Source organism: Rhea pennata, chromosome 1, assembly GCF_028389875.1.
Source record: "Rhea pennata isolate bPtePen1 chromosome 1, bPtePen1.pri, whole genome shotgun sequence".
NCBI classification, from domain to species: Eukaryota; Metazoa; Chordata; class Aves; order Rheiformes; family Rheidae; genus Rhea; species Rhea pennata.
Genome location: NC_084663.1, coordinates 114625778 through 114697866, shown reverse-complemented (window position 1 = coordinate 114697866; position 72089 = coordinate 114625778). Strand labels below are relative to the sequence as shown.

Here is a 72089-nt window from a genome sequence, read left to right as displayed (position 1 = left end):
TACAGATATGAGTAGGGCAGGATAGAATACTTTCACTATCATCTACTAAAAACTACTGATGTTTACAAGAAATCTTTTTTACGGAAAATGTTAACTTTTCATTACGAAATCAACTTTCAAATTCCCCAGAAAGAATAAAAATAAGATGCTGGTAAGCATGAAGAAAAAATGAATAGTTTAAATGTGTCAAAACCAAGAAAAAAGAAATCTCAGTCGAACGTCTCTGCTTTTTCAAAGAATTTTTTGTTATTCCTTTAAAAGGAAAGTATGTGTTTACAGGGCCTGTTTCTGTTCTGTAAAAATTCAACTTTCTAGAGGGGAGGAGGCTTGGGGAACCAAAAAATTGATGTATTAGTAAATTTGGGGAAATTTCTCAGTGAGCTATATAAATGTTATCTTGTACTGCTTGTGACTACAGTAGATGCTTTTGCTGGATTCCCCCCACATACACACACACAGAGAGTTTAAGGAGGTCATTTTCAAATTAGAATAAATATCAAGGTTTATTCTTTGGTCTTGAACAGGCTCTTGCAAGAGCAACCAATTTGTCTGCAACTCACTGCACCAACTGGAAGTTTGGAGGGTAGCTCTGAGCAACATGTATGTTTATGTCTGTTTCCATTTAAATTTAAAGCTGTATTTCTAAGCTTGTTCTTACCCAGTACTGCAATGCTAAGCAGTTTCTCTGTCTACAGATGTCAGGAATTAGGTGATATATTGGGATATTTGTGATGTTTGTCTTTAAAAAGTTGAATCCCTCTGCTCTCCAAAAATGTTGAGCAGTGACATGGCTTTGCAGGTACTGCTGCTTCAGCAGATGTCAGCAAGCCATGGGCTTGTCATGGAGCATATGGAGATTCCCAGAAGAGACTGAGCACGCTCTACTTTTATTACCTTACCAGCATTTTAGGTCACTGAGTACCATGTAAAATTGGATCCTTTGGCTGATTTAATAATGACTGTGGCTTTTTTTTTTTTTTTTTTTTTTTTTTTTTTTTAATTGTAGAGCCAAAAGAAGTAGCAGCACATGTGCTGGCTCCAATATTTCAGTTTCAATCCAGCCTGGCTTCTGACAATGTTAAGTACGTGGCCTCTTTTGGACTTCAGAATTTTACAAAGAGTATCTGAATAAAGCTTTCTTTTATTTGAGATAGAAGCATTCTTTTGAAACTGTCTCAAGTATCATACTTAGCTGCCAGCACATTTTGAGAAAGACAGGTGAGAAGTGAAGGACATTCTTTCCATTATGCCTTTTGCCACACCATCCAGCTTTATCATCTGGGCAATTACAAGTCTTTGAAAAAACGTTCAAATGCCATTAAAGTTTTGACTTAAACCAAGAGAGCACACAGAAACTATCTTTTAGAGTTATTACCTCGAAGTTTTATCTCTGCTTCACTTTGGTAGGACTAGAGTGGTATTTAAGGAAAGGAGCAGACATTTGACATTACTGCATGGGGCCTGATATTTTTCACTCCACTAGCTAGCTCTTACCACAATTTAGTACAATGGAGTGAGGAATGGAGGCAATTTGTGAAGTGAGAAAGAAGACTTTTTCAAATACAAAAAAAATCTTTCAGGGCTGTGAACTACTTTCAACATTTTGTCCTTTAAAGAACCCATTTCCTCTTATTATTAAAAGTATATGGCAGATACTGGCAAAAAGCCTCTGCATTAGAATGTGCTTTGGAACAATCCAAGCATATATGACTCTGCTTTAAACTGTTTACACCATTATCCTATTTAAGTATTCAGATACTGTAGTGGTAAATGACTTCTGAAATGGTGATAAACAATCACATTCAAGAAATATTGGCTGCTATTTTAACTGTTGCGTATATCTGATCTGATTTTTTCATACATTTAAATGATATTTTTATTCAAGAAATATATAATTTTTAATAACTAAATGAACACCATCTCTTCATGAAGTCTTGTGTACAAAATAGATGAAAGAGAGCCAAGGTGTGGTACTGCCATCTGAGTCTCACAGTCATCATTTCATCATCAAGCTGCAGGTAGAGAAGACTTTTACTAGCAGATACCTACTATTCTACTCCACATGTGGTGGGGTTTGGGAAGAGGCATTTTTTTGAGTTTTCAAGTGTGCCAGGTTTCACTGCCACATGTAAGTATTTTCACAGTTCTGTGCATGCTTCAGATAGCCTGGATCTCATAGTGCTTATGGTGTTCGGTGTCAAAGAGGGGATTAAGGGGCTATTCAGGAAGATGTTCGTGTAAAGGGAGCAGACATAGGATTGTTATGTGCTGGTTGAACAACACTTACATTGCATGCCAGCTGTTCCGACAGGCTTTGCAAGGAGCTACCCCTCTTAAACCTCCCTTAAGCCCTACTTTGAAATTTTTGGCTCTATCTCCAACTAGTGAAAATTGACAGTGACATCTCTTTACTACAGCTAGGGAGCTGGTCACTTGATCTGAGAAATGCTAATAACTGTATAAGAAACTGGCTTTTTAAGAGTTTGGCATGAAATGTAGCAACTCTGGGGCACTGAAATTAAGACTTATTGTTACTGCAGAGTTTTTAAGCCTTACTGAGAAAAATGCAGATCGTGCCCTTTCATAACAGATGCTCCCCTCCCCTCTAGCAATTGCTGTTTACCAATTCATGTTAGAGACTCCTCACAGTGATAGTAAGTTCTTGACCAGATTCTTCTTAATTACCACCTCATTTTTTTTTCTAGGAAAGCTTCTTATCAAATAATAATGAGCCCATGGGGGGCAGTATCTGCTACTTTTATTCCTTTGAGAGCTTTTCTTGCTTTACTAGCAGAACCAAGACCTTGAGCTGGAAAAACTCCTGTGCTGTACTTGGGCTTTGAGGTCTGTGTCACACAGGTAGGACCAGGGGTTATAGTTTTCATACTGAAACACAGTTATTCAATGATAATAGTCTATATTTTTCATTTGATTGTCAAGAGAAATATTGACACTTTTTAAAGTTGTAGCTCCGTTAAGCACATGCTATCCTCTGCCAAGCTATCCTCTGCCATCCAAACCATGGAAACCAATTGCACTGGGAACCAAAGAGATGACAGGCTCACAGGAGGTTTGATCTGTTTGCTTGGTTTTGTTTGTTTGGTCTTCTATTAAATAGACACTTATTCAACAAAGCAACTAGACATGTACTTAGGGTCTGCCTTTTCTTCAATCAGGGTTTTAAAAACTTTATGTTCTTTTAGTCTATGATCAGCTGTGTCTTTTTGAAAAAACTTTACCAAAGTGCTTTGAGTCATTCCAAAGGATCAAACTCTGTGTCTGTAGGATTTCTCCAGATTCTTGACAGATATTCTTGGTATAGTGTAATAATATCTCCAGGAATTTTCAAACCTCTACCTCCTTATGTCTGTCAGCAAGCAGCCTGTGCACAAAAACCCTTTGGCACATGCAAACTACTAATGAAATAGGGAGATTGAATGCCTGACTTTCAGTCACGCCTGTGTATGCAGCTGTGTCCATTCTGTCCATAGACAATGCAAGAAAAATCTGGAAAAAAATGCTATAAAAGGAAAAAAAAATCCTTGACAGATTCAATTGAAAGGTAAGAGTGAATAAGAATTAACGGCAGGTCTGCATTGGTTATGCCAAGCTGGATACAGAGAGAGAGAGAGAGTTTTGTTTCACCAAAACACAGTGCAGCCATGTGGCTGGTTAGAAGACAGATAACAGAGAAGCAGACAGAATAGAGAACAGAGAAGTTCAGGTTTTACTGATTTTTATCAGTACATAGAAGAGCAGCCTATTTCTTGTGCAATTAACTGAAAGAAAAATATTCTCTTGAGCACACCTAGACTCTCATTTTAATACAGGCAGCCTTGAAAGAGAATCATTTTAGAGAGAATTTGCTGAGAGGAGTTTATATTAGCTCCCAATTGAATTGAAAGCTATTCCACCTGCTAAATGGTAGAAAGGCTATGTGTATAATTAAAAGCAGACATTTCAAAGACAGTTAATACCCAGCATGGTTTTAAATATTAAGAGTAGTGAAGGGTTCTACCTCATCTACACAAGTGCTTTCACCTTTTAAGGAATCTGGAGAAAAATAACTAGCAATGCTTGGTTATTATTAGTCCTTTTTTTACAATGGAAAGAGTATCTCAAATAATTTTTGATGCCAAGAGTCTGTTGTTTCAACCAATTCACTAAGCAGGCTCAAACACTGTGAATATCTCTAGTTAAAGCTTCGAGGGTTTAATTTATTCCAGAGACTGGATCAGAAATGATGGGAAGGTGACAATTCTGTGTTTTGGTATTCAGTGTAGTGGGAGTGCGAAATTGTTTCTCTTTCCAAGCTCACATGAGAAACTCATTGCCATAGAATAAGATCTTCCTAGGGAAAAGGTTTTATTGACATAAAACTTATGTTTAAGATTTCTAATTCCAAAATACTTTTTTTCAACAAAACTATGCTATTAGAAACTACAGATTTACAGTTATTTCATCCCAAGTATAATTCGTGCTTGCTTGTAAACTGTTTGCCCTGGATAACTGGTAACATTGCTGGATGAGGGAGTCTAACACATTCTGAATTATCTTTTTGAATAGAATAAGGAGTAGCAATTAAACACAAATGAAAATATAATGGTCTGCCCACTATGTCTTCCATACTGAGACTAGTTACCCAAAATTATCTTTAATTCTAAAATGGGAACTCATTGCATACGTTGAATGGAGTCAAACAATTTCAAGAAGAAATCATTTGCTGATGGCATACCTTAGTGGCACTATAGAAATAATCTTTTCTAAGAATGCAAGAACTAATGACCAACTAATAAAAGCCCATTTTATGTTAACAAATTTAATTAACAACAGACAAAGTTGACCTTTCATTACTTCCATTTCAGGCCAGACTCCAGCAGAGAAATGGACTAGATGACCACCTCATATCTCTTCTAGGCTTGTTTTTCTGACTTTAAATTCAGGTGAACAATTTTTGTTAAATATTCTCCTCTCATCTTAGAAATATTACATTTGCATTGTTTTCCACATATGAAAGAAATTTATACATATTGTCTCATTTTGTCATTTGACCACAAGTAATACTTTGTAGTCTTCAGTATTTCATCACCAAACAATACTTTCTTTTCTTAGAAGGTCTGATTCTGAAATGTATGAACCCTGTAATAAAATGCCATGGGTTTTAAATAGTTATTCATATGAATGTATGTATTTCCAAATGAACAGAGCTGTAAAATCAGGCCAGAGAGTAAAGTAAGTCACTATGTAAGGATCGATTACTGGATTGGAGATGGATAACTGCATGAATCTGTAAACTCTATCGTATCCTTGACTTTACTTTGAATCTCCTTTTGTGTTAAAGGTTTGCAAGTTATAAAGACACCCTATGAGAATTGCCAGGCAGCTCTTTAATACACATACATCCTGCCTTAGCAACCTTTCTACACATGCATAAATCCAGTTCATTTCCTCTAGTATCTGATTTCAACTGAAGTTGAGACTTGTCAGTACAAGAAACTAGCTAACCCTCTGTACAACCAGGCTGAGAACAATGAAACAGACCTGAGCTACCCTGTAAATAAATAAAGCTAACTATACAGACAATAGTAGGGTTCAAATGAGTGAATATAGGAATGGGACCTCCCTATTTCATCCTCTTTCTCTCCATCATCCTAGGCCAGTTTGTACGACCAGCTTGTTTTTCTCCATACTGCCACTTATAGAGCTTTCTCTGAACATCTCACATGCCTGAATACTCTCCATGAAGCGGCACAACTTTAAAGCCTGCAATGGTTCATTCCCTGATCAGATATGATGGAGCTGCATGAGAGTGGTTGGGGATGGTGGAGAGAAGAGCGTTTCCCCCGGCAACTCACGGTGGCAGTGAGCACTGTGACTTCTTGCCAAGGTCCAATCTCCGATGCTGCTGCCTCTGCTCCTCAGTGTGCCAGTGTCAGGCACTCATCAGCCAGAGTAACCTTTGGCAGCCCAAATGGCCTTTAATATATCCAAATGAGTGACCAGGTTTATGTAGCTGAACAAGTGGGGGAAATGCTGCTCTTTCTTTTATGGTTCTTTAAATTCTGTGACTTATTATGACAATGCGCTATGTCTCTAGATATGTAAATAGTAGATTAGTTGTCTGTATATGGCAGTCAAAATAGGTGGCTGGCTAACAGAAGAGTTCCTGAGTTTTATGAGATCAATAAAACTTGTTGTCGTACAGAGCGCTTGGCTTTCGCTAGTAGTCTCGTACATCAGCTTTAATCAGGTTTCTGACTGCATCATTGCGTGGGAGGCAGAACGATGAGTTTGTTCAGGACAGCTGTTACAAAAAAAAACCACTTAAGCCCAGGCTTAATGGCCCACTGCAATAATCTGGACTTATGGATGTGCTTGAGTGGTTTGCTGAACAGAGGCCAGCATGGGTGACACTACCTCACCAAAGAGCCAGGCACCTGGGTCTCACTTGCTTTGGAGACGTTTCTATGTTTCTTCCTTTTTTTTTTTTTTTTTTTTTCTTTTAATCAGGAGTAAGCTCTCCAGAATGAAAATGTGTCATATGCTCATGTATATGGAAAACTTAATAAATAAGAACAGATGCTTCTAATGCAAAGGCATTAGAAAAGCATTTCTTTTGAAGAACAGCAGTTAGAGACTCTTCATAACTCTCCTCCCTTCCCTGGGTGTTGAAATTTTTCAACACTGAGACCTGAGGGGAAAAGTGCCCCAACCAGTTCCTTCCTCAGTAAAGTAGACACTAAGGGAGATTTTGATCTATATCCTTGCTCTTCTGCACATTCCACCCTTCAGCCTTGAGTCTGAGCTCAGAAACACTGAACTCAGTTGTATGACTCCTGTGGAGTTCAGGGAATATTGTATCTAGCACAGACTTGGACAGTGTCATGGAGGCATTCCCAACTTTGCTAAGGATGTGGGCTGCTGCCATTAACTGTGGCCTTACAAATAGAAAATTTTAAACTAAAAATTCAGAGAAAAATAGAAACGAAGGAGAAACAAATAATCAATGGGCCTATTTGCATTCAGATTCCATTTACCACATCACTAAAATATAAAGCCGGGAAGAGGAAGAAAGATTTAGTACTTGCTTCCTTGCTGTGTTATTATACCCCTTTATTTTACTTTTAAAACCAAAGCTAAAATGATAGAACAGGTGAAAAAGATCCTTACAAATAGAGCTTGCATTAGACACACTGCCTCTCAGCCACCTTGCACAACAGATGCCTCCCTTAACTCACCCTCCTGTAGGACAGGTCCCTTCCAGTTTGCCAGGTTGCTTGTAGTTAAAACACAGACTGTGTGTGTTTTCAATGAAGAGACTGGGGGCAGGTCTGCATTATGTAGGAACTAGGATACAATTCACCTCCAGAAAAAAGAGAAACAATGCTGACCTTGCAGTGCTAGCCCAGATAAAACACCCTTTAGAGGTCTATCTGAACAAAGCCATCAGAATGAGGTTCTGAACAGGCATACCATACACCACTGCCATTTCGGTTGGGTTTGAGTTGAAATGCATTTATTTACTGCATTAAGAAAAACACATGCTTCAAGGTCAAATGTAATAAATTACCCTCCCTCTCACCAAGAATAAAACATATTTTGAAGTATGTGAAACTTCTTCTTTTTTAATGGTATATGACCATTTAAACTACTTTATTTAGCTGGATAAAAACTGTTTTAGTTGAAATGCTGGCTTAGGTGAGTCAGTAAATATTTGTACAGCTAACATCAGTAAAGGAAAAATTATGCAGGGCTAGTTTGCTTTTGTTTAGGCAAACAGAATGATAAAAATAAAGTTGTGTCATGCAAAATTAATGCTTAGTGAAATCTTACTTTCTCAATAACTGTTATTAGGCAAATCCTTATATCTGTCTGCATAATTCTAATATCAAATGTATGAAATGGAACCTTGTTTTAATGTCATAGCAACAATATTAAAAGCTTCAAGAGGTACATGCTTTTAGACATTTAATTTCATTTACAAGAAAGTAGTGCTTTAAAATGGTTGTATACTAAAGAGTTCCATTATTCCAAGATTTGAAAGCAAAGTGAAGGAGAGATGCAGTAGAAGATAAAATATGTTACCTGAGGTCTTCCAGGAGAGCTAAAAGGACTAGCCTTTCTACAAGTTTTCCAGAATCACCTCTGATTTGGAATGATAAATCCACATTGCATGGCATTATCCACTTCCAGTGAACATCGAATGCATTAGTAAATTACCTGGATATTTTAGAAAAACTCCGTAGCCATTGCTCAGTGACTTTCAATGACATTTAGGCTTTTCAGAAAGCTTGTCCAGAACATGAGTGCAAGGAGCTGTGGAGAAATTTCAGTTGTGATTTCCCCAAAGCTTTCATACACATAGCTTGTGGGCACTCCAGCTCTAGCTCACTGTAATCTTGGATGCTTGTGGAGTTTGGAGAAGGTTGTGTCATATCCAAGACATCTTAAACAAAAGAAAAGAAAAATTTATTTGTAAAAGATTCCTCCTAAAGATTCCTTATTTTCCCCAGTTTAGAGGCCCCTCAGAGCATCACGAGTTTACTAGAAGTCCAGCTGAAGTCACATCTGCTTTGTCTGCCCTCTGACCACCCATGAATCCACAAGCCAAAAGCCTGAAAACCTGACTCCAAATGCCATGAAAAAAAGTGATAGATAAGGTCAAAGGGATGGAGACAAGAATTTGTTTTATAACTCTGCTCCAGACTTCTAGTGTTACATTAGCCATGTCACTTCATTTTGTAATTTCAGCTTTTCTTAGTTGCCATGCTTTAAAAGAATAACATGAATTCCCCCATATTGCAATGCTGCTGTGAGAACATAACAAATAACTGAGAAGCACCTCTGATTCTGTGATAACAGGGACTTTGATAAATACTTGCTAGTCCAAGTCCCTTTATGAAGAATTTTACCTATTATTAGCCTGATTTTGTGTTTATCTTCTGATTTTGTATAGCATCTTTCTATGAATATTTGGTGCCTGAAGGAGGAGTGGGGAAATTGTCAATAAAAAAGCCTAGCAGTAACTGCATATAAAAGCTAGCTTCTGAAAATATTTGTTTGCCAAGCACAGGGCTAAAACCAGAATGTCTACGAATCTTTTTGTATAGTCAGGAGGCAGTGAGTATTTCAATACTGTTGTATCGTGTGCCTTCAGCTTGGAGATTTTTCCAGCTTTCCAGAATACTGCAGCTGCAATGTCTAATATGTCATTTTATTTTAAAATTCCAGAAATAGAAATTAGCCTTTCCAGGTTTCAAATCTCAATTTATTTTCAATCAAGGAACTTTTATTGTTGTCATATTAAATAACAACAAAAGATCCCAGCCCTAAAAAAATAAATAAATAAATAAAATAAAAAGCCTGTGACCAATAAGCCAAGGATACCTTCTTTATTATGCAAAGCTATGTCTTTCATTGCAACCAGTGATGAGCTTCTCCAGTCTCAATTCCAGTTCTTACTTTTCTAACAAAGAGTGCGTCCCATCTCATCTCTGCTCCCTCCGCAGCTCTGGGGCCACGCTGGGCTTTGTGGCCGAGTGCCTGCCTGAACCAGTGCTCACGCTTGCAGTGACCGACCTCCATGGCCAGGGCTGTGGTCAGCTACGTGACCTGCACTGCTTGGGTGCAGGACACTACGCTCCTGAGATGGACCACGGGAAACACCAGTCCAGAGGCAACACTTGTTTCTGACATTTTAATAAAACAACCACCAGCCAAATGTAGGATATTGGCAAAAGGCAGACTGTAATAAATATGCCAAAAGGTCACCAAGATGTCCCAGCCTTTCGGTGGGTTTCCTTTCCTTCTTGAGCAGAGACAGTCAGAGGCAAAAGCGAAGGGAGCGCAAATATAGGTTGAACATTTACAGTCACTAGGTACTGTTAATAGTCATTAATCACTAGATAACTTGAGTTAGTAAAATACCAGTCATCTCAGACTCAGATAGGAATACCAAACATCCTTTTGGAATAAACCCTTCTTTACAGCAGAAGGCAGATTTCATTACTTTTGTATTCATCTTTGGGTGAGTTTTGCAAAGGCATAGACAGTATCAACATAATGTGAACAGCTTAGCCATCCATAGGTCTGACCGTTCAGAAAAAAAGCAGCAGTTATTTTCTTCTGTTCTTCAAGTGAAACAAAATTTTTCATAATCATTCACCAAGCCTTACATAGGAAAACTTCCCACTACCACTTCCCTCCTACTTCTGTAATAATATTCTGAAATAAACTGGGAAATGATAAGCTGAAATTCCTTTTCAGTAATGTAAGTAGGCTGCTAACAACAAGGAATTTTAAAATACCTGTAGTATCTTTCTAAGTCTCAAACAAAACAAAGAATATCTTATCTCCACATCAGTTTACATGCTGCAATCCAGAATGCTTCCATGCTTGATTTTGTTTGAAGAAGTAAAAACGGTTTTACAGGAATTTCCCTAATTTTAAAATGACTTAATTAATCCCAATGTTTGTGTAGATTTCAAACAAAAAATCAAGCGCGGTGAGACATAGCCATTCTGTGCTTTGTTTACCCATCTGTTTCTAAGCATTGAGAGTGAGGAGAGAATGTGGTAGAACTATTTAATGCAAATGGTACTGAGAATATGGAACAAGTTACTAGTGTTGGGAGTTAGTGAAGAGCATACATGTGTTCAAATTACCAGAGATTTGTTTCTCCGGTAGGGAGGATTGAGGGATGAAAACGCAAAACCGTGGGATTCAGCTAAACTAAACAAAGGAATTGATACTATACTTTAGACCAGATGCCTTTTTCCTAAAAAGATTGCGCTCCCAAATGATTCAGGTGCAAACTCGTTGTCTGTGGAGACTGAGAGCCCGGAGTCCTTGGAACTGCTTCTGAGTGTGACATGTTGTTCCAGACAAGTTTTTTGTTTGTTTGTTGTTGTGTTTTTCCAGTGCAGAGCTTGCTTTTCTTCTCTGTAAAGTGTGTATACTAGGAAAGGAGTCCTGAAAGCGTCAGCTGAGGACTGGCTTTTGACCAGGCCACAGACAAAGAGAAAGACCTGTAGTGGGAAGCATTAGTGACCTGCTTTGTGTTCAGTGGGGAGGCTAGCCCATGTGAAGAGACTCTCTCTACTACCTGTAGACCGGGCACCTGTTCTGTAGAAAACTCTGCTGGACAAGAGGAAGGACTATGCTATATGCATAATAGAAAGAAGAAGAACATGTCTTCCCCCACATGTTTTTCTTCTGAGGCAAAATTCCTCTGACATCCATGGAGGCAGCATAACTGCATCACCTGAGGACTGAGGTTTACCTACCAGGCATCCTCTCAACCCAGATGATTGCGAAGGCTTTGATATTAGCTCAAACACAGAAATGAGCTAACATGTCTGCAGGACTTCTAAATTAGAGCTGGCTCATGTCCAGACAGTTGGAAGCATAAGCAAAGGAGCCTCAGGTCTGTCTGCAATGTCCGTATAGATGGGTTCTCAGATAGGATGCTCTGAAGTGTTGCCTCTTGTGGTTAGTGTGTGGGTGGCTGAGTTCTCTGAATCACACATTGTAAAAGCAGTAGTTTGACAGTTCCATTAATATAGATGGCTTTAGTATTAAAAAAAAAAGTTTTTTGGAATTCCCCAGATCTGAGGAATGGGTTGAAGCAGAAAAGGATTCTGATTCAGAACTTGAAAGGAATTCATGTCTTTCCCAGAACATTTACTACCTTTGAATATTGCTAACTTTTACTATAAGAGCTATTGACCAATAGCTGTTCTAGTGTTTCCCTGGTAGCTCAACAAAGTACTGAAGCTGGAGAATGAAAGAATTTCTTTTCAGAGATTAAAAAATAAAATAAAACAGAAATTCTACCATGTGCAACCAAACATACATGCACACATAGTGTCTTTATACTCAGAAAGAGTCTGAAATTTAAAATAGTGATAGAGCTTGCAAGAATTATCAGGCCATGTGAATGGAGGGTGCTCACGCAATAACCTAACAAAAGTCATGGGAGCTTTAACTTCATGTAACTTCAGACCTGTAGTGCCTGATTATTTTGTTTTGAAATTTTGTCTCTGCCCCATGCAAGTCACTGCTTCAAGAGAAATACATAAAGGCATGACTAGGTTTATAGGGCAGGAACAGCAGGAACATCTGAACTGAGTTGTTCTAGACTCTTGTTACAACAGATTTAGCCAAACTAGAGAGAAGAAAGCTCCACATAGGCTGTACTGCAGAAAACAGGTAGCCTGATATGCCACTGTCTTACATTTTATGCAGTCATTTAGTTCCCTATGTGCAAACTGGCAGGAAAACTCTGCTGTATTTAATTTTCTGGCTATTTATACCAGAAACTACTCCATATTAGTGTAAATAATGTAGGATAAGAAAAATTGAGCATAAGCCTTCACCCTTGACTTCCAAAAGAAAAATAGAAATGCAGATTGCAGTTCACCCACAATGATATCCGCTAAGTTTTTTTTCTCAAGGATATGGAGATTTTTCTTCCCCTATCAAACGCTTTTTCTTCTTAATTCTTAAAACGCAATGATAAGTGAGACTGCTGCCTTGCTCTTCAATAAAAAACAATATGAAGGAAAGGTTAGGGTGATGACATCATGATAACACTGAAGTGTATGTAGATAGATGTTCGAAGTAGAAGAAAAAAATACAATGAGAATGAGGAGTTCTTTAGAAGAAGCAAGCATGAAAAGATATATGGTTTCTGTATCTCAGAGGGAGGTGCTATTTGAGCCTTGTAAGTAGAAATGTGTATGAGTAGACAAAATAGTGCTGGCTTGAGGTTGCATCTTTGTCAGGGTCACTTAAGAAGCCTGTCTTTATTCTGTGGGACACCAACAATGATGTTCTAGGTGGTAGCCCCATCTTGAGCACAAATGCTCTAGTAGACAGAGGACAAGAAGAACGAAGTGACCATAAGACAGGCAGCTATTACTCAGTCTTATTACAGTATAGTTGCTCAGTATGGTCTATGCGGATTTGCCTAAGCATAGAAAATGTGAAGCCCATGTTGACTGTACTGAAAACTGGTAGATCTCAACATCTGATTGTACATGTGTGATTGTAAAGAAGAGCTCTTTCTTGAGCAAGTTTTTTCAGCTGCATACCAAAAAATTCTTCTTGGCACAACACAATTCAGTATTTTTGTCAGTAAATTAGATTTAGAAATAAAATCATAGAATAATTTTGGCAGGTTGTCTAAGTTTTAAGATGGGCTGGCCACTGGCATGAAGAATTTAGGATCCAGAAGAATAAGTACTGAGTATAGCAATATATCTGGAGGCAACAAATGTAAGTCATGACCTTAAAATGGAATATTCTCTCCAGAGAAGCAATGACTTTAAAAGATTGTAAGGAGAAGGAGAGGTTGTAGTGGGTAATCAGCTCATGTGAGTTCCTGGTGTGATACTCTGCCCAACAGAGTTGAGGAAAGTTATATGTGTATTTTATGCTGGCATAAGCAGTATTGAATGTTGTGACCAGCTGCAATAACCACAGCTTAGAATCCTAGAAATGATTTTGATGAGTTGGAATAAGCTAAGAGAAGGACCATGAGAATAAGTATTGAAAAATATATCTTTGCATAGGCTCAATGTCCTTATTGTGTTTTAGCTCCCAAAGAAAAGATTAGAGTGACATGACCGCTATCTATAATTTTACTAGCTAAAAAAAGAGAGATTCTTCACACTAACAGATAAAAGATTAACCAAGAGTGCTGGCTGAATGCTGAGGCTAAATGAATTCAAACTAGAAGTTGGATGCAACTTTTTAACAGTTACAGTTCATAAGAATGAACCTTACCAAAGGCTGTCATATCTTCCCTGGAAATATTAAAATCAGACTTGGAAATTTTCTTAGAAATGATATGTTACAGCTAGGAAAAAAAAAGCATAGAAGTCTAATGGCAGTGGATCAAGCTGAGTAACAAGTGCTGTATAACTGTATTTTGGGTGTGAGCACACGGCCCCCTCAAGCCCAGTACATGTATGTCAACTCCATACACTGTCCATACACACACAGGCACATATGACTGGAGGCTCAGCTCAGAGACCTTCCCAGGCACAGCAGGCCAAGACGCTCAAGCACAAGCTGCCCCTTAATATTCAGTACTACTTCTGCCCTCTCTCTTTCCATGAGGCATAAGACACTGACCAAAGAAGGTGGTGACAAAGCTGACAATATGCTGATTTACAGCTGCCAAACACAAACACGATGCTAATACTTAGCCTTCATTACGCAACTGCAGCCGGATCCTTGTGGTAAACCAGGTGACTGCAATGGTTGGTTTTCTAGGGTTACAAGGGTGGGTTTTTGTTTGGAAGGATCATGGGTGAGAGAATAAGGTTTGCTTTATTTCTTATTTTGTTTTGTTGTGTTTTCTTTTAAAACATGTCACCACATGGTTTCTGTGTTTTGAAGTAGTGAACTCCTGCTCTGTGTAAAGGAGAATGGTTTTCTTACAAAGGGGATGGGTGAGTTTTTATGAACCATGGAAAGTCATGCTGTTTTTTGGCGGGGCTCAAGTACACACATTTTTCAGTTCATATTGGAGAATATAAAACCCATTAAACATCAGGGAGGGAAGGAGGTTGCCTTGTGGTTGTGATCTGGACCATGACATACACATTTCAAAATGTCCTCTTGGGAAGAAAAAAATCTGAAAATCTTATAGACTAGGGACCAGAGAAATGGAAGGGATCTGAGAGAGGAGAGATAATTTGGGAAACTGCCTTGAAATTATGATGAAATTTTTGTAACTCAAAATAAATAGGAGAGCAAAAGTTTGGGTTGATTTAGGTTTCTTGCCCTGTTCTCCTAACACATTGGTTTTTTACATGGTATTGAAAGATAGGCTTCCTCCAAAGGTGTGTGTGTTTTATATAATGCTTTGTAAATCTATCCCGGGTCAGAAGAGGTAGAAGTGAAAGCTTTTAATGTGATATGTAGTAAAAGTAGTGCAGTTGTCCAGTAGATCTGCTCTAATTTTTCTCTCACTGAAGTGTCTTATCAAGATTTGTGGATTTTGATAGGACCTGTAGTTACTCAAGACCAAGCTACTCTTTGCTCTGCTGGATGCTAGACCGGCTGGGCACTTCTTGTGCTTAGCTCTTTGCAAATTTCTCTGCAACGTGACCTCCGAAGGTCATTAAGCCTCATACTTGACCGTATCCTGGGTGTCTAACAGAGCAGGAAATAACTTCCTGTGTACAGTATAGTACCAAGTAATACAGCTCCAAGGATATTTATCCATTCCCTTCAATTCCTCTGGAACAATGGTGAAAACGGACTTGTGACTACTTAAGGATTTCCACCATTTCACTTCCTGAAATGGATACCATAATGAAATACCATGATTGCTCTAGTACCGTATGGGCAGGAAAACTAGACAAAGTCTTCCATTGTACCAGTCTGGTTGTTACTGGAGAGGATCTACCCACTTCGGTGTAACAGGATGTACTGCATATTTTGTAGATTTGCCTGGTGTTCCAACCCCTGTGGGCTAAACCTCTTCAACACAGAAGCAATAAAAGAAGAAAAAGACTGAGGCCTTTCTCTTATGCCACTTTTATTTTAGGGGGATATTAAATACAAAGAGTTTCACTCTCAGTGGAAATTGGCCAACTGACTCCAGGATACTGTGTAATCATTAGGAACTGGAAAAACTCAAACTGCCTGTCTGTAGTGGCTTGGATAAGACCTGCTGGGTGCATTCCAGAAATGACTATTACAGCTGTGACGAGACTTATGTTTGGTCTCTTCTTTCAGGGTGAATTGTACCCTTATGCACAAGGCCAGCATAAGTCCTATGCATCATTTGAGACCCATTTTAGATATCAGAATAAGGCTAACGTGGCATTTAAATGTTATGTGGATGCTCCGACCCTTTTGACAGGAGTACATGCATGCATGGATATGTGTTAATCATTAAAATGTACAATTTTTGCTATTAAAGACAGCAACATGCATTCAGAAAATGACCTCCCTGTCTTACATATATGTTCTTTTATCACTTACTTGTATGGTATCCCAGCCAGCAGAAGTGTCTAAAACATTTGTATCTGAAAAGTCATACTGTGCACTAGTCGGCTGGCACTGCAGCCTGTTTGTGCCCTTCTGATGCTCCTTGATAGCCATATGACTGTCAGTGTTAGCAAGTAGTGCACTTCAAAAGGAGGAGATCCAGACAGCAGAACAGCCAGTGTGATATCCATCTGCATGGCTTTTGGTGGATCTGTCTGGGCTAGCTCTAGTCCAGGCCTGTGGTTTATGTGCTTGGAAACCCCTGTGTGGTGTAAACCAAAGCACATGTTTGGGAGAGTCATTTCAAAAGCACACTGGTGATAGATGCATCTATCTAGGGACCATCTTTGATAAGATGCAAGAAGACAAAGAAATGCTCACAAAATACTCCTCCACGCTTGCTGTTACAGAATTGTCTACAGGGAGAGTGTGTAGCAGTCTCCCCAGCTTTTCCTCTCACAGCAGAGATTTCTGTTGCAAGTAGGGATAAGTACCATGAAGGCTTGTGCCAGGCAGTGGTGCCACCTGCAACAACTCCTGCCTTCTGTCTCAGAGGACCTGCAAATTCCTCTCTCCTCAAGTTTTCAGGGCAACCAGGATTCAGATGGAAAAATCTGTGCACATGGCAACCAGAACTTGATATCTTAAGTGGTGTAGCGTGTGTATTAATGCCAGGTGAGATCTGGCAATTGAATGTTTGCTTTAAATTTCTCTTTAATCACTCTTTCAGTTTTACCTTTGAAGTCTAGGGAAGTACATTTTCTGGTTTATGCCTCAGATGACATGGAAAAAGATATTCCACCTACAGTACTGGAATATCATTCATAGATGTGTAAATTCATAAAGCTATGCTTCTAACAGTTTGCCTCCATGGAACTATCCCAATTTACATCAACTGAGAACTTGACTCATGGTTAAGAAAAAAAAAAAAAAAAAAAAAAAAAAAACAGAGAGAGAGGAGGCATTTCTTTTATTATAATTGCCCCAGTATTTCAGTTCCAGCTCTTTCAGAACATATACAAGAACATATATCCAGCCTATGTGCAACAAAGAACAAACAAGATTTGGGCAGGAGTGGGAGGAGGCTATCTGGGTGCTTAATCAGTATTGAACCAGGTTTTGCTTAGGCATGGCTCAATAAAAATTTTAAGGCACATCACTGACTGAATGAGTAGATTCCTGAATGGAACAGGGAGGACAGGGAGAAGCTGAATATACAAATCTTTGGAAAAATATTTAAAGAAATGATGGTAAAAAGGGGTAAACTTTGGAGGGGGTACAAGTACACTTGGATTTACTTAAGTTCTGCTTTTCCACTACAGATGTTCTGCTAACTAGAGCAGAGATGTTCAGAGACCACATATTGGCTGTAAAATCCTAGGGCTGAGATTAATTAAATGTCTGCTGCTCCTCATACAAACTGGACTCCAGAGTTTTTCAGACCTTCAGCCTTCTGAAAGAACAGCTGTAAAATATATCATGTGCGTATCTTGTACTCTTAACATGTATTTTTATAACAAGTGTCTTTTTTTATAAGGAAAGTTTAACATCTTACCCTTCCTCTGATTATCTTGCTGCTGTTCAGAAAAAAAGGATAAGGGTTTGATACTTATTATAATAACATCTGATACTTCCTGCAGAGCGCTGCCTCCACCCAACATGTGTTTTAAACAGAATTCAGAGTAGGTTCGGTGGTCACAATTATTCATGTGTGTTATGGTTTATGTGAGTTCATTTCTTGCATCAGTTGTAGGAAAATGAGGGACCCCATTCTGTTCCGTTCTCTAGGTCAATACATAGAAAATACAATTTATCATTCTTGCCTTCTTTTCCTCCTGACTGGACAATGTCATAGCTTCTTTCTATCAGTGAACAAATCCTTCTTCTGGATCTTGCTTGCTATGAAGGCAAGTGATGTATTTTTATTATGTGATATATTTTTATGTATGATTAATCTTACAGAAATATCACTCGCTTTTCCTTTTTCTCCCCCATAAGTTGATCCCTAACAATCTGATTTCTAGCCAGGCCTCAGGTAGTTTCCTATTTTAATTTGATACAGTACCCATAAATTCACAATATTCTTGTGTTGTTACAATAAAACAATACAGCTATTTAAACTGTGCCCAACCCAACTTTTACGCTATACCCCTTAAGGCTCCTTCCATAGCCCTTACAGAAAAATGAAGCTGATGTCAAACATAAAATTTTCAGCCTGCTGGAACTGTTATATACTTGATACATTACTTACACATGCCACTTATAAAAACATAAACCCCAAGCCAAAGGCGTCTCCTTCGCTCCCCACATGGCTGTAGTTGAAGAAGATGTCATTGACCATAAAGAAGCAAGTAAAACATTTTGCCTTAAAGCTACAGTGCTTCACACCAAAAAGACATTTCCTACTAAGACACAGCTATTTGAAGCTCGTGATTTTATTGTAGCCAAAGGCACTTGTGTTCTAAAACTAGCCAATTTCAGCAACTGCAGCTAGTGGTCATACGCAACAGTGGCTTAGCAGGGCCACGAAGGTGCAGCCTCACTCGTGCTGCTCAGGAGCTTGCACACCAAGGAACACCCGCCTGTGTCTATTCACTCTGCTAATATCTTTCAGTTGTTCGGGTTTTCTAAGGTAGGCATTACTTGATCCTTATATAAATAATTCAGGGCCTGCAACAACTTTGTGTCATTAGCAGCCCCGTACAGTCCAGAAACGAAAGAATGTGCAGCCCACAGCAGGCTTCCCGCTACTGCCTTCGCCACAAGCAACATGAGAACGGTGGGGCAGTTAGCCCAGTCTCCAGAAGCACTCCGTTCCCGGCGCGTCTGGTAAGAGTGGCGGGAAGGGTACACCAGTAATGGTGATGCAGGCTTGTTTATCAACCACAAACCTATTTCAGTATCAGTAAGCAAGAGTTAGAGTCACTCAGAACTATCGGGAATGTCTCTGTCTGAATTTGTTTTCAAGAGCATTTAAGCCACTTCAAGACATCGTCATAATGAGAGACTATTGTCGACAAAGCCCCTGTCCTCAGGTAGGGGTCAGACCCTACACAGCTTATCCAAATGCCAGCGCATCTACTTCTTTCCAAAACACTGAACAAAAATATTCATCTTTAAAACTTCTTTGCAAAATGACTTATAATGAGTATTTTATTTAATAATGAACACTTTAGAAATAAATGTCTTCAGCGGTTTTAATGCATCACCATAGGAAATCTTTAAAACTGGTAGACTTGAACATTATAATCATAATGTTTGGACTGTTAAAACTGCTGACAAGATCAATGAATCAAACCCATGGTGAATTTTAAAAGCTGCAACGTATCACTGATAGCTCTGTAGGAGATAAAGATTTGAAAAATGAGAAAAGATCTGAAAAACAAGCTAGCTCTTGCTAATGTGCATATTAAAAATGTCCCATAAAGTTAGCTGAGGCTTCTGATTCTCAGCGGAGACAAAGCTGTTGTACGAAGCCTGTTGCTACAGATAGTTCCTTAGATTGGGACTTACCAAAACCTGGGTCCAATTCGCAGCTAAAGGTGTTTGTTGAGCACAATCTTATCAAACGTTGTGCATTTGATTTACTTCAGTATACTTACGTTAATGTACTGAGCAGGCTATTTTCTCGGGTTTGATTTCATCTTCTTGGCCCTATAGTTTTATAGAAATAACTAATATCTCCCCTAATAGTTCATATCTCCCTGTGCAATTACATAGAAGTGTCAGACATTCTTAAAACTAGAACAGCAAAGCCTAAACAGGAAGTAATCACCAAAGCAGAAGAGTTAAGCAAATGGTGCAAGACAGAACGTGTTAGGTAGGAACTCTCTATCAGGCATTAACAACTGCCAGGGGACTGTAGACAGATACAGCACTAATCTGTTGATACCTTGGATTCCTGCTTTTCCACTCCTAGTGATATGACTGAGAATCAAAAGAGGGGTGACATCAGACAGGATCCTTCTATAAGCCAGTTTAAGGGAAATGTGGGCAAAATGATTAACAGCTTTGTCAGGATCTCAGTGTCCTCATAAAAGTGTTTACAATGCTCCTCAGAAAAAAATCTCATGCGGCTAAAATACTATCTAATGAGGAATCCCCAGCTACTGGAACTGTTACTTGAAGGATCCTAAAGCTTTTCGTGGGCAAACCCAGAGGGTGAAATACAGCCTTAATGAAAACGGCTTGCAGCTCCATTTGACTCAAGAGGCCTGGGTCTTTTTACATCAGGATTGAATTTGGCGCAAAGTGTACAAAACCTATGTTATGCCTTAAAGCTAATTGAGGATTTGTGTCTCTGTTGGAGAAAGGTCAGCTCTGTGATTTCCAGGTCAGAACTGTTTGACAAGGATTTAGTGTCATCTCCAACTTAGGACATGCTAACAGGCTTTCTTGTTTAAAGGGAATACTCTAACTGTAAAAAGGGGCTAAGAGGGCAAAATTGGGAGGAAAAAGAAGATGACGTGTTTAAGTGATTTATCCTTAAACTTCAGGACTCTCAGAATAGAAGCATAATTGACCTATCTTTGCCTTATTGCACTTTATTACAGTTTTGAAACATAAATAGGAAAGACTTCATAATCTGTGGGGCAGTCTGTGCAGGCTAATTCATACCTTCCCAGAAAGCCTAGATCCCTGTGTGGTGAAACAGGGCATTGTGGAAGCTTAGCCAACTTTTCCTGTAATTTGGGACATCAAAGACAACAAAACAAACAAGTAGTGATAACCACCATTTAGTAACTGCTAACTCTTTTCATATTTTTCCTTTTCCTGTGCTGGATAGTTGGAATTATGCTATAGCATGGGAGAACATTACACTGGCCTCTTGTGTGCCATATTCCTCCTCATGGACAAACTAACACTTTTTTTTTTTTTTTTTTTAATGGGAGTTTCTGAGATTGTTATCCAAACCGCATTCCTTTTCCCAGATCTCATCTTTAGCACATCTCCCAGAGGTCTTCGAGAGTTTGGACTCAGACATGCATATGAATCCATAGCTTGATCAGGTCCCACTGAAGTCAGTAAAGATCCGAATAGATATCCTCTTGGCTTAAATGAAAAGTAAAAACTGTTCAAGAACAAATGGGAGACAAATTTCTTTCTTTTTGAAAATATGCCTTATTCTTCTCTCCTTCTCTTTCATTTTTTTGTCCTTAAAAGTAGTTAAAAATAATGAGGAAAACGTGTAAATTTGAAAAATGTTGAGTAGTCCTGGAACACAGCACAAAAGGTATCATGTGACCTTTCTGATGTAGAACTCTTCATTTTGAAATTTTCTGTCTCCAGTCAAGAATTTTTGGTGATAGTAAAATGCTGAAAAGTAGAAAAAGAAGTACCAGGACTTCGAGAACTGAACTTTTGTTTGCAGGTATCACAGTTGCTGGAGAAATGGAAAAAGAAAAAAAGAACACCTGCTAAAGTTTGGTGCGTTAAATCTTCCATACTATAACCTCAGGCTGATCTAATTTAAGATTGGGCAGATGCTAATGTAATCATTTACCTAGCATTAATAATTTTTGGAAAAGTCTGTGGTGCTAGTTAACCTGTTCTTTGCAGAAGCGTTAGCCTCTTGGAGCAGCCTCCGAAAGCCGAGCGGTAACGTGTCATCTTTGCGTAGCCTGGCACTGTGGTCCTGACTGTGCGGTGTGTTGCCGATGTGCCTGTAATTCCCTCACGGACAGAGCGATCGGGCCGCAACGTTGTTTTCAGGCTGGGGTGAATGGACAGCACATCCCTTCCCAAGTCCTGGGGCTAGAAAGCACCTGCTTTGGGGGGACTTGAAGGGCACCCGGAGGAAACACACCATGCTAGGCAGCACTTTTTGCTTTCCGCATGCCTGTGTTCAACTCAACGCGAGAAGAGGCACCTGGGCCGCACCGCTGCTGGGTCCCCAGGTGGGAGCCCCATGGAGGTGGGCCTCCCTCGGGTGTCGTGGTCCCCGGGGCCGGGTGGGACCTCTCCCTCCAGGCGAGGCTGAGCCCTTCTGTGGACAGCGGGCAGGGAAGGGGCGGGTGAGGAGGTGAATCCAGACGGCTGCCCTTCGCGGTGCCCTTGTCGCACCCGCAGGCGCGGAGGGCAGGAGGAAGAGGGGACGAACGCCCGTCGGGCAGCGGCGGGACGATCCCAGCATCTGAAGACGCTCGGGAAGTTAAAGCAAGCGTTAACCCTTCCCTGCCCTCCCTCCTCGCCGGGGACTTGTGGGGACGGGACTGCAGCCCGCCCCGACGGAGTGACAGCCTGTTTCCCGGGGTGGGGGGGAGAGGTGAGCAGGGGGAGGGAGGGACAGACGGGGCGCGGAGAGCCGCGGCCGCCCGCGTAGCCCCGCACTCCCGGGGACTTGTTGCCAGCCGGCAGCGCGGCTCGCCCCAGCGTGCGGCACAAGCCGCTCTGCAGCCCAGGAGCTCCGGGGGAAGCCGCGGCCACTTCCTTCGCCTTGCTCCAGCGAGGCATAAATCCGCCTCTCCCGCTTAAAACTGCAAAACTTGCGGCAAGGTAGGGCAGGGGAGAGGGGGCACTTGGCAGGCGGCGAGGCGAGCGCGGCTCGCCCGTCGCCGATCAGTTGGGAAACAGCGCACACCGCGTGACACTGTGGCTTTAAATGATTCAAAGGAAATCTTGTGTTTTTCATACACAAACGTTTTCGCCCGGTCTCTCTCCCCTCCCCTCCTTCCTCCCTCTCTTTCTCTCTCCTGCCTCCCTCTCCCTCGCTCCCTCTCTCCGTTTCTCCTCCCCCCGCAGCCCCCCCCCTTTCCCCCTCCCCTCAAGTTTCTCTCTCTGTCTGATTAAATGAGAAGGAAGTGTGGGAGTGGTGGTTTTGAAGCTCTCCCTTTAAGAGGCAGCCTGCAGTGACGAATTGTTGAAATTGCCATTGCAGGATGGCATTCCGCTATAAATTCATTGTTCCACCTCCTCTCATCTTCACATTTCTCTCCCTTCTCCTCTTGTTCACATCGACGGACTGGGGATAACAACAACAACAACAACAGAAAAGATAAAGGGAGGGGGATTTTACAAAAATCCGGGACGTTTTCCACTTCGTGGGTCTGTTTTTTCTTCTTCTTCTTCTTCTTTTTTTTAAACCCTCTCACCGGAGACGATCGAGGCGTTTTTTGGTGCTTGAATTTCTTCTCTCCCCTTCTCCTCCTTCTCTTCAAAACTAAAGGGGGCAAAGGAAGGAAAGGGAGCTACCGGAGCCCAAGAAAGTGCCGAGTCGCAGCAGAGCTGCCCCCTGCTTCTGCTGCTGATGGGGATGATTCAGTGACTACAGCAGAGAAGTGGACGAGGAGTGGGAAGTGCTAAACTTCTCTGCCTGCCGGCTCCGAGCCTCCTCTCTTCCTTTTCCTCTCCCCCCCCCCCCCCCCCACCTTTGCCTCCCCGGCATCAGTGATTTGGGATTTCGGATTTCGCTCCTCTCTCTCTCCTTCCATGTGCGCCCGGCTCTTCCCTGCAGAGAAACACAAAGTTCACACGCGAGCTGCTTTTGTTGACATTTTTGTTTCTCCCACTCACACTTGACTCAACCTCGGGAGGCAGAACTTTCTTTTCTTCTCTTCTTTTTTTTTTTTTTTTTTTTCTCTCTTCTATTTTTCCCTCCTCTTCCCCTCCTTCCCCCCTTCTCCCCTTCCCTTAACTACGTTGCTGCACCGGCTCTCTTCACCCGTCCTTCACCCCCCATCATCATCATCACTGTTCCTATTATTAATTGCCACTGACGGCGAGGCAAGCATGCTCCTGAAGTTTGTCTCCCTGCTGCTGGCCGCGGAGCTGCACCTCGCCCTGGCCCAGCCGCCGCCGCCGCCGCCTCCGGTGGCACCTGCCGACGACGAAGCGCCGCCGCCGCCCCCCGGCGCCCCGCGGCCGCCCCGGCCCGGCCCTGCCCCCGGACCTCCCCGCCGCCCCCCGCCGCCCCGCGGGGCCAGCGGCGTCGTGCGGCGCCTCGACCCGACCTACGCGGGGGGCGGCAAGGCGGGGTACGTCCTCTACGCCGGCGGGCAGCGCTTCCTCCTCGACCTGGAGCGCGACCCGGCGGCGGCGGCGGCGGCCGGCGGGCCGGCGCGCTGCTACTACCGCGGCACGGTGGACGGCAGCCCCCGCTCGCTGGCCGTCTTCAACCTCTGCGGCGGGCTCGACGGCTACTTCGCCGTGCGCCGCGCCCGCTACACCGTGCGGCCGGCGCGGCCGCGCCGCTCCGCGCCCGCGCCCGTCCCCCCGCGCATCTACGGCGAGGGCCCGGACCGCGCCCCGCACCTCTTCCGCCGCCACCGCTTCAGCTTCGAGACGGTGCCGGCGCGGCCCAGCTGCGGCACCCGCGACCCGGCGCGGCCCCAGGCGGCGGCGGCGGCGCGGGGCGGCCCGTCGGAGCGGCGGCGGCGGCGGCGGCGGCGCTCGGTCTCGCGGGCCCGGCAGGTGGAGCTGCTGCTGGTGGCCGACGCCTCCATGGGGCGGCAGTACGGCAAGGGGCTGCAGCACTACCTGCTCACGCTGGCCACCATCGCCTCGCGGCTCTACGCCCACGCCAGCCTGGAGAACCACGTGCGGCTGGCCGTGGTGAAGGTGGTGGCGCTGGGCGAGAAGGACAAGGGGCTGGAGGTCACCAGGAACGCCGCCGCCACCCTCAAGAACTTTTGCAAGTGGCAGCACCAGCACAACCGCCTTGACGATGACCACGACGAGCACTACGACGCCGCCATCCTCTTCACCCGTGAGGTAGGTTGGCTCCCCCCTTGCTCCATCCCTGCCGCCGAGATGCCCCCATGGGCTGTGTCGTGGTCACCTCACCAGCCCTCCTGCTTGCCGGTCCCACATGCTGCCCGTACTGGTGGGAGATCTGGTGAGCCCAGGTTTTGCCCAGTGGTTGCCTGTCCCATCACCTCCTTGGCCTTTCTTTGGGTTGCTGTGCATCTTGGGGACAAGTCCCTTCACATGGCTCTGCCAGGGGCAAGTGCAGGTCAAGCACCTGATAAACCTATGTTGTCCCTGCCCTACCCCATTAGCAACTGCAAGGCGACACCACGTGCAGGTCTGCAGTCATCTTGCTGGCTGCAGTGCTGGGACTTCTGCCAGGGTTGCGCCGCAGTGTTAATTTGCTTGATCTAGACATGTCACCATGAGGGACATGGCTGAGACCACCTAACTTATCTCTGTTTGAGAGATGACGTCGTTTCCTTTCCCAGTGAGCTGTTCTATACACATCTCCCTTCCCCTTGGGGAAATGGTCCGCACTGAGAGCTGATAGCGCTCCCCAAGCTGAATTACTCCCCCTGAGTTAATATGTGCTGTGAGCAAAACTAATGGAGCACACCTTAAAAGAGCACGCGACTTGTCGAGTCTGTTGACATGCTTTTCCCAGCAAGAAAGAATAACTTTGCTAAACTGGAAGCCGGCAACACTTGTGGTTCAAGGCTAGGACGTAAATGTAAACCACAGGTAAACAGAGCTGCACAAGTTCAGTATGTCGGGCGGTGGGAAGGGGATGCAGCCTCTTTCTTGTTCCTCGAGTGAAAAATGGGCGTCCTGAGCAGCTGCAAGTCTGATCCTGCCAGTCTTACCCATGCAGAGCCATGCATCACTGCCTGCCTGGTTGCTAATTATTTGCCTTGGTAGAGGTCATTAAGGGACATTGCTCTAGCAGACATGTGGCACAGTTTATGCAATGAGGTTCTTCTGTAAGAATATCCCTTCGGCGGTTTGGTGGTGGTTTTTTTTTCTTCCCCAAGTACGAAAAAAATAACTGCATGACTTTCCGTTAGTTTGAGTTCTCCTGCTTTTCTACATCACAGAAGACTGCCAAAAAGGATGCTTTGGATGGTTTGTGGAAGGAGTTGCTCCAGAAGGTGGGAGGAAGCTCCAGGCTTGCTTTTATAGCTGTAAATAGTTGAAACATTAGGTTCTGTGTCAGTCAGGCATCACTTGTGCAGCAGGAGCCTTTTTTAGCAGTTTAAAACCCATCTGTTCAATTTGTAAGCTTTCATTTTTTATCATTATAATCTGAATGAAAGCAAGCTACCTAGGCTGTGTCAGAGTGCTCTTCTGTTTTACTGCAAACAGTCCTTTTAATGGCTTATTAATTAAGCCTGGGCCAGAATCCATCACTCTCTCATTAAAGAGTGTATTTCTCTGCCAATATTCCCATTTTATTTCCATGGGGTTCATCACAATTCAGAGACTCTTAGGGTGGGTTAAGATAGTGAATTTTAATATTAATTGTTAATAATGAGTGCAATGCATAGCTATTCAGTAACACTTGAAAGTTCATTTGGATTAAGATAGAATGTGAATTTGAAGCACACTTGCATTACAGGTCATTATCTTTAATTCTTTGCATGGATGCCCTCGCACCAAAATAAGAGTGTGCTGATCAGTAATCTACTTTCAGAGATTCACAAGTAATTTTTCTTATGTGTGTAGACCTACTTTGTGTGGATGTGTACAGAATTAACAAAATGTTACAGTTCCTGTGGTCTCCTTCCACTCTTAAGATACCAATATTATTTGCAAAGTTACTTAAGGACATAAATGCTTTGCAAGAAAGAGAGCATAGGTTTCAGTTTGCTTAGTTTGTATCTTAGCATGCTTAACTACTGGATTCACTTGTCAGAGTGTAATTCAGTATAACTTAATCTATTTTAATGGTGTGCTGTGTGGAGAAGCAGACTATTTGGCCTTGTATTTCAAACTCACTGGGGTGGCTTGAGAGGGGGTTTGACTCAATAAGAGCAAGACTTTGTAGTTTCTTAGTGCATGTATTCATAGATGTTCTTTGTAGGGAGTATGTGTGAATCCACACCATTTTTATATGCTTACACTCAAAATGTCAAAATGAGACTGTTGGCACATGATAGAATATAAACATTAAAAGGGTTAAAGAAAGAAAAATGATCAGAGATGCTTCACACAGAAAACAGCCCCATTTTGAATTAAAAAGAGATTTTTTCCAGTTTAGCTTTTCAATGAGATTAGCAGCAACTGGCAGGAGGATCCAACTTTTACAACTATGTTTTGAATGTATGAAGTTCGTTGCCTAGCTACTAGACGCCAAGCCATGGCTCCCTTCGTGTTTTGTTGGGCTTTGAATACCATCAAGCTAATTTTTGTACATCCAGATGTCTTTTTCTAAATGGCTTGTTTTTCAGGCATGGAGTTAAAGTGTGAGGTACATTTTCCATCTTTGTTTACTTACTGAGGCCACCTTGAACTTTGTGTCTCTGCGTCAACAGAATAATATTTGCAAATCATTTGTCAGCCGAACACGTGTCCTCAGCTGCATGTAACTGTTTATGTGTAGTTAGAATCTAAATTATGCATGCCTGTTGCCATACAGGTCTCTAACATAATAATTATCTTCATTCTGGTGTGACATTTACTTGGATGCTATTTTTGACACCAAAAGATAAATTAATAAGCATTGATAGAGTGAATATACTAAATATACTGGCATCTCTCTTTTAAAATTAGCACAAGAACTTCAAAGTGTCATCATCATCGTTCATATTACAAGTATTTCCCATGTAAAAAAGATTTGTTTAGTCTGTATGTCATTTGATTTGGTAAGGACTTCAAAGCAATCATACTGCAGGACACAATAAAGTAAATAGTAAATAAATAAAGACATGAGGTCAGCTTGTAGTGATGTAGGCAAAGGGTGTTAAAACTATTTTGACATTGATTCCCTCTATATATTGCTATCAATGATGGCAAGGAGCATATAACTGTATCCATTAGCTGTAGTGAATCGTATATATACTCTTACTACAGGGAAAACTTTAGTAATGTGTCAGTATTACGACTCATAAAGGAAATTGTAAGAACCTGTGATAGGCACAGAAGTTATATATCCCTAAATATTGCAGAAACTCCGTTGGATTACATGGTGAGTATTTTAAATTTTCAAAATCTAATGAAGAGAAATATATTTTCCCAGGAATCCTGAGCCATCATTTTTACCCACTATAACCATGACTATGAGTTTGATAGCGGACTGGATTATCAGTACCAAAATGTCATAGAAAGTGATAAATTTTTAATAAATCCTGTAAAAGCTCTCAGGAAGGTGGGTTGGTCTTTACAGCCTCAGAGAATACAGGGATCCCCGTGTATTCTACTTTGTGGTTGAGACCTTGGCAATAGTTGTAAATCATTAGGCCACATGCATCCTCAGTGTGTCTTACGCAAACCTGAATATGGCGATGCAAGGATTTAGGTCGTCTGGTGGCCAGGTGGGTCCTCCTGGCTGTGTGGAGGCAGAAGAGTGGTTGTGTGATGGGAAAGAAGAAGTAGAGCTCGTGGACTGCCTTTCCCTTGGAGATTAGCGCCCTTTGTTCTCAATGTCAATGCAGTCAACAGCAAATTTAGAGTTTTGATTGTGAACAGTTCTCTGAAGCCAGAAAGAAGTTATTTTCTGCCTTACGTTTTTTTTATTGACACAAAAAATGCACTCCAGATTAATTATCACAGTGATAACATCTGTTAGATATGAATTGCAAACTGTACTTGAACTCAAACTGCTTTTTCCTGAGATCTAACCTTCCCTGTAATTATCCTGTAGAAGTCACCCAATCTGTTTCATTAGTGACCCTTAGTTAAATTTCAAGTGAACTTTTGAAAGCATTTGGAGAAAATCCAGTTCTCTTCCTGCCCTTTCTCCCTAATTCTGAAGTATATGAAAATTAAAATAGTCATTTCTCACAGCAAATATAGGCAACAAGAACAGGAGAAATACTTCCCTAAGTGCTTGTAAGTGTAGTAATAGGACTATCATGCCTGGATATAACAAAAAAATCATCCTAGAGCCAAAGGCCACTGTCCTGCCTTTTTCCATACAGTAATTATATGGATCTTATGTGTGTGACTTAGTTGAACAGTCCATCCAACAGTGTTGTTGAAATTTAACAGCGAGTTTTGGATTATCTCAGCTCAATAGATGATAATTTCATTGAGTAGCGTATATGCTTTCTTTGGCTCCGGTTCTTTCATTTTTTTCCTTTGTTTTCTTTCCTAACATTATCATATCATCCCAATTATTATCCTTATATAAGTGAAACAGGTCACTGTACCAACTGTCAGTAGAATATGTTTCACTAATATTTGCTATTATTACTCTGAAGAAATTATACTGTGAAGTCCCTCCCACTTTCATAGCCTTTTCACCAACCTTGTTGCAATTTTAATGTATTTAGAAGATGTCCTCTGGGAAAATAAAGTGGGACTTTATTTGTGTGGGAGAACTGGCATGATCCATACTAATCTATGGAGATTATGTGGAGTTTCTCCACAAAAGAATTATGGGTTAGGCAAGTTAAATGTTTTTCCTTGTCCACTGTCTCAGTGAGCCTGGCTAGAGTCCTTCCTCACTTTACAATGATGGTCAGGCCCTCACCCTGGTGCCCTGATCTGGACATCCTGATGAGCAGCCCACCAGCATTTCAGGAGCACAGCTTTTTGCAGCAAGCTCCCTCCAGGGCAGTGTTCCAGCACTGGGGCTTTTATGGTCTCTCTTTAAATTTCATGCTATCAGTTGAGGGGTAAAATAGATCATTGCCTAATTTCTTTGTTCACCAGTTAGCCCTAACTACCAGTATACCTTTCTTTGGACTGTTGATTGCAGTGTTACATTCTTTTTGCCTTCTGAATGTAAGGCACTCCTGGGACGATATCAGTAACCCCTTTTCTTTGGATGAACCTTAGTACTTCTATCTTCTTTTTAAGAACATTTTTCTCAAAATGCACGTTTTTCTCAAAATGCACCGTTTCAAGTTTCTGAAAAGTTAATAAACTTTCATCTATTTTTTGCAGTCAAGCACAGGAATTTAGATTTGTAGATCCCAAATACCGCATGACTCCACCCTCCTTTTATGTATCTGTGGTTGAAACACTTGTGCAGGAAGCTGGAAAGTCATATTAATTCCTTCCTCCACTTGATGGATTTCAAGTCCATATCGCCCACCTCCCTGGAGAGGTCCTTAACCGGGGGCTGGAAGCTGTTCCAGGTGTTAAGAAAACTTTCCACCCCTCTGACTGAAGCGGTGACACTATTTAGCAAGTAATTCAAGATTCATTTGGTGAGAAAGAAATCATGGCCTGAAACCGCCGATTGGAGTGCCCTGCTTAGAGCAAGAAGGCATGCGTTCCCAGTGCGTAGGAAGAAAACTGTTTCTGTAATTTAGCAAAGGACTGTTCAGCACAAAATACAGAAGTAGTTTGAGGAACAGGGACCAAAAATGAAGTTCCCTCACCGAGTGCCGTAAGCACGTAAGCAGTAGATGCAGTCTGGTCCACAGAAACCTTGGCATATGGGCAGCGGCAGGAGCCCCAAGCGCCTTCGCACGCTGAGGTGCACATACCTTCTCAAGAGACCTCACCTGGTGGCTAGGACGCTCTTTTAAAGAACATACTTCCAAGTACCCTTATCCACCAAATGAATTTGAAGCTGGATCATCATCTTATTGAGCAAAGGCTTTAGCTGCTAGACTGTTGTAAAGAAACCAGAAAACAAACAAACACCTACAAAGAGACACACAGAGATGTAAAGGCTGTTAGCTGTGCTTTGAAAGAAGGTGATGTTTGTTAGCCTAACCCTGCTGGTTTCTTTTAGGTCAGATCTGAGAAAGCCTGTTGGCTTGGGTTCCCTCGGCAGACAAAGGCTGAGGAAGCATCATGTATCAGGACGCTAATCAGGCTTTAGTGTAAGCTAAACTGCTCAGCAGTGTAAAACTGTGGCACTTTGGGGCCCATAAGGTCACACACTGCAAGCCCTGTGAAGGATAGGTAACTTAAAGACCAGAGGACATGTGAGCCAATTACTTACTGCTTTCATTCTACCCAACTGTCCCTGCTGGTGCTTAAATCCTGTTTTGGATCCAGTCCACAGGCTTCAGTCTAATATCAGGTTTCAGTGAACAGTTTATTCTTGTTTTTAAGCTTACTGCACAAATCAAAGAATTTCAGGTAAAATAAATTAACCGCTTCAGTAGGGAGCCAGGGCAGCGATCTTCATTCACTACAATGCCACGTATATATGGCAAACAGCCAGCTGTTCTTGATGCACTTAAGAATGCCAAGAAAAGTTGGCCTTCAATGAGCTGTCTAATTAACTACCAGTCCTATGATGTACAGCTCATTTTTCCTAAGTCATTCCTTTGCCAAAGCTAAAGGCTTAACGTCTATTGTCTCCTGTGTAGCAAATGCGTTTCCTATTCATTCTTCTATTTTGAAACTACTGTAGTTTAGATCAAAGGCCAGAGACATTCTTTAGAAATAGCGAGAAGTGCTTATTCTTAGATGCTTCCACCACTATTTGGAGACAATTAAATGAAATCTGAAAAAATGATTAACTCTTTAAATGGAAGTAATTGTTGGAAACTAATTTTAAGGATCATGTGAGCACCTGCTTTCTTAGTACATTTGCTGGAGTTTGAAAAATTGAAGAGATCCCCATGGGTTTATTAGATGGCATCACTACATCAGGCCTGTTATTAAGAAAAAAAAGATTTCAAGGGCAATAAAAACTTTTAATGTACTACTAGAAACTTTATTTCAGAGGAGTCTGAGACTACTTTCCAAAACTGCTCAGGAAAGCTAAAAATGTGGTAAATGTTAAATGTGGTATTGATGCGGGTAACAAACCATCCATGGCTGGTAAGGCTGCAGGAAGTATAAGTCAAAAGAAATTTTACCCTAAAGATTTCAGTCAAGGAAATGGAAGGAGGTGCGGTTTTCGATTATATCACTCAAAATCATGCTATTGGGAAAGACCACATAACCAGGGAATGGTGAATTAAGAAAGAAAACACCTAAAAGCAAAATTTTCAGAATATTTGTCTCAGAGATGCCACTTAATACGTTTACATTATGTGTATAATATATGCCATGCAATCCTATAAATAGAAATATATTAAGCTCAAATCATGTCTGAGGGACAAGAAAAAATGAGAGTAAATGAGCCTATGAGTTGAGAACATAATGGAGCTGAGTCTTTAACGATCTGCCTAAGTGAATATTGATAATGTCAGCATTAGCTTAAAAGGTGCATCCCCACTCAGTCACTGAGCACTGAAGCCTGCAGAGAAAACCAGATGGCTCTGTGTACGCTCTCTTTTCAAAACTTAGCCAACCCACTCCCCATTCGGTTTGCAGGTGGGCAACCCGTAGACATTCCTCCAAGAACAACTACATACAAAGAAGCTAAGACCAGAAAATATTTTGAGTCTCTGTTTCCAGGATGCCAGCTCCTTTGCAACCTTCCTCTGCATCTGCCCTGCTCAAATTCAGAAACAGAGGCTGCGAGGTGCCCCTGCGGTCCCTCTCGGTCACTGGGGGAGTGGTGCAGCTGTGCTCACTCCCCTGGCTGAAGGAAAGGCACTTTTCACCTATCACTGTCCACTGCTCTCTGTGCACATGTGATTTTTCTCTCTTCTTCCCCCTTGTGGGGCATCTATGGTCCCACCTTCTTCCCACCATCCAAGGACAGCTGTATTCTACCAGCCCAGGAAGTGTCAGAGGAGCTAGGTAATTTTACAGATGAGCAATTTTCAAAATCATTTATCTCCAGCTTTGGGATTTTCTTACAGTGACCAGTAAGGAATACGCCTTCCAGAAATTCATTTTATCTGCCCTGAAGTTCAGTTGTGCGTAAAGAAGGACTTAAAGAAAATGTGAAGCCTGCTTTGTTTTTGACTGAGACCAATAGTCATGCAAATGAGTGCTACCTTGAAAGTTATGTTGAGTTGTTCAGATATATGTCATACTCGGGGAAATTATGAAAGTGGAGAAACAATTTGATGAAGTGACTGAAATTCTGAGAAACACAGGGCATGTAGAGTGATGCAGTGTCAGTAACATGAAAAGTAACAAAACACTGTGGTATCCTTTATTGCTTGCATATATCCCCACCTGTCTTTTGCTGTCTGGTGAACGTGGTGTAGTGCAGCCTCTGTGCATAGCTTTGGGAATTAAGGTAGTAATACTACTAACTAGCCGAGATCAGTCAGTGGCTGATTACCATTACTGTCCCTGTCATATTTTGCAGACCCAAAGATCCATTCAGAATCGACTCTAATGGATGTTTATAAAATTCCCTGCTTAGAAAGATTTTGATTATTCTTGTGATGTCAAATCAAGGCAATCGTTATGAGATCCAGCTGGGTCCATGTAAATGCTGGTTCTGATACTGCCATAGCTTCTTTTTGTATGTAGACGGAAATGAGTCACGCACTGGCCTAAGACTACCGTGTGCTGATACAATTGTTCCCATACTTGAGAGTAGCACTGATGTAAATGTGTAAGTAAAAATGACACCCTACATATAAAAGTAGCCCAAATGGCTCTGAATCTGCATGTAGAGAGAGGGCCTTAATTAATGTGTTTTATACCATCCTTGCCACTGTCTGCGTGAGTGTAATTTAGACCTCCTCCAATAAGCTACTTTCTGATTTGTGTGCTTTTTGGTACTAGTGTAAGAATCTCAGTTTAACAGCTTGTGTGGATTCAGTTAAAGTTACACTGGTGTAAAGGTGTCTTACTTTCTGTATAGCTTACACTCCATAAAAAATCTATGTATTGGTTGCATCTCCATAAATATATATATATATATATATATATTAGTATTATGCTCCTGCATTTTTTTGTGTGTTGTTACTAGAACTATGCTGCTCTAGATAAACCAGTTACAACTGCTGTATATAAAATGTACCCTTAGATTCAAATGGCCAGTTCAGAAATGATGTAAAAAAGGCTAAATGGGTATGAACCTAAGTAAATGTAATATGAATTTAAGTATTGCCTCTTCATTGTCAAATATGTCCCAGATGATTAGATGAAATAGTAACATAACCTCGCTTAGCACCTTTTCCAGTATTGGTCCAGAGAGGTTAAAAATGATAATAATCATATTCTCCCAAATAAAATTTGGAAAAAAAATACATTCCTTCTAAAAGTACTTGAATATGAGCGTCCATATTCTGCGTCTTCTGATAATCCATACAGAGCCACTGGCAAAGTCTGCAGCAAAGTCTTGATATCTGATCCTGAAATTCTTACTCTTTATATGTAGTATTACTAAATTATTTAGTTATTTTAGCTTGAAATTTCCTTTATTAGATCTTGAAAAAATATCTAGTTAGACTTTTCTATGTTATGTAAAGAGAAGTTCTGTATCTATGAACTCAGTGTGAGTTTTTTTCCACTTCAGTGAGATTTCAATCCATGCATTTTCAAGTTTGTCTAAGTTTAAAATTGTTTATTTAAAAATTTAAAATGAATGTGTGAGTGAACATTTTTTTACCAGGAGCCTCATTCAGTCTATCTATCTTTGAGATGGATTAGTTGTCAAAGGCTTCATGAAAGAAATGCTTTCTTATGGGAGATATGAAGGGAGGAGGGAGGCCGTAACAATGCTTGGAAGGTATCATTTGAGGGGGAAAAAGTAGTTCTCAGATCATTTTGACAAGGACATATGATAATACTGACATGTCTTGAAAGTGACATTTTCCCTCCATCACAATGAAATGTTTAGGCATGTTCCAGATAGGCATAGTACCTACTTTTCCCTCTCAACATAAAAAAGTGTCCAGTCAATTATGACTAGTATTCTTCCCTCTGCTTCAGGAGAAATATTGAAAAGTTATTACTGGTTATTAAAATGCGGTATGTCTGACCAAACTGCTCTTTTATTTTTTTTCTTTATTCTTTGTGTTCTGGAATGGAAAAAAAAATCAAAACTATTATGTCGCCTGCATGGTTTTTAGGAAGACCCCATACCTACAAGTAGAGAGCATGTAATACAGTTATTGTGCTATTAACACTAGAAATCAAGGGGCTTTTCATGCTCTACCCTATCACTGACTCTTAAGCAACCTTTGAAAACTGCTTAAATACCTGGTGTGTTGGGCAATACGTTATTAATCATTATACTATTTTACAGGTGTGGCATGAGATTTTACTATATAACTCTATATTATATATATATATATATATATATATATATATATATATTATACTATTACTATAGTATATAGTTACATATATTACTATAGTGAGATATATTGCTATATCTCACTTCTTTAGGCACGAGTATAAGATTAGTCTTTAGAAAAGAAAGGTAATGTTCTGGTTAGAGGAATCTGAACCTTTCTCTCTGTGCCTTGGTTCACCTCCTACAAACAGAGAATCTCTCTAATATTTTTATCATCAGTGAAGAAATGTTTCTACTACATGTATGTTCAGTACATGTATGTTCAGCTTAGTGCAAGTTGGAGCCTCTGCATGCACTGCAGAAATACAAATATAAATAACAATATTTAATTACAAGTTCTATCCAAATCTCATTAAAGTCAATGAGAAGATTCTTGCTGACTCTAGCAGGGGTAGGATTGTGTCATCATGCTTTTAAAGTGCACTAAGATCTTTAGATGGAAGCTAATATTGTTTTTATCCTAATCTTCCTGTTTGCAAAAGGCTGGTGACTAACTTGTTGTTACCTACAGATGTAAAATTTTATTTTAATGATTTTTTTTTTCCTTTCCTGGGCAGGATTTATGTGGGCATCATTCATGTGATACTCTGGGAATGGCAGACGTTGGGACCATATGCTCTCCTGAGCGCAGCTGTGCAGTGATTGAAGATGACGGCCTCCATGCAGCTTTTACAGTGGCTCACGAAATTGGTATGCAGTGCCTTTTCTGTTCCCTTGCCAAATCAAACACTTGTAACAGCTGCATTAGTAACCAAAATACTTCACAATTAATTCCAGATTTCCCCTGGTCCAGATACTCACTTGGGGATTAGGACTGTATACATATGCACTTCAGGGTTAACTAATAAGGGATCAGAAGGCAAGTGAAGGTGCACAGTAGGTGTTTCCTTTCTAACAGTGTCATTTTTAAGCAGTAGTTGAAGTGAAAATTCAAAGGTTGCTGCTACTGTCCAAAAATGTCAATACGTGTCCCTGTTGAGAAAGCGTTCGGCCCGTCTATTGTACTGAACATGCGTTTAGTTCATATACAGTGGAAAATAACTCACCTTCTTGAACTACTGGCAGGGTCTATTGTTTCAAAACATTTACTTGGGGTGATACATTCTCTGCAGATAAATGTTTTGTGGAGAAAACAGCATTCTGATCTTCTTTATATATTATTGAAATTCTACCTTTATGGTAGAATGTGGTACTGGTGTGAATCCTAGAGTCAATGAAACAGTTTTTAGGTGATAGAGATTTGGGCAAAAAAAATATTTAATTCTGTGCCAGTTTCAGTCTTAGTGAATTTACTGTAGAAGCCTTGCATGTCCCCTTCAGAAGGATTTAAGACAGAATTAGTGGTAGAAGAAAGCTTATTTTACGGGATGTTACATCTGTCATGATATATTCCTTGAGAGAGGCTGCTGCCATCCTGATTGTTCTTAATTTACTAATGTTTTGTGAGCTGTGTTCACAAGAAATATGAAGGCTATTCGTTTTAGTGAGTGAATAGCACTTTAAAAGTGGAAAACAGTCTCTTTTTCTTTTTTAACATTCTTGGAAGGAAATAACAAGGAAAGGGGGACTTTCAGAGAGAGCCAGTTTCTGAATGAGCCAGTACCTCATGCCAAACCAAAGTAAAGTTTTCTTTGGGAGTATCACTGCAGTAGTTCAGTTTTCAGCTAGCTAGCAGGTAGAGCCTCAGAGTTCTGGGCAGTGTACATGCCTGTCTCAACAATCAGAGGTCACCACATCTGAAAAAGCAGTTGGCATCAATGTTTAAGGATCCTAAATCTACTACTCTTAAGTTACCACGAAGAAATGGAATCTGGTGGCTGGAGGGGTCATTTGCAGCATGAAAGTACAAAATATTATGACAGAAAGAGTCCCCAAACCTGAAATTTTCTTAATAAACAAAATGCTTTGGTAGTAAAAGAGAAAGCCTTCTGAAATCACTAATTCAGAGCATTTGGAGATAGGTACAACAACGAGTTGAATATAACAACATCACATGAGTTTAGTGGCATCAATCCTGGATGCTGTGAAGCTAATGACCCATCCCGAACCTGGTCTGGAACTGGGGCAAATAGGTACACTGGCAAACTTAACCTATCATACAAAGGCCAGTCTGTCAGAGGGACTGCTTGTTATCTTCTTACCTCCAGAAGTGGTACATACTGCTGAAGGTTAGTGGATGTTGGCAAGGTTGGATGAGGGACCTTCTTATGATGCTACTATTGATGTGTGTGTTGTGTGGTGAGGTCGTTAATACGTCTCAACTACCATTTTATCAGCAATAAATACCCTTTTTCATACATCAAAAAAGAAAGGACATAGATCAATAAAGATAGCAGTAAGTAGGCATATTATTATCTTAAACTTCATACAACAAAAATGTAAATACAAGTGAATTATTTTTAGTGATCTCAAAGTGCGTTTTTGAAAAAAGCCAGTTTCATACCTAGAAGTTTACAAAAATCCATAAAAGCTATAATTTTCAATATAAAAAAGGCAAGAATTGAAACAGTTGGACAAATAAGTACCCTAATGGACAAAAAAACTTGAGTTTGAGGTTTTTTAAAATAACATCCCTTTTTTTCTCCTCACCATAAGATTTTAAGAAAGGAGGGGTGTCAAGTCACAGAATGATCTTTGTGTGTGTGGCCCAAAGTGGGAGAAGTTGAGAAGAAAACATAGCTAAAATTGCTTATTTTGAGTACTTACATTAAATTAAAGGTCAAGGAAGGATGAAAAATAAAAGTGTGGCATGGATACCCTTTAGTTAAGCACTTTGGGAAAAGCCTTGCTTTATTTTGGTTGGAGACCAGATTTCTTCCTACAATCTTGGAGTCTTAAAAGACCCCCCTGTCTTGTGGGTAGGGTGTAGGTTTCAGTTTACAGCAACTTAGTTATTCAGTGGAATTCACCTTGCAGAGTAGGAGATGCAGAGGGGACTCTAAGGGCTATAAACCTGGCTGCTCCTTTCTGTGTGTAGGATGAGTAAGGGGAGCCACTAAGCAAAATGGAGTTGCTGTCTGCAGTTTTTTACACAGCCCTGTCGTGTGCGGCCCTGTAGTAGATGCAGTATCATTAATGTGGACTTGATCCTGAGAACAGTTGTGTGTCCTCACTTTGACTTCAAGGGGATCTGAACGCTCCTGTTTCCTTACTGAAGGATTCAAGAGCATTTTTCAAGATCATATTCTTTCTCTGGAGGACAACCAAATAATATGAAACTGCAGCTCAGCCTAACGGGATGATGAACAACCCAAGGGTTCAGGTGGGATACGTGTACAGGAAGCCAAAAAGCAGCCTGCTACAGAATAAAGCCTGCCGCTTCTGCTGCCAAGGTTTCTACCACATCATGCCTCAGATCTTTATTTTATTTATTCAAATAAAACAGATGAATTTTGACCAGTGGTTTTTGAAAGGAAGACTATGAATGAGTGGCAACAGTAGGCAAAACCTCCAAAGAGCTATAAACAAAAGCAAAGAAAGAAGTAGATACAACCAAATTCTTTGTACACTGGTTAGCTGACAGTTGATAAGATACGGAGAAGACTGATCTGTAAAGACTGGCAAAGATCTGAATCTAGTCCTAACTGTGTATAGGAAAATCTGGAATGATTTGTGTCAAGTGCAGAAAATGGGGATAATACAACAAAAAACAATACTGATAAGGAGGCCTTGTATCTTTGAAAGCAATAATCCAATTTCTCCCTAGAGTAAAAGGAAGCAGTGCAAATAGCATGAATGTTATTTTTTAAATCACAGCCTATAAAAACATTTTGCCACTAATGCTGAAGCCTTATGTGGTTATTTTCTTGCGGGGGACATAGTGCTGTCAGTGTAGACAGCAGCTCTACTGTCACAAAAGTAGTTTTATTACTGTCATGCTATACAAATAGAAAGAAGATGACAAATAGACATGTTCCAGAAAGAATCATGAAAAGGCCAAATAGGTTGGCCAACAAACAATAACCAATAGGTTATTGGTATGCCAATAGGTGAATGACATGTGCCTTGATGTGCCTTGATGGAGTGACAACTGAAGTGAGTTACTCTCTTGTTGAAGTTTTAAAACATCTTGATTAAAATGAAAGAGTTCTGGGAGCAATTAGATACTAGATCCTTCATTGGTAAAGAAAACAGAATTTTAAAAGTAGTTTCTATTGGAGAGGTAAGTGGAAAGCTTTTTAAACATTAAGGCTTCCGTATTATTTTGGCTCTGTCAATTTAGAGTTAATTTCCTGAACATTTCTACCTTAATGAAGGTTGTCAAATCTTCTGAATTCTTGCCTGAACTCCTGAGTTCAGCTCCATGTTGTGCCATGTTGGTGTCTTTTGTGACTTTAAACCTCTTTAGCTTTGCTAGGATATCTGAATTAGCTTGAGCGTGATTTGTGGATGTTGTCTAAGTCTTTGTGATCATCAGCCCATGGTCTGTAAAATAATGAGGCTTCAATACTTCGCACACCTTCCTAGTTCACAGAGATGTCTGGAAAAAAAACATTAAAGAATCCGTAATTGCCCTCAGTCTCAACATTTATTTAACCTTTTTCTAGGTTGTTTTTTTCTTATGTGACCGTGCTGGCATATTACTCTTCCATATATCAACTATTAAAATAACTGCCAGGAAATAGAAGTAGATAGGTTTAATACTTACTCCAGTACTCAGTCTTTTTTTTTTTTTTTTTTTTTTTTGAGGATTTGTTCCTTTTACAATATTGACGTATAAGACAGCCTGTGTGCCGCCTGAAGATAAGCATGATCTGACACCATTAAAAGACACAGGAAATCAATTTGAAGTTGATACTTAACATTTCTGACAGGATATACCTTATACATTACAGATCCATATTTTGTAGCCTCCCGTTGCCTTTAGGGATGCAGTAGTGCTCAGAAGCTTCTGCTGACTTCAGCCCCTGCTGTGCTGGAGTCTCGCGTGCTTCAGTGCAGACAGCCCACATCCTAAAGGGCTCATTGTCTACGGAAAAATGAAATGGGAAGAGTTCAAGAGAGAAGAAGTGGAGCTACTGCTCGTTCTGTCAATGCGTAATTGGAGTACAGAGATTTAGTGATTTGCCCAAATCACATAGGAAGTCTCAGGGAAAGCCAAGAATTAAACTTGTCTCTTGAGTTTCAATCCAGTCCTTAAATACAAAAGCATTCTTCCTGCAGTCTGTAAGCAGGCAAAGCTCTGGTTTAGTTCAGTATGGGTTACATGAGCCTAATAACTTGCAAAGGTATTCTTAAATTATATTTATCTTTGTTCTTTCCATCAGCCTTACAGAACACTTTTTTTTTTTGAAATAAGAGATACAGATCTGCCTTTTTGCTCAGAGTCTTAGTGTTCATTTGATCTTTTGCAAAGTTCCTTTTTCTCTGTTATGTAGTCATGCTGGCCTGCTACTCCTGCTTGTATCCCTCTGAGTTACGTAGTTTACTGATGTTCTTTCCAGTATTTTATTTTCAGAATGTAACTTAAAATTTGAAACAAAGAGCTAATTAAACCTCTGTTTATTAATTTTCTTCATCTTCTTTCATGTGATTTTATTGTAGAGAAGGGAAGACTGAAGGGAGACAAATGCAGTCTTCAAATATGTTAAAAATAGTTGCAAAAACACAGGTAGTAAATCATTCTCCATGTCCACCTGGGATAGTACAAGGGAAAATGACCTTAAACTGCAGCAGGGGGGATTCACTTTAAATGTTAGCCAAAATCATCTAACCATGAGGACAGTTAAGCACAGGAGCAAACTGCCTGGGGAGATTGTGGAATCTCCGTTGCTGGAGGTTTGCAGGAGCAGCCTCGGAAAACGTCTGTCCAACATGGCTTGGGGGTACCTGGTCCTGGTACCTGGTCCTAGGGTAGTGGGAACAACATGATGGCTTTTCTGCAGTCAGAGCCTCATTTTCTATGGTTTTGTGATGCTATCACAACTTCCTCTCCAGCTCTGTTAAATATGTGCATGTTTAATAGCCAGGAACTATACAGAAGCCAAAACTGGAGAATAATATGTTTAATACTGAAACTTTTTCAACATGCCATCGTTCTGTGGCATTTGCCATCATTGAAGACAAAAATATCATGAGCGCTGTGCACAAAGTTTGGTGCTTTATTACACAGTGTAATTTTATGTGAAAGGAACCATTTGAGAAGGCAGGTATCACTCTTGGGTCCTTACTCAGGCAATTCACTGAAATACACCATTATATTGAATTCTGAGTGACTTGAAAGTAGCTGTTCAGAGCCTGACCCTGAACTAGTACTCTGAGCCCTCTGCAGAAAGAGGGCCATGCCTAGCGTGTCTAACCTTATATAATCTCTGTATCTAAACCACATAACTCTGACCATTCTCCAGAAGAAATGAAAACCAGTAACAATGTGACTGGTATTTAAGTAGTAGTCTTGCTTTAAATTTCTATAGAAGAGTCAAAAAAAACTTTCTTTGTCTAGTTTCATGTTTTACCCCATATGCTTATTTTGTATACACTCAAAGTAATTAAATTCACAGTCATCTTGTGTTTGCCGCTGCTCCACATGTCGCCCTTTGATTTTAGGGCTGTCAAAGTAGAGCAGATAAGAACAAGCTTCAGGCTTGGCAGGAACAAATTTTTTGTAGCCCTCCATCTCAAGGGGTATACATTGCCACGGCCACAGAGTCTCATAGGCCCATGAAAAGTGGTGAAGGATGTCTGGCTTTCCGGCTACTTTTCCTTTGTGACAGATGAAGTTTAGACAAATATCCAGGTAACTACAATTAGGCAGAATTGCTTTCTTAAGAAAAGAGAGAGAGAGAGAGATTGTACTTGTCAAAATCTTCTCTGAAGACAAACATCAGGAAAATTAATTTCTTCTCTTTGCACCTTTTTTAAAGTTCTGTTTAAAATTCTGCTAGCAAAAGCATATGGATTAAGCTCTCATGAACATATCCTCTTTGGTTAAGAAGAGAAGATAAGGACTCAGCACTAAGTCTTCATGAGAGGTGAAGAGTAAGGCTGAAACTTTAGCTGATGTTTTGAAACACAAATATGAGCTGTACAGATGGTTGCTGGTTAATGCCAGTTTAAATTTTGGCTAAAAATTCTTGGCTTACCCAAGAATATTTTTATTAACTTGTAATATTATACGTAATATATAATAATTGTTCCACCTGCTGCACATGTTGTATTAAAACTAATCGTTCTTTAGTGAAGCTGAGACAGTTTGTAATGGGTTTTGTCTGGAAAAATGGAGACACAGAAGGGTGAAATGGATACGATTTAGAAAAATTGAATACCCAGGTTCTGAATATACATGAGCTTTTCTTTATCTACCATTTACTTTTAAGTCTGAGTCAGTTAGGAATCTTTGCCATCTTCCAGGCTGTAAAGCAATTCTGACAGAGAAGTAAGGGAATTAAAAGCAAAATTCTCAGCTAGAGACTTAAGGAAGCGACTCAGACATAGCAGCATCATTGCCTGAGTTTTGCTGTCTCAGAGGTTTTCTGGAGTTGTGTTGACCTTTGTGTATGAGTAACCTCACGAAAGGGTACATTAAACAAGGGCTATGCTTTGAAAAGCTGCAATGAATCCCGAAACATAGTAACTTAAAGCCAGATGTACAGAGTGAGGTATCAGTGCCTCTGCAATCATAAAGGAATTTAGAGTGAAACCGGGTCTTGCCTCATGCTTCAGAATGATGGTTGTTATCAAAGTGAGCTTTGGCCATGTGTGTCTGTACTCATACCTTCTGTATTGCAGGGGAGAGCAGGGACTGCTTTTCTCCATGGCAGATAAACATTACCAGTATGGTGATGTAGTTTTCATGCTGACAGAACTTCAAGCAGAGAGAGAAAGGCAGAGTTTCCCAAGAAATAACCGGCGGGCAACGCAATGTATTCGTACTTACACTCTCTACTCTCCCAGAGTTCATTCATTCACCATGAACTGCAGCAAATGTTATTCTTTGTGAGTTACTCTTGAGTTGGAGTGACGTAAAGTGATAATCGCTATATCCCACTTTTTCAGTAAAATTAATACTCCTCTACAAGCTCCACAGATAAGGGTAGTGGATAGTACTACAGACCTCCAAGACCACATCTTTTAGTGATTGCTTGAGACTCTGTGGACATAATGGTCTCCAATTGCATAGTCTGCATTGCTTGGACAGAATTTTGTCTGCAAATCTGCTCTCGGACAGGGTGTATGTATCTGTGATCTCGCTCAGAAGTCTGTTATAACAAGCCATTCTCGTAGAAGTTTGTTTCACATAAAGTCTGCAGGACTGGTATAAGAATGTCTGATTGTGGCTTTTTTTTATGTCTGTTCCTGAAAAGAAACTGCAACTCAGACTATTGTTTCATTCAGCCTGAAGAATTCTTTTCAGACAGAAATATTACAAAACTGCCTCTGGGCTGGAGGTTTAAAAGAGAGAGAGATTTTTTTTCTTTTGCAAGTGATGGATAGCAGTCAAATAAGAGAAAATTGGCAGGAAAGGTCAAGTATGAACAAAGGGCAATAGTTAGTTTTAGATACTGTGCATGTTTTTTTGCGAGCTTGTGCAACCCAAAACACTTCTGTTTTATAAAATACAACTTTATAAATCATTAGTGCTTACGTCCATCATTTTTATGTACAATTCCCATGACTTCAAAAGATTTTCCACCTATGAGTGATATCAGGATGTGGCTGTTAATGAGGAGCCAACTGCTTGCACAAGTTAGAAAAGCAATACATGCAAAAAGAAATGGTTTTATTTTAAACCACATAATTAAAAATAATAATAATAGAAAGAGCAAGAGGATGATCCAGAATGTATGGTCTGGTGATTAGACCAAATAATGTCAAGCAAAGAGGTTCCTGAGGGCGAGTGACTCACTGGCTATTCTTGGGCAAATCATTTGACCTTCTTTTGTACCTCAGTCATCCCCACTGGAAAATTAGGTGAAAGGCATGACCTCACTGAAAAACAGATGCTTCATCCAAGCTGAGCTTTTCTAAGAAAACAAATTACAATGCCTGTAGCATTTTTTAGCATGCTGTGTCACTTTGCATGTGGCCTGTGGTCAAATATAGTGGAAGAGCTGTACTTTGGTGTGCTGTTCAGTTCAACTACATAGATCTGTAGATGTCCATTACAGCCCTTTTTTTAACTGAAGAAAGAGCCACCACAATATGCTTTTTTTTTTTTTTAACAAAAGCTGCATGTTGCTTACTATACATTGTGACTGCTTTTCTTTTACTCCATTCCTATACATGAGACAGAAGTGGAAAATAAATGTAATCAGTAATTTTTGCACGTTGTTGATTCAGAGAACCTGGCAATGTGTTTTAAGAAAACTTAGAAATATCCAAACTTCTGTTTTGCTCTCCAGTTCCCCTGGGAAGAAAATGACTGTAGTTCAATGTACTTTGCCACATATCCAACATAACTCTGATGTGGTCCATATATACCCCCAGAGCTCTTTGGTGCAAATTAATTTTCTCTTTGTATCTTGGTATTTAGAGAGGATTTAAGTTTTAGCTGACTTGTTATAAATGCTTTAGAGTATTCCCACCTTACTTAAAAAATATAAGCCCCAGTCCTGTAAGGTGTAGGAATTCCTGTTGGTCCCATGGATTTATCATCTTCTGCTGGGCTATAATAGTAGTTAGTCTTCAATATGTGTTGGGGGTATAGAGGCCTGGGTAGTCCAAGGTCCTCTCTTCAGAATGCAGAGTGGGCAAGTGAACTGGGGTCCAGGGCTTGGTGACTCATGTTTGACACCTTTCATTTATTGCTTCAGGATCTAAACAGACTGAGCCATGCCAGAAGTCCCTTGCAGGTGACATTCCAAAATACTGTAAGGCTCAAAGTCCGCACGTTGCTTTGGTACTGGTTTTAACAGATTACTAATGCAGTTACACCTTCTCTCACCACAAGGTGGGAAGGAAGGTTGCAAAGAAAGGCTCTCGGTCCATTTAGATGCTGGATCTTTTTGTTGCTTGGGAAGAAAACAATTTACAGGAAGGTCAGCTCCTCTTCACTTGCATGAGGGTAAACCCTACCCCCTCTCCATCTGTTTCTGTTACCATTTTGTGCATTCCTACAGCATAACTTAACTAAACACCATCCTGCTGGTAAAATTATGTCATTTTCACTCAGTGGGAACTGTCAACACCAGTAAGATGCTTCATTAAGGAGAAAACATCAGATGATCTACTAACTCAGTCTTGATCGGTCATCATTTTACACAGCTGCTGGGAGCCTTTATTTCTTTATTCAAGGAAAAGTTTGAAGTTCATAGTAGTACAAAATGGTGTGGTGCTAAAATTGGCACCATTTTTAATAGCCTTCGTTATAAGATTTGTGTTCCTTACGTCTTAGTTTTATCCATAGCTTTCCCTCTATGCTTACATATAGGATCCTGTAATCTCTTCAGTTTCGCTCTTTTGCTAGGAAGCATCCTACCAGCAACTGGCAGTAGCAACTCTAATGCCCTGAGCTCTGTGTGGCAGTGTTAGGCATGCAAGTGTCAGTGTGTCTGCAGGGGAAGCTTTCTAGACAAAAAGGGAAGTGTCTTTATCTCCTGGATACAGAAGGACAGAAGACACAGGTATAGAATTACTTCATATTGCTCCTACTGTTGTGCTAAAAAGAGCCTACTTTAGCTCAGCGATATTTAGAGGTTAGAGATAACTGTGATATTCTGAATTTTGATCATTTTTTGATCAGTTTTAATGAAAAACAAGGCTTCGTAGAGTCATTGGAAGTCTTTCATATATTTTAATCTGTTTTAGTTTGTTCAGAATGCTTTAAAAGCTGAAATTAGGATGGAGAGAGAGGATTATGATATGAATTAGACTTTTTAGTCCCATAAAATGCTTTGAAAATTGCATTCTCGATGTTCGTAAACACACATACAAAGCCAAGAGCAAAATCTTTATGGTTAGATAGAATAGTATTCAATGCCATGCACAGATAGTGCACCCACTAGTGTCAATGATTGAATACTGGCTGTCAGAACTGTATATTTTCTAAATCACCTGCTACTTACTGCCTTGCTTCTTAGTGATAATTGTTCAAAGAAATTTTAATACTATTTTAGAAACATAAATAATGAGAGATTTGCAAATGCTTTGGGAAGCCTCTCCTCAAAAAGACAAAGTATGCCAAAAAATGACAAGTTCTTGTCATGCATTAGAACGATGGTCTAATTTAATATAACAAAAGTCCCGGCAGTTAATGAGGTATGTCCTTGGCTTAGCCCATTTATCATCATAAAGTTACACTGCACTCTAATTAAAGGTGAAGCCAGTAGCTTAACCCTTTCCGTAAGAAGACCCTGTTTCAGTCTCCTCTGATTTTCCAAAGTATTTGGGCTAAAATGTTCTGTGTTGGATAGCTACCTGAGAAGCATTTCATTTTGTTTATTTATTTTGCATTTTTCTACAGAGTCTCTCCAGCTGTTTATGAGAGGGAGATTGATTTGCAACCATTTTATTGAGAAATTTGCAGTCTCTATGCTTTAGTGAAAAGCTTGAAATTTGGCTGCAAGCTTTCTTGTGAGGCATGTCCCTTTTTCTGTTTGTTTGGAGAGGGGAAAAATGGAAGAAAGGTACTTACAGGCCACTGTTCAGCAGTGAAATTCTGCACAGCAGCATGTCTGAAACATGCTGCAGCTCAGGGCTGGAGGGTCGGTCAGTGCTGGAGAAAGCACATAGGAAAGACAAAAGTATCTTTCCGAAGCCAGGACTGGTGAAGTTGGTGCAAGGAGGAGATTGCACCCACAAAAACTGTGTTAAAAGTGTCATGGATAACAGAGAACCTCATAGATGTCAAAGTTGCACATTCAGAAGCATCAGCATTAGCAGGACCTGCGCAGATCTGCAATGTAACGTCTTATATGATCATGTTTATGTGGGATCTCTGTCCTGTAAGTTGAACAAAATTGTGAAAAGTGAAGTACAGTTATGCAAGAATGTAATTCTTATAGAAAGTGAGGTTGCTTCTTATATAGGTAGGTGTTGCAGAACAGTACCAGAGAGCATTAAGACACTTGAGTTCTGCCCAACAAAAGTAAGTGCCTTCACGTCAGAGTTTTGGATGGTTCTGAGTGGTGCTATGAAATGTTGAGTACTCTGAAAAGTTAAGTTATCAAACTGCTAATTCACACCCAACTATTATTCATATCCTATGTTGAACATACGTTGTATGCTGCATAATGTTAATCAGCTCTACTTTTAAGAACAGTCCTACAGCTTTTAGTATTCAAACAGAACTTAGTACTATGTCCAGTGACTCAGAAATGAAGCCCCCTTTTTCAGTAGCAGGACCTCGTTATCTTATTTCACAAACATGCTGCAGTGAAGTAGTTTATTGCAATGTTGCAGCTATGGTCTGTCTTGAGACATTGGATACAAATGCATTCCGCTTGCAACTTGGAAGTTGTCTCATTGAAAGCTGTTATAGTGAGACTTAGGTCTAACTAGTGTGACATTTTTGTGCTTGCTGGGCTAATTTTGTGCAAATACTCCTGTTTAAGTGATTGGAAATATATGCATATTTAAGTGCACAGATTTAGGTAAATCATAAAAAATTGGCTGAAACCTCTAAACTCCTCTGCAAAGCAGCGTGTGTGCAGACCTGATTTACGTTCAGGGGTTCAAAAAGAGCTAATATATGTGGCTAAGGCGCTGTTTAGCAAACTCTTGCTTGAGTTAGCAGAACACTGGTGAAACTTGCTACGAGGAGTTACTTAATGTCAGCAGAAAGTGGTTGTAGTTATATTACTACTAGGCATATGTCAAGGTTCATTAGCACGTCAGCTGTGCTTGTAGTTCTTCTTAAACATGAGGTGTGACCTGGTGCCATTCAGTGCGTTAACATGAGTAGTACAAACATGGAGATAACATCGTGTAGAAAGACAGCCAAAACCAACATTGTCTTCGTATTTCCTGAAGACACTCTTTGTTGGTGTGTAAGGCTGGCAAAGTCAGAGGCAGTCCTCGTTGGCAAAGGAGCTGCTGATTCATGAAACCCTTAGCCTTACGACACTTTCAGAGGATTTGTTCTGTAGGTTGGAAGTGGTGCACGGATTATATCGTTATTCTGTGAGAGGAATGCAGCTATTTGAAATAATAATCGTACTGCAGTATTATTTTGTTCAACACCAACATTTGGCTTAAATAAAACAAAGCAGAGGTTTTCATCTATTCAGCAAGCAACTGTTTGCGTCAATTTTTACATGGTGTTATATCAGATTGAAACTTGACGTGAGCCTACTGTTACTCAGTTGTTTCTGAATGTAGAATAAAGGTAGTAGAATCTGGCCCATGTATGATAAGTATTACCAAAAGAAAGTCTTTGTACCTGTCAGAAAAAAATAATCCCAAACCTTGAATATAAAACAGGTTGGTAATTAGGCATGCGTTCAGTGTAAAGGTTTGATTCATTACATTCTTGCGGCAATGTGTTCGTGAACTTAACAATGCAGAATTGCATTAGCAGACAGTAGCAAGGAAAGGGAGTTTAATAAGCTTGACTCTCATCAGGGATAACCTAAGCTGCTTGAATAAATTCTTACTGGTATTTATTATACTGCAGGGCGTTTTCTTCAAATACGAGCTGTGTTTGAATATCAGTGAAAGTGTGCATGTGCGGGGAAGAGGGAAAAAAAAAGAGGCATGCTCTCTTCATTCTCCTTCCCACCACGCCTCAGGTGGGGGATTCAGTAGCCACAGAATTAAGATTGGCTGTTCCCATCCATAGTCATTACTAGCACAAGTAGAAATGGCAGATCAAGGTCCTCTTGTCACTTTACTCAGCTCTATCCTGAGGTCCGGGACCCAGCACCAGCAGGAGGGAGGCTGCTGGGTAGGTTGGCTTCTCCCACAGGACAGAAACACTCATCGCTGGTCTTCTATACTTTTAACACTAATTTCTGGTCAGGTGGCTATTTCCAAATCTCAGATATTGCAAGACAGTGGGTGCTACCCCAATCTCTCTCCTCTTGACTTCTTCCCCAGGCTGGTCAAAACATCATGAGAAAAAATTTATGTACAGCAAATCGGTATTTATTGATTTTCTTCTTCTCTGGCCAAGATTGTAGGTACTATAATTGTTATTACTGTTGTCAAGGCTATTACTATGAATATCAGTGCATTATGTCCTACCATCAGTATTCCTACTTTTGTCACCTCTTAACTAGTCTACAGTAGTTACACCTAAACATGAAGTCTGGGGTACACATAAGGCTTTAAAATATTACAGAATAGTTTGCATCTCTTCATCCACACAGGCTATTGTGGGAGCATAAGATTTATTTCTGTGCAGTGGCTTTCATGGGTAGTCTCTGTCCTTATCATTAAAGCACTTAAGCTCTAACCTTGGAATTCTGGCTAATCATCTGCTGGCCTTGGTTGAAGGCGATGAATGATAACTTTGGGCCGGACCTTTCTGCAGCTTGGTACTCATTCATAATCTTCTACCTCTTGGATAGTAAGTTGGCTGTGAGATAATCCAATATGGGAGTGGAAATTAAACCTGACATTTATAGGGGGAAACAAAGTATGTTACCTGCAATCTGTTATTGTTGCTCACAGACTAGAGAAGATGAGGACCACTGCTCTACTATAAAGGTTGCTGTCACCTTTATATGAGCTGCTTTGGCACTGGAATAAACTCTCCTAGGTATTAAGGATTCTTAGGAGTTTCATCATCTGCTGCTTTGTGTGCACATTTGTGTTTTGTGATATTCTGTGTATATTTAGAAGTAAAAGCCCATAAGACTAAAATCTTAGCCAAAATAATAATAAAAAGAAAACCTCACACAAAATAAGACACAATGCCATATGTAGGAGAGACTGTGTAACAAGATGAAATGTCAGTCGATGGCATTACTTCACTGCTACATGTAGTGGTGTAAATGGGCACATCTCTTTTGTCTTCCAGCAGAGATACTGCATTTTAAGTGGCCTGCTTTGGATTACTGTTAGAACTACACAGTTCATTTTGTCTTGACTATGAGGTCCACCTGGTAAATTCTGTTCTGATAGCAGTATCATTTTATTTATTTATTTCATTCTTGTAGGACACTTGCTTGGACTTTCCCATGACGACTCCAAATTTTGTGAGGAGAATTTTGGCTCCATGGAAGACAGGCGCTTGATGTCCTCCATTCTCACTAGCATTGATGCTTCCAAACCCTGGTCAAAATGCACTTCAGCCACTATAACAGAATTTTTCGATGATGGTCATGGTATGTACTATCATTCCTGGTGTCATTTACATGTTGGTTTTTGCTGTGAACCATTTCTGGAGTATTAACATTTTATACCAGCTTTTTCACAGAATCACAGAATGGTTGAGGTTGGAAGGGACCTCTGGAGATCATCTAGTCTAACCGCCCTGCTCAAGCAGGGTCACCTAGAGCATGTTAGACAGGGTTGCAGCCAGGCGGGCCTTGAAGATCTCCAGAGAAGGAGACTCAACAACCTCTCTGGGCAACCTGTTCCAGTGCTCCGTCGCTCTAACAGGGAAGAAATTCCTCCTCGCGCTCAGGCAGAACTTCCTGTGCTTCAATTTCTGCCCATTGCCTCTTGTGCTGTCACATGGGACAACTGAAAAGAGTTTGTCCCCATCCCCTTGACACCCTCCCTTCAGGTACTTGTACACATTGATAAGACCCCCCCTCAGGCTTCTCATCCCCAGGCTGAAGAGGCCCAGCTCTCGCAGCCGTTCCTCATAGGGCAGATATGGAGATGGATTTCATTCCATCTTCAGGACTATTTGGAGGTTTTTCCAAATAAAAGTCAAATGTCTCAAATTCTGGGAAAGACTCTGTGGTGTTCACATGCAAAGGAAAAGAATAAGTTGTTACAGTGTGTACTGGCAAAAATTTGGTTGGAAATATGGTGAGGTTTTTTAAAAGCAGGAAATTACTTTTGTGTTTCCAGAAGCCAGAGAAACAAATTCAGAGATTACTTTAAAGAGACGACACAAGGAAATTCTTTGATTCCTCATAGAAATTAAAGTGGATGTTGTGCTCTACTGAGTGTTAGACTACACGTATGAGCAGAGTGTATGCATATAATTCTTTTTACCATTAGTGGCATTTATTACTTTTATAAGGCAAATGCTAGAGGGCCCATAAGCAAGAATTAGACTCCTCTGTGACAGAAGACTTATTCTGTCCCAGGAGCTTAGTTTCCAGGTCTTTTAACTAATATTTGTAAAATATGTCCTTTATTCTTTGGAGAATAAGCACAAAACTTTAATTTTCCGAAAAGTTAATAATAAAGCATAGTCTGCACTCTTAAATGAATTTTAAAGTCTTCATTGTGCTCCCAAAGCAACTCTAGTTCTTGAACAAGCCATTCAAATTCCAAAATGCTGAGATAAAAATGACATAATTGAGTGAATGGACCAAGTTGTTATGGTAACTGAAATACTTATGGATAAAAAGTATGGTAAGCCAGCTGAATGTAAAGGTTTTTTGCTTTTAAATATTTTGCTGGCTAATTTCAGTGCTCTCCAAAATATTTTCTCCTATATTTCTCATATCTGAAGAATTACTTCATTTTTTCTCTCAATTTTATTAGACCCAGTAATCTATGCTGTCCTATTTTATCGTCCATATTGCTCAGGCATTAACTTAATTTTAACAAGTTGGTTTCCACATGTGTAAAATATCTTTCCTTTCAGAACTCAGTTGCATTCATTGCCCTTTGTCTCACCTGGGAGTTTCACAATAAATATTCTCTGGGTTGAGAAGGGCACCTCAGTGGCCATCGCTGTGTGACCTCCTAGAGCAAAAAAAGTCTGAGCCACAATTCCTGCTCCATTCCCCTCCTGCTGCAGGCTGGTACAAAGGGTGTTTTTGCCTTTTCCTTTTTTTGTGATCTGACTTCTTCTCCGTCCTGTGCATCCAGCCAGCTACTTTCCCAACAACAAGGATAATGAAGACAGCATTTCTCCAACCCACCTCACCTTTGGCTTGTGTGTTCTGGGAAATACTTGAAGCTTGGGCCTTTACTCATGAGCTGATCCTGGTATCCCCAGTAAGGGCAGCTGTAACAGTCAAGCCTACAGGTCTAAGAATATAAATTCTGCCAATTTTTTCTGTACAAGTAGGCAACAACTTCAAATCCTTCTGAATCACGTTATAGTCTCCTTGCTCAGAACAAGTGTTGCCTTCCTGTACAAGAAGTTTAATGATCTTTGGTGACCGACACTTCTCACAAAGTCATGTATTTTATAGTATATCTAGGGAGTTTAGGATCTATGAGTTCGTTGAAAGATGGGCTAGAGTACCTTTGCCATTTCTAATACTGATGAGTAGTTATCCTTCAGGCATACAGTCTCATAAAGTTACCAACATGGTGAAATAATTCATAGAAAATTTGAACCTGTAGTCTTACCTGGGAATTGGTTTTATTATTGAGTCTATTGGTGTGATTTCAGGAAGATAACGTTTAGGGAATCTGTTTTCTTGATAGATCAGATTTTCAGAGACCTGTTTTCAAAGTAGAAGTCTTGCTTTTTTTTGAACTTTATCAGTAGCTATTTAAGTCAAAGATTTGTCTTACTAGAACACAAACACTATCCATGAAACGAAACAAAAATGAAAGTTAATGATTTAAGTTGCAGTTTCTCCAAATTATTGTGCTAAAATGACATGCAAAATTTTAATTTTATTTTCTTCATTCAGCCACTGAATGAATCCATAGTTTCATAATTCCCATTTATAATGTATACTGAGTGTACCAGACCAATGTAGAATCCTAGTAGAGCATGAAGCCACCTTTCTAACTGCATTGTACTGGTAATAAAACAGTGTAGATATGCCGTATTTCCATCTTTCCTTCAGAGTAAGCATGTGTCTGCACATACTTTGGGTTGTGATTTTTTTCCTCAACTGGGATAGATGTACTGTAGTGTAGTTATAGTGCTTTCCCTTCTTTTTTCTTTTAAAGATAGTGCTCCCCTGCAGTCTTAAAAAGAAAATCCTCTGTTTCCCAAATGCTGTGAGGCAGAGAAAAAAAAGTAACTATTCATTCAGGTGTAATTTTGAGCAGTGCTGTAGGTATAATAGCGAAGAGAAAGGGGTGAAATAGCAGTTGTAATGAAAGGAAGAGAGACTGTAGCAATTCATATGCCTAGCTTTATTCTTTGTTTGTCTTTGACTTTATTTTTTGTAGTCACAGGAAGCTGGTATGGGAAACATTGAAGAAGGGAAACTTCTCCATTCTTTGATACACAGCTTAAGTAATTTTTATTGTGCTTTTGGTCTGAACAGACCTGAGCTTGTGAATTGTGCCTGTGACAAACAGAGCATGCAAGTATTAATGTGAGAAAGTAAATAAATTAAGTACTTCATATGTTACTTCTTCTGGCTAAGCATAAAGAAACTTGAATGAAGTCCAGAATTTTGGAATTCTGAGTAGGATCCTATTATAAAGGAATAGTAAATATTTTATCAAAGCTTCAAGCTTTTATTTCTGGTATAGATTTTGATATTCACCCCAGACTGCTGGAACAGAAAACATCAGTCTTGATTCTTTAATTCTGTAACATGAATTTGTCACTTTTTGTGGTTCCCATTTTGTAAGTTTGGAAAATGATGTTAGAGAGGGGATTTCATCTTATTAAACATGGGTATTTGCTATGTAGATAGCTACACCTCAACTGGATATTTAAGTTTCCGTCTCAGTAAAGAAAGAGTTGTCTGATCAACAGCATTGATGATTTGTTTGATCTTATCAATTGCATCAGCAGTACTGAATTACACTACAAACTCCTTTGCTTGTACTGACCAGTGAAAATTCTGAGAGCTGACTGAACTAAAGACACCAGCATTACATACAGTTAAAGTGAGATAAACAAATCCCAACATAGATGTCTCATCCAGGTCTGGGAAAAATCAGGATGTCCCCTGTGGCGCAGTCTGAGAGCTATAATCATTATCATCATGATTTCACCATGAGATTTACACTCATGAGTTGACCTCACTCAGCAGTTTGACATTCAGGAAGAAAAGGTTCAGCTAGCGTCCAGAAGAGAGGTGACATTTGTTTCCATCTGCTTTTAGCCCACCCTGTCCTAAGGTACTAATTGCCTTTACTGCCATGTGGCTGCTAGCCGGTGATATGATTGCTTGCGGTTTACTGTGTTTAGTCCACGTGCTTGATGCTCTGCGTATTCTGAAAAATAAGGCTATTCCTATTTTAATTAATTTTTATCCTGCTTATCTGCTTCCAGCACAGATTTTATTCTGCCTGTTCTTCCAGGGCATATTGCCCATAACAGTGAGGAGAGATAATGAGGTGGCTTGATTACCACTGTCATCAGGCAAGAATGCTGCTCTTTTCCAGGGTGCACAGATGTTCCTTGGGACTCAGGACAGAAAACAGCAATAGTAATATATATGTGCTCTAGGTATTGCAATGTAATGAAGTGAAGCCCTTTCTGCCCTCTCAACTGGAGGGAGGGGGGCAGGGGCAGGACAAACCGTTCAACAGCTCTTATCTTAGCTGTTTTCTCACCACTACTAAGAAGGAGGTTAGACCAGCTGATGGTAGAAACACCTGCACTTTACTGGACCCTGTCTAAACAGAGATTGCCACTGTTGCTGTCTATAAATGTAAAGACAGGTATTTTTTTCAGTGGGAAAGCCTTAGGTGGCTTTTCTGTCTTTAGTTTTGAATTTACCGTGTGAGCTGAGCAAGAAGGTATGGCGTTGTAGTGTTTGTGTTTCCTCAGAGCGGTATCAGTTGAGGAGAACTTTGAAATCACTCCCCCTCTGTTCTGGGAGTGGGGGAGAAATGCTGTGTTTGCTACATAAGCTTGTGAAACCTGTTTATTATTCAGGGATGAAAAATATCCAAATGGGTGTTAACTAACGACTGACAATTCAAGCATATGCAAGAATGTGGGTTTTTTCCTCTCTATGTTCAGATTTTCCATCATGACAGTTAGGGTGGATCATAGTTAGTGATGGGGGCAGAGTATCTATCTGCAGAAACTGTGTTATTGTTATATTTTAAAATATTGAATAATGGTTGCACTGTGGGAATTTGATAAGCACTGCACTATATATTAGAAGTGTATACCTCTAAATGTTAACATGGTAGTGTCCTCTTGTCACTGTCCCAACACTACGCTAGCTTCCTCCTTCATTCAAGATATATGAAGTAGAAGAGCATTATCTGTTCTCTGCTTTTATAAGATGTGTTCTTGACAGAAACTGTTGCCAGTGATTTCCTTTTCAGAAACCCCAGCAACCTACCTTTATAGAAAACATTTGTGCTTCCTTACTTTTCACTATGTCTTTAATATTTTACACTACGAAGAGCTTTAAACAGTAGGGTACTTTTAATTACCTTTATCTCATTGCACTCAGCTCATCAGTTAGCATTGGCACACGTTGTCTTCATTAAAAAAGTCAGCCTAATCCAGATTAAAGATAAAAACAGGGTAAATCAGGGTCAGCAAAGGACAAATGGAACATGTTTAACAAGGTAGAGGATTTTCAGTAGGAAAAAGTGATGATGAAGGAAGGATTTCTGGCTGAATATAGCTAATTGGCCTTAATCTTTAGAGGAAAAAAAAATAATGGTTGCAGTGAATATGTGTTCTGGAGGGGAAACGCAAGCCATTGTTTGAGTGATGGGGTATTTGGTTTGTTTAAATGCACTACTATAGCTTGAACCTCTATGCTACTTGGCTAAATGCTGAAACTTTCACAGTGAGCCTTTTTTATCCATGGTTCAGCTGAAGAATACTAGTGTGAGTTGCAAAGTGTGATAAATTGTGGTAAATTATTTTGGCCAAGGATAAATGAGGCTTGCCCAGACCACATAACCCTTTCATGGGGTGTAAAAGAGGTTATGTTGAATAAATAATTCTGCATGTCAACAAGTAAGGTTTCCAGCAGTGAAAAAAAAATACTTTAGTAGGTCCTCAGGAATCTGAATGTGAATTCTTATTCTTAGAATATGTAGCAGACAAATTCTAACTTCTGCATTATTTCTCAACACATATATCTCTTTCATATTTTATGTATATGAAATTTATTTTTTTTTATTTATTTATTGTACAATGTATAGCTCTCTTCAAAATAACTCCAAAGTTAAACTACCATTCCTTACAAGGAAAGCCGAGTGCAGATTTACCACCAACATTAGCTTTGATATGCAGCTTATATTTTTCCTTTGACCCATTTTGTTTTTTTCTTCTTATAAGGGCCTCATTGGCTACAAGTCTGTTTTTTTGTGATTTTTCTGGTTTCCCTTCAGAAGCCTTACTATTTCAAATGTGCTGGCTCAAAATTCAAATGACAGCTTTGCTTACTTTGACACACGTTCTGATCATTCCTTAAATCACAAATTGATAAACAGGGTGGAATGTATTCAGAGTCAATTCAAATGAAGTAAACAGAATGAAAGGCCGAGGGGACTTGAGTAAAATTCATTTCCAGTCTTGGACTGGAAATAAACAGGCAGCTTGACACCTGGTACACTGCTGAGAGAGAACAGAGCTGCAATAATGCGACCTCATCCAAAACCTGATGATACCTCAGAGAGCCTTTCCGCTGGCGTCAGCGTCCTTTGAATGAGGTTCACAGTCATTATCAGCCTGCCTAACTTGAATGACAAATTTGCAGCACTGCAGAGAAACCTAGGAAGTGAGTAATAACAGATTGGGTCGCTCTTTTAGGCAACTGTTTGCTGGACCAACCAAGAAAGCAGATCTTGGGCCCCGAGGAGCTTCCAGGACAAACTTACGATGCCATTCGTCAGTGCAAACTGGCATTCGGACCCGAATACACCGTGTGTCCTGGTATGGATGTGTGCTCTCGCCTGTGGTGTGCAGTTGTTCGCCAGGGTCAGATGGTCTGTCTCACTAAGAAGCTGCCTGCTGTGGAGGGGACACCATGTGGAAAAGGGAGGATCTGCCTCCAGGGAAAATGTGTTGACAAAACCAAGAAGAAATATTACTCGGTAAGTTACCAGCTGTGACCCTCGGGAATTTTAGAAGGCGTAATCCTGAAAAGCACTCTTTTCCGTGGGACTGAAAGGGACTTGACGATGTTGGCTTAAGAGTTGCCTGATTTTTTAACATGTAGTTGGAGTCTTACTGGTGGGGGATATAGGAAAAATGCTGCTGAACTTGAGGAAGCATGTTTTCTTGTTCTTGAAGTGTGAAATCCTTTATTCCTAGCAAACTAGGAACCTCTCTTCAAAATAGAGGATTTGACAATTCAGTAAGTCAGGTCTCAGGACAAATGGAAGGATTGTCAAGGACCTGTTCATATCTCCCTGACTTCTTGGCACTGGACTTCAAAGTAAATTAAATCTGTAAATTCAATTTACATCACTCATCAGAAGGGTCCCAGGGACCTAATTTTAGTGAAGTTAAAGATTGATGAAGCTCATCCAGGATAGCATTGCTGGAGCATAAAAATTTATACCCTCTGTCATCTTTATATCTCTGAAGAGTCTCCAGGCTCATAAGAATTGTCCAGTGCAGAGTTTGGATACTTCTATTTTAACTAGGTGTACAGTCACCCTGCCTCTTCTGTTATACCTAACTTGCAGAACTTTGTGAAGATATTTACAAAATATGAGAATAATTCAAACCAAACTATGGCCGTTACAACAATCTTTTTATAAAAATATATTTCTTCTTCATACAATATTTGTAAATTGGTGCACTATTTTATTAGGGATCCAATCTAGCAGAGTTGCAAATTGTATCTGATGGCTCCATCTCTAGCCAGTATTCTTGGAACGTTAAACTCTTGGTTCAGAAGCAACTTTAACTGTGCTGTTGTTGCCAAACTTCTTCATCTTATGTCTTCATTTCCTGCCTTTAGAAAACTCTGAAATTCAATCTTACGTGTTTACGAAGAGAAAAGTAGAGGCAACCGCCTAATCTTGGAAGACTACTAATGTAATTTGCACAGATGATTCACTTGGTGAAATTGTGGCTCATATTTGTAGCATGTGTGTGAAGGAAGTCTTTGTAAACAAAAGTCATTAGCATAAGATATGTTGAACTCTGTCCCTTCAGAATGGAGGTTTGGGTATGGTTATGAATCCTTGCATAAGTTGGTTAGATCGTGATTAGATTCCATAATACAGAACAATCCCTGAATCCCATCTAGCTAGTTTAAGTGGGCATGTTGATGAGATAGCAAAAAATGAGAGAGTCTATATGAGAATATAGTTAGTATTTTTGGTGTGGTGTGTATTCTGGGAAATAGGCTGAAGTTGGCTATGTAGATTGAAGCCTAGTGTTGTCCTAGCCTTGAGTGCACAATGCCATCTGAAATGTCATCAGTGCATAAATGAAAGGCAGTAATTGATTTTACTAAGAGAAATCAGGCTCCTCAGACAGAACTGCCTTTTATCCCTGATGAAAATGTTTGAGGAAATGCCTCGTTCAATTGAGGAAAACATTAGCAGAGACTTTAAAATTTGTTTATTTGCTTTTATTCACATTTGGATAATGTCCTTATGTCCCACTGTTCCGTATGTTTCAGGCTTCAAACCATGGTAACTGGGGGTCCTGGGGACCTTGGGGACAATGTTCCCGTACCTGTGGTGGAGGAGTTCAGTTTGCTTATCGTCACTGCAACAACCCAGCTCCCAGAAACAACGGCAGGTACTGCACTGGCAAAAGGGCCATCTATCGCTCCTGCAACATCACACCTTGTCCAGCAAATGGTATGTTGCATAGCTGCTAAAGTGCCTCCATGCTCCAACTTTTGTGTGCCTAGATAAAAAGTACTGAACATCTACTGAGGAAGGAAATGGTGAAAGTGCATTATCATTTCTCCAATACATAATAAGAATTACTTACCACAGCAAGACATTCAGCATTAATACAATACCATAATTCTTCCTCAACCCCACTTAGACCCCAAATGAAAAGGATGGAGATTCCAGTGAAAAGACATTTCACTCCTGAGAAAGGAACAGTAAAGCACACTGTAATAATTTTATTATTATTATGTCTAGGAAGATTTCCAAGCTAAAACAGTTAAAGAATTCAAAGACCTGTTAGGTAGTAAAGCAGCGAAATGATATAACTTAAAAATTATGTTAAGACCAATCAAAATTGGATTAATAGGTAGACATAATGATATTTGCAGCATATTCTGAAATAATCACTAATGATACAAATAATTCTACAGCTAAGTCTTTTCGACAAGAGCAATGTGAAGCAAGGAATGGCTATCAGTCTGATGCAAAGGGTGTCAAAACATTTGTTGAATGGGTCCCCAAGTACGCTGGAGTACTTCCTGGAGATGTCTGCAAGCTCACCTGCCGAGCCAAAGGAACTGGCTATTATGTGGTATTTTCTCAAAAGGTAATGGAATCCTCAACTATGATTTCAGGTCTCAGTTTACAAGTGTCCTGTACCTTAGAAAGCTTTCTAGGTGTGTACTACACATAACTGTATACTAAATGTAACTTTAATTGAATCATCTAATCCAAAGATTTAACCATGTGATTAGATATACTGGTTTGATCTACTGGTTATAAGTTAGGACCAGAGTTGGTCTGTAAATTAGGTATGTTTTTCCACATCTGTTTGTGGTTTCATAATAATATGCGCCTATTAGTGTACACTACACTAATCTTTTCAATAGTAGATAAAAGTGTGTCTGCCTGGGGAGTCATTTGTGACTCTGAGGTTTTCTGAAGGAGGGAAGATAATATGAGTAAAAGAATAAATTTTACCCTGAATTGTGTTATGGGAATCTAGAGTAACTCATGTGAAGCCAATTAGATTATAATGTGACCTGTGGTCAGTTTATGTTACATCACTGGCAACTCAAGCTGAAATGGCTCCCACGTTTCCTCTTGCAATTTTCTTCCTCTAAATGTTATGAGGATGCAGTAATTGACACTGTGAACTGAAATGTTCAAATGAAAGTGCCTAGGGCCACTGTAATTGCTATTATTAATAAGCTATGAAATCATCATTAAAATGTGGCTCATTTTAGTGTCTTATGATCAAGTTATCTATCATTATTTTCAGCCCTTCCACTAAATTTCAGCTGCTTTGGTGCTAGGAGTGTTAGAGCAACTCAGTATCATCTGCCAAGCTCTGTTCTGGTATTCATCTGGTTAAACACCAAACAAGCACAGATTTGTTAACTGGATTTGTACCTGTGATGGCATGAAATACTACTTTAAAAATGCTCTGAGTATTTGTTTTTTCACTTTCAGTATATTTTTAAATGACTTGCAGTCTTTGAAATATGGGTGATATAAATAAACTGTTTGCCAATCAGATGCACAAAGGCAAATCTTTTGCATAGTGGTTTTAACTTACAGTCAATTGATTACTTAGGTAACTGATGGAACTGAATGCAGGCCGTACAGTAATTCAGTCTGTGTCCGGGGAAAATGCATCCGAACGGGCTGTGATGGCATCATCGGTTCAAAGCTCCAATATGATAAGTGTGGTGTTTGTGGAGGAGACAATTCCAGCTGCACAAAAGTCATGGGAACCTTTACCAAAAAGAGGTATTGATCTTCAGTACTAGTATATGCATGTTGCTGAACAATTACTAACTCTGCTTGTGTACCTTCTTTCTGTCTCTAAATGCAATTTATTTTTAATTAAGAAAGGCAATTGAAAAATTGTCTATGCATTATTGCACTTTTCAGATATGTAAAACTGACCTCTTAACAACATCCTGACATTGGCAAATAATTGCATGTTAAAACACTATATCCAATTCATTTCTGACGCAAAGTACCAATGACACAGGTGAGCATCCACTAATATAAGGTCTGTTTGGAATAAGTCACAGCATCTTGTGTTAATTGCAAACCTTGCAGTGTCTGACAGCTTGTGGTTTCTAGAAGAGGGAAGAAAGGGAAGAGAAGGATGGACCAGGAAGTTGTTGGGGCCAGAATAATCTGGGAGTATCTAAAACTCTGCATTTCCTAGGTGGTGCTGTGTTAGTAAAATACCCATTGAGAACATCTCCTCTGACTTTGAAAATGAGTAATAAATACTTCCCACCTCATTTAGTGACACAGATTACCTATGTAGATAATGGAGAGAAGCAGGCAGCATTAGAGCACAGCTATAATAGTTTTCTACAGTAGGTGAGAGGAATTAATACCCTTAAAATGCCTTGTCACACTACTCAGTATACACTGAGCTTAGATTACTAGATGGGATGTCAGAAGTATGCATAGGCTTAAACATGGCATTTTTTTCTATATCCCTTTTTACTTACTGGCATCATTTTAATCCCCAGGTGGATTTTCTTTTACAATTAAAATATTTATAACAGTTTTCCGTAAGAAAATTTTACTCTGAACTCAAGAGTTCAGGTTTTAACTATAATAAAACTTAATAAAAGTAAAACAAAAGCAACCACTCCACCATATTTGCCTGTCATGTTTCACAGCAGCAGTAAACTTTGTAGCTAGATTACCAATGTCAAGTAAGTCTGCCTTCTGTCTGAATTCTTGTTTCCCTTCCTCTTCACTTCTTTAGGCATCTAGATAAATACGCATTTCCTTTACTGTCATTTATGTAGATTCCGTGGCCCGACAGGATTAATGATCTAATCTTAGAAACTTTCAGCTGATGATTTTTACTCAGTACCTTGCAACTGAATTAGTGTACCATCTTTTAAAAAGTACATGACCCTGATTTAGTTTTATATTTTCCCAATTCTTACAGCACATTGAAAACTACTAGAAGTTAAAATATGACTCTTGAAATGACCTTGCATTTCTAGCCATTTTGATACACTGATTAATAGCAGTCAAAAATGGCTTTAGAATAAGTTTGTTCTAAAAATAAACAAAAGTAATCTTCTTCCTGGTAAACCAACCTAAGCATGCCAAGACACGAAAGGAATGACTTTCTATCCAATTCAGCAATTATATAAAACAAATGTTTTCCAAACTAAATATTGAAATGCCTGAAATGTCTAAATGAAGAAGACAGTGTGAGATATACCTCATGTGCTTCAGTAATCATCCTTGCGGTGGAGTCCGGGCTCCAGCAAAGATGCTAAGGGGGCCCAATGGATATCCATGAGGCCAAATTTGTAGCACGGTACACCTGGAAATGGTGAGATTCTGTTATAATCACTCACATGAAGTGATCATGTTATTGCTCAAGATATGCCTTTAACTGAAATGAGACCAGTCAGAGAGTGTGTAATATTCTCCACTGTGTGACAGATTTTGACCTCAGTGGATTCAGAGTTGTCTCATTTTAAAAATAATAATCTTTAATAAATCTTTAATAATAAACTTTATAAACTTTAATAACATGTTTTCACAGATATTTTGGCATCTACTGTATAAAAGTACTTATGCAATGCTGAATAGCAGAGCCCCTCAGCCTGATTTTTGCATTATATGTGTTTCAGGTTTATGGAGCTGCTAAATCAATAGAGGTTTAGCAGTTGTCCCACAGCTGCTGGAAAAAGTGTAGGAATAGCACACTGCAGTCTCTACTTGTGCAACCAAAAATTCTCAAAAGTAGCAGTCTATTGTTTAAACGGTTGCCATGGAGACACCTTCAATTTTACACATTTTTAGTACACTTTCTCATTCCTTTTTTTCTATAAGATACCAACAAAGCTTTCAGATATGAGATATTTGCAGAATGATTTTGCCACATCTTTAGGAAGGAAAATAGAAGCCTCTGAAGTCCAACTCGTAGCTTATAACTATGTATAGGCCTTAAGATTTTTCAATATATTAGTCAAGTTGAAATAAATCAGATAACTTACCTGAGACAGTGAAAGCTCTAGCATGCCTACACGATTTCTAATGTCTGTCACTTTCAGTAGAAGAGTTAAATATCTTTTTCTGAATCTAAATTAAAGTACTTCATAAGAAGCAACTGAGAAGACTGTAATGATACACGTTAAACATTTGGTTGCATCTTTTATTAGACACTTGGCAATTAATCTTCTACTTTATGAATTTCAAAATAAACATTTTTTTTCTCAGCAATCAAGATCATTATTAAATATTCCCAAGGTACCTCTATCCAGCTGTTACTCTGGTCATGCCGTCCTTAATCATCATTATAGCAAAGACAGCAAAAAACAGCTGTAACCAATGCATATCTCATTATCTTTCCTTGGCCAGCAAAGCATGCATCTTATTTCGTATCTCCCACCCTTTGCTAAAATACATAAGCTATCAGCTATTACTCATTCCTCTTGTATCTGACTCATACGCGAAAGATTAAGCAATCTGAAATAAGTGCAGTAGAAAGTTCTTCAAGATCATAAAGAACAAAACAAAAGACGTAATGAAACCTGGTTAAATAAATCTTAGATGAGACTCAAGATAGATAGACTCAGGGTCTGAAGTGAGCCGGAGCAAGATGTGTCTTACCAGTGACTTCGTTAGGCTTTACAGAAAGACCTGAGGTTTGTTTCACACTAGATACTGAACACTTTTATTTTTTTCCTTTATTCAGTAAGGGCTACACAGACATAGTGAAAATCCCAGAAGGGGCAACTCACATCAAAGTTCGACAGTTCAAGATTAAGGACCAGAGCAGGTTCACTGCCTACCTGGCCCTGAAAAAGAAAAATGGTGAGTACCTTGTAAATGGAAAATATATGATCTCCACTTCAGAAACAATCATTGACATCAATGGGACTGTCATGAACTATAGCGGCTGGAGTCACAAAGACGATTTCTTGCATGCAATGGGACATTCTGCCACAAAAGAGATTCTTATTGTGCAGATACTTGCAACTGATCCAACTCAACCAGTGGATGTCCGTTATAGTTTCTTTGTGCCAAAGAAGCAAGGGCAAATGACTAACTCTGTCACCAGCAATAGCAGCACCAACAAAGTAACTCCACAGCTCATGCAGCCGCGGTGGGTTACTGGACCATGGCTTTCTTGTTCTCGAACATGCGACACAGGATGGCACACCAGGACTGTCCAATGCAAAGACGGGCATGGAAAATTAGCTAAAGGATGTCTCCTGTCACAGAGACCATCAGCATTTAAACAGTGCTTGCTAAAAAAGTGTTAACCTGTGGTTGTGATCTTCTTTAAAAGAGGTTTGATTAAGCCATTGTTGACATACTGGTATTAGGTCTGCCCAGTCAGAGAGAAGCCAAGGCTTCAATGTACTTACATACAGTCTCAAATTATGGGCAGAATCTGCCTATTTGGACCAAATGAAGATGTGCACTGCTTTAAATAATAGTAGGGTGATCTTGATATGTCAAAAAACTAAGCATTAAAGTTACAAGCCCTCAGTGTCTGCAAAAATATAAAGCAAAGAAAAAAAAGAAGAAAAACTAATGAATGGAGGATCCTGGGATATTTGAAGGTTACAGAATCATCTCCCCTTTTTCACCTACCTCTAATACAGTATGTCTTTAGAAAGCGCCACACGTATCCATGATACCACAGTAGCTTATTTTATACTGTTTTGTAAATATCTTTCATTTGGTATGTCACTTTATATCACTGGTTCTATTAAAAAAATCAAAAAACAAACTATATAAGCAAAATGATTGACCAAAGTATATCTGCAGCCATTGGACTTGGTCCGTTCTTCAGAAATGGCTGCAGATGTTTTACTGGAAAATGAAAAGCTTGCTGCTGTTTTTAAAAAGTAATACTTTTTCTGGTTTTTGACAACAGGAAGTGCATTTACATTCTAGGAATTTCCTGACAGCAGATCATAATTCTATGACAGTGTGTTTCCACCAAGAAATTTTCAAAAGGAGCATTGCAACACCTCTGGGCCAGGGATCCCCGTGTGTACATTGCTCAAAAAAACAGCACCATCAGCAACTTCTCACTATGTGTACGTCAGACATACACAGGAGAAGGCTTTTGGCTGCTTGGAAGGAATTTGTTTACACGTTGTTCGTGTAAACCTTTAACGTCTTTCTGGGCATGTCACAGCTTGGGGACCTTGTTGTAGATGAGCAATAGCTGCTAGCTCCTTCTTTCCACAGAACAAAGGCATACTGTATTTTGTAGAAACAAGTTAGAGAACCAAAAATTACAGATAAGATAACCAAGTGTCTTCTAACTCAGATATTCTGAGACTGTGTTCAACTGCTTTCTCTGTTATTTTCTCTATGGCTTCCACCTTGAATCTAACAGTGTATAATCCACCTCCATCTTTTGAAGAGGCTATAAAGGTCAAAAAACACAGCAAGCGGTTAATATTCTGTCACTGTTTTGTCCATCATGTCAACATGGTATTCATCTTACCAGCAGCTGTTTGTAACTATTTGTCTTTCAGGAGTCTTTTTGTTTGTTTGTTTTTGTTTTTTTGTTTTTTTAAGCTGTAGAAGTCATTCATGTTTTGTATATCTACCACATACGGGAGGACCAGGGGTCGCTAGGAAGTCAAACCACATCAGGATGTGGAGGACTTACCCAATATCAATAAGACTGTTTCCACAGTACAGGCAGTAGCTGGGAACAATTTTTTTTGGCAGCAACTTCTGAATCCCATTATTGCTGGTGGAAGATCAGTCACTGAGGAAGGGCAACTTACCATATTCAGGTAACAGGTGGAAGCCTGATAGGAACCCTACCAAAACTGCTTCCTCTTATTTCAGCAGGTTTTGAATTAAGCCCTAGAATAACAGGTATTGAAAAAAAATGTGTATAACATGCTGCTGAAAATACAAACCTGTATTTTATTCCCCAGATCATCCACGTATGAGAATATGAGGCTGTAGGAGGATTTTCAGATAAACCTCGCAGCTGCAAGTCAGGGGTACATGAGCACTGAACATCCCCAAGGTCTTTACAAAAATCTCAGTTATGTAGTCAGTAAAGAACTTGTTGGTTTTGTGTAGCAAAAAAGGGCAGATTTCACTCCAGGCTGACACAAACATGTTTTTGCAAGTGTGGTGTGTTTGTATGAACTCTAGAAAGCATGTGATGATTTCAAAATAGCAGAGCATTGCTACATCTTCAAGGGTGAAACCTGGAGAAGTATCTATTTTTGTACTCTATTCTAAGCAAACAATAATAGGGTCAGGCCCTCCTAGTTTGTCAAAATGAATTACGAAGGAATGTTACTATTGATCTTTAGATTACACAAACAGTATGCCTTCTTGTCAGCTGTAGACCTATGCAAAACTGTGGATCTTGAGGAAGTTTCCCCGGTTAGTCACTGATCACACCCTTGCAACTCAGATAAGGCTCTGGATATTTGCAGAGTTTCAAAAAGTTAGAATTTTTCCCTTCTCTGCCTATTAACATAGGTGTCTTATTGTTAGTGTCTTATTTTCCTTCCCAGCAATCTGATTTTTATACTTAAATATATATTACACATGTTCTTAAACCTCTCAAAATTTCATAGCACAGAGAACCATCATGAGAGGAAAAATAAGGACATTTAATGTTTACTCATAGACTTAACATTTGTCTGAGCATATAACTGCTGTATTAAGTGGCATTTATTTTACCTACATTTTAGCATTCTAGAGACAAAATGTGCAAGTATTTGCGTTTGCATCATAGTTATAATTTATTATGTATTCAACAGGATGAGTAAAGTTTTTGGATGTAATTCAGGCTCCAGAAGATTAATACCATAAACGGGTATAAATTTAAAGCTTTCTTAGGTGAAGAGTATCTTTTTCATAGAAAGTTTATTTATAAGAAGTAAAGAAATATGAAAATAAACCACTACAGTGATTTTTTTTCCCCTTTTCACCAATGCGGTTATGGAGCACATTAACATGAGTACAAAGAAGTTTATATGGTAAAAGGGCAAAAGGGGCAGAGCAACAAAAGCAACCATAAAAGTAGACAGTAAATTAAGCCAGTGTGCTCTATTTTACACTTGCTATTTAGCTGTTTTCTGTAAAAAAAAAAAGAAAAAAAAAAAAAAGAACTCTAATTCCAAGCCCGGTCATTCAGAGCTGTTTTGTGTAACTGCTGAATGAAAAGTTAGTGCACGGTGTGCAACTTTGTCCTTGCAGCTTGTGTTCTGAAGTCGATGCCTCGTTACTGTAACGTCACTGTTTACTTTAGCACCACGGGTTGCCAAACAGGATTCATAAAATGCTTCTAGGGGATAGCAACACTATTCAAGCAGCCCGCAGGATTGCTCTTTGCATGGAAGTAAATCACCAGCAGTGTTAGATTCACTGCTTGATGCTTTGAGAGGCATCTCCAATGCCTTGAGTGGAGTCGGACCCACTAGCGTTAGTGTTTTGTAGAGCATCTGCCGCTCAGATCAGGTGTTCTTGTTCAGAGAAGCCTATCATCTTTGGTTTGGCTGTAGAAAAGCTATTAAATTTAGCTGCCCTCCTGTGGAAACAGTTTTATCACAAGGGGGGAGAGGGAGTAATCTTGTGGATTGATCACAAATGTTAAAAAAAAAAAAAAAAAAAAAAAAAAAAAGCAACACAGCACTGAAAAAAAATAAAATAATTTATTGTTTTTACAACTGGTATGTGAATGGATGTAATGAATTTATTTATTCTTATTTAACAAAAAATACCATTTGTGCAAATTCTATATTTAAAATGTTTTTTGCTATCATCTCTGTCTCTCTCTTTCTCTCTCTCTTTTAATTTATGCTTCAAATTTGTGTTGAAAGTATGCCTTGTGAGTTTACATAATGTATGGCACTGGTTATTTTTTTGTATGTTTTTATTTAGAAAGCTTTTTGCATGAAATAGGAGTATATGTGTATACATGTGTACGCACTGTATAGATGTATATTCTTTTTCTGCTACCATCGTTTTTTAGAGAAGTTGTGGATTTTTATCTTTGTGAAACCTCATGCTCAAAGCTCGTTGTTACACTTCCCTTCTCAAGTCTGTCAGTCAGCAAATCACAAAGGTCTGTGGACCAACTTACTAGCTCCTAAAGAAATCAGGATTACAGACTGTTTGCACATAGGTGCATACAACTCATGCTACGTGCATTGCTAATTTTCCACTGAAGTCGTGGGAGTCCTCTCATTTGCTTCAGTGGGAGAAAGTTCAGGCTTGTAGTGAGACCTCTATATGTGAATGAAGTTTCTCTGAGTTGTCAGGGTGGCAAGCGAGTATTCTCTCATGTAGTTTTATATTTAAGTGAAACATGATAAAGAAACTCTTTTGTGTGTTTCTTTGAAAATATATCCAAAATGATTTAGTTTATGATGACTGAACCATTAAAAAAATACTTTTTCAGTCTTTCCACCATTTTTATATATATAAAAATATATTTAAACAAGTCAAAAGCCCTGTCTGGAAGGCTTTGCAGTATTTTATTTTATTATATTCTAGCTCTTTGCACCCTACCAGACTAAGCTAAAACACAAAAAAGCAAGCCAAGTGTGTGTTCCCAGTGTCTGCTGAAAAATAAGAATATCCTGTTGTTCCTACTTTTCATCCAGTCCAGCTTCTGTTGAACTCAAGGAAGCTCGTCTTGGGCCCCATGTGAGGGGGGGGGGAAATGCAATATAGACAAACCTACAGCATTTCTACAGTCAGTTTATTTAACAATACCAATTACTTCGCTAACCGTTTCACCTTAAGGGCAGTACTACTGAGAGCAAATAACCTGTTTCACGCTCGTGAGAGGTACCTTACTCATCGGTGCCCATGGTCACACAAGTTAAATTCCACCTTGAGCCCCTGCGTCCCGCGTTCGCTGCTCTCCAGGCAGTAGCCAAGACCCAGAGGCAGCCGCGGGGCTTTTGATTAAATTACAGTGTCTGGCGGCTGATGCTTCCCCACTTAGGATGCAAACTCCACGCCAGAATGCCAGGAAATTGCTGCGAGCCTTGACTTTGATGGTCCTTAGGGCAGGCTCTAAATAGGATTTGTAAGGATGAAACATTAATTACTGCGGGGTTTCAGCAATATGTTTAGGTGAGTGTTTCTCCTCATATTAACGGATGCTGTGCCGGTCTTTGCCCCTGAGGAAGGAGGAGCACACAGCACTATCCAAAATCAGATCCTCTTCGCATGGCTTGCACTTTTCAGGAAAAATACAGAGTCGCTGATTTTGAGGGGTTTTGTCCCCCTCCTACTTTTTTTTTTTTTTTTTTTTTTAATTAACTGATCAGTTTTTATAGAGATGCCAAAGCGTACTATTACATTCATGCTTGGTAATGTTTTCGAGAGGATTCTTTTCCTTTTTTTTTGTTATGGATACACTGAATACTAGCTTGCATAGTAAAACTAGTTTGACATTCTTATTTCAAATAACATTGTAAATGCAAGTATTCCTCATTTTAGCATGTCCACCTGTAATGACTCGTAATATGAGAGAAATTTCAGGTTCTTAGCTGACATCACCAAATGTAGCTCTGGGGTTTAGACCATTTTATTACCAGTGCAAGTTTTCAGTGATAGCTTATGAAGTTTAAAAGACCCCAAACAGATTTGTAGTCTTCCAAGTGAATGACATCTCCAGATAGGCAGCACCGAACATCTAGGTACTGTCCGGCTGCTGTCTGTACAGCAGAGTTACAGGTTGAAACAAAAACTCACAAGTTTGTTTGCTCTCCAAGTCATGCGTAGAGTCTCATGGTAGCTGTACGGACACTAAAGTCATTTCTGCATACATCAGCTACAGTCTTGCATAGTCGAAGTATATACATGGACATGTAAAATAACCATGGTTTTACAGAAATGCATATTTTCTGTGTGTGCTTGTGCATACCTGTAGATACATATGCACACACACACATGCTCACAAACGGGTATTTGGGTCTCCGTTACTCTCGCTTACGAGGCAAAATGGGTACACTGGTTTTAGTTACATCTATGTAAATTCAGAGTAACTTCATTTCATCATTTGACTTTGCAAGAGCTGCTTCAGACTTACACCACTTTAAATGACAGTATAATTTGTCCTTTAATTTATAAGAACAGGTTTACACAATTTATCACATGAACTGTGAAATTTTCCATGAAACAGTTTATTGCATGAAACGTATTCAGTGCCAGTCAAGCTTATATATCCCTTGCTACAATCTCATCAGATACAGGAAATCATATATTGAATTCAAATGAGAAGGAGACAGTGTGTACCCCTGTGTAGCAATAAATCTATTTAATTTCTATTGCCAGGTCATCTGCCTAACATCAGGTAGGATAGAAACAAGAGAGGTATTGTAGGGAAGGCTAAAGGGAAAGCACAACATTTGAGTTTGCTTAGTTTATTTCACTTGCCTCTGTATACACTCCGTTGGTGTCAGCATATTCTGGAAAGTGTTACTTTGTGCATTATAGGTAACTTGGCTGAAATACCAATACCCTTTGAAAAACTAAGATGTCTCACAAAACTTACTTTTGTTTTGATAAGTGTCTAATCAAAGAGAATTAACATTTTTAGAGCACTACTATGTCAGCCAGTTTACACCATAAATAATATGTTATGCTAAATACAAATTCATTTGAACTGAATTGTACAAGGTCTACACTGTACTATGACACATTGAAGGCCAATATTTTATTTTGTAAACTATTACATATGTATAATTTACCAGTTGTAATCTTAAAACATTTGAATCTGTGATTTCAGTAAAAGTAATAAATATAACCTGTATCATAGGTCCGAATACTTGTTCTATATGGTATATTTGTGGGCTACCATTTGCCGTTTGTGTCCCAGTAAAGATGCACGAGCTAAAAGAGGTTGAGCTGATCCCTAAATTAAGGCAAAAATAATTCTTTTTATATGTAAATACTGCACTTCTGTTATGGTCGGGTAGAGTTCTGTCAAAATGCAAGCTTTTTTTTTTTTTTTTTTTTTTAATCATGAAGCATAACAGAAAATGAAACAGAAAACAGCTTTCAGTACCTTTCAGAGCCTGTGGGAAAGCTCCCATTTGCTGCAGTCCAGAAACGCGGTGTATACTGGGCATCTCCTGAGCCTAGGGCAAAGCCCTGTGAAAGCCATGTCTAAAAGCATTGTCCTGCAGAGTTACAGGCAGTGGCTTAAGATGTTCAGAATGAGATCCGTAATAAGCAATATAAACCAACCTAAGAGTGGTAAAAACCTGCCAGAATGGGCGATAGAAGTGTGTGATGGGTGCAAAAGCGGCGGTACTGCACATGTAGCAAAGGAAAGATAAAACCAATAATCAGGGGATTGGGCAGGTGAGATAGAGTTGCCTCCATGCTCCAAGTTAAGGGTGGCCCTTATGATGCCTTATTGCCCAGACTTACTTTTTAATACAGCTGTACTATTGTTTGTTAAAGTTAAATTTTCATGCGGTTTTCTAACTTATCCTTCCTCATTCTATGGCACTAAGTCAAAGTTTTTAATTGTTCTTTAAATGGTGTGCTTTTCCCAAAAGTGAAAGAATCTCCCTGTCTGCTTATGTTCTTATCCCATGCACATGTTCAGTCTATTGATTGATGAACTTTTGCACATTTTGGATTTTGCCAAATTTATAGCAAGATTCATTTATCTGGTGTTTTTATTTTATTTTGTTTTACAGATCTAAATTAACCTGATTCTTATTTAAAGAAACTATTTATTTATGCCTAGGAGTAGTTTTTCTTCCTAGCTTGTACATACAATGACAGTAAAGTCTTATGGAGCTGCCACTACCTATGGAGACTAGCCCAATATCTTAAGAAAAACATATTTACACTACATATAAATCTATTTGAACCACATTACAAGAGAACTGTCCTGCCAGTACTTGGTACAGTGTCCATCTATCTATCTATCTATCTACACAATCAATATTATATGTGTTTATATATTCTGTACATACATAAAAGTGTTTCAGATTGTCATGTTCATACATGTACATTAGATAAGCCTAGTCACTACTTACCAGAAAGAATAATGACTGTGTTCAAAATCAGTAAAGGGTGCGGTGAAGAACTTTTGCTAGAATCTAGTTTTACCATTTATCCTGTTTAAAAGGTTTGGAGACTCGAATAATTTGCTGTACACTCCCTTGGGTTATAAATTACTGTCAGCCTTTTTTTTCCCTCCCTGCATCTTTCCTCAGCCAGGGTCCTGGGGCAGAGTTAAACCTCCACAAGTTCCATGTCTCCCCTTGCCCACCTGCAGGTAGAAATGGCTGTCAGACAGACTATGCCACAGCTTGGTCCTCTCTCTTTTCATATTTTTTGTCTAGTAAAGAAACTCCAAAGGTGTTTCTTTCTTTCTCAGTACCTCTTCCATATTTTT

The 72089-nt window shown here is 39.7% G+C and overlaps 1 protein-coding gene across 1 annotated transcript; it reads left to right on the top strand.

Moving 5' to 3' along the window:
• Positions 1–23736: 23736 nt before the first annotated feature.
• ADAMTS5 (ADAM metallopeptidase with thrombospondin type 1 motif 5) lies at positions 23737–67341 on the top strand. Its single transcript, XM_062575447.1, has 8 exons — positions 23737–24717; positions 35536–35668; positions 50017–50184; positions 56643–56926; positions 58471–58654; positions 59125–59300; positions 60291–60466; positions 63411–67341. The coding sequence occupies exons 1-8, from the start codon at positions 23737–23739 to the stop codon at positions 63979–63981; spliced, it is 2673 nt and encodes an 890-aa protein (XP_062431431.1). The 3' UTR covers positions 63982–67341.
• Positions 67342–72089: the final 4748 nt, after the last annotated feature.

Coding starts and splice junctions, on each gene's coding strand:
- ADAMTS5 (XM_062575447.1), top strand. CDS start 23,737: ATGCTCCTGAAGTTTGTCTCCCTGCTGCTGGCCGCGGAGCTGCACCTC. Junction 56,927..58,470: donor CCAAGAAGAAATATTACTCG/GTAAGTTACCAG, acceptor CGTATGTTTCAG/GCTTCAAACCATGGTAACTG. Junction 58,655..59,124: donor CACACCTTGTCCAGCAAATG/GTATGTTGCATA, acceptor ATAATTCTACAG/CTAAGTCTTTTCGACAAGAG.